Here is a 72,089-nt window from a genome sequence, read left to right on the forward strand (position 1 = left end):
AACAAAAAGAGGAGGATTGGCATTGGATGTTAGCTCAGGGCTGATCTTCCTCACACACAAAAAAAGAGGTTTTTATTAATGATTAGGGAGAAACAAATCTTCTATAGCTTCACATTGTACCCCCTGAGGAGTTTTATCTTTTCTCATGGTTTTAACAACCATATATACTGCTCAACCTCAAGCCTGTTCTCTCTTTAGCATTTCAGACATAAATATTTAATCTCCTATTGAATATCAACTTTCTTAAGGTTAGCCTATAGCAACTTAAACTCAACATGCCTAAATGCACGCACACACATTCTCCTCCTGCGTGTCGTATCGCATTTGGTGACAAAACTGCCCTCCTCTCACCCATTCTAGAAAGCGAGTAGTCATCCTATTGTTCTCTCTCTGCTTCTTTCAATCAAGCACCAAACCCTGGTAATTATACCTCCTGAGGAACTATTGAGTCCATTCTCTCTTTTACAGCTCTACCACATGTTACCTGGGTTTTTACAACAACCTCCTATCTGGTGTCTTTAAACTAGCCACTCCACATTACTCTAAGTGGCTCATCAAAGGTGTTAAGACTTCACATGGCACACAGGGTTTGCAATAAGTTGACCTACAACTTTCTTTCTCACTATTTTTCCTTCATGTCCGCACTTTATATGCCATTTTCTGAACACCTTTTATGGAACAAATTCCTCCATACTTTTTCTTAAACTGCTCGCTCTTTGTAGAACAACTGTTCTAGCTTTCTCCCTGTGACATATTTCTATCCTAATTAATGACCCTTCATTCCAGAAGCCTTCCCTGACTGCCCAAGGACAAATTAAACACCCCTCCTCTGTGCTTCAGAGTCTAGAGCTGTGATTCCCATACTTTAGCGTGACTCAGAATCACCCAAAGGGCTTGCTAAAAATTAAATTGCTGATTCAATTTCTGATTCAGCAAGTCTTGGGTAGGGCTTGAAGAGTTGACAGGGTCAGACAGTTACTATCTAGAATCTAGCCCCACAGCTAGAGAACCAGCTCAAATTCTGGGTCACCTCTGGCTCAGATAAAGCCCCTGCCAAGATGGCAGGTAAGTATGTTACCAAGTAGCCATCTATGCATAAGGTTCATTCTGCATTAGCCACTTGTCTCAGAAGGGGTTCTGGAACTAGCAGGCACATGGAGGCGTCACTGCCAATCAAGTACACGGTCCCCAGAGGTATTGGTCTCTCTTGCTGTTTTTATTGACATGTCAGCATTTCATCTCTTGCAGCTATAGTCACTAGTCACATAAATAGTTTTAGTGACTCGATGTCCAAATTTTCAATTGACTAACTTTCAAAAGAGAATTACCAAGGCTACTAAAGTTGTAACATCTTAGAAATAGAATGGCCTTGAAACGTTTTTTTCCTAGATCTAAGAAGCAGTGTAAACTGAATAATTATTTGATTCTGAAAATAATTATCAATAGCAGCAAAGAAAAAGTAGTTTTACTGTTATTTGGAAAACTAATGTCATATTCACAAAGATAAAACAGTCCTTTCAAACAGCTGAGAAATGTAAAAAAAAGAAATGATTCAAGATTTTCTTCTTCTATCATGGAATAAATGTATCCAAGAACAGTCAGGCAATTTATCTATTTGAAAAAATACATATACAAGCATGTTTCTTAACAAGGGCCTCTTCTATAGTGCTGTCTTTACCAGGGTCACAATGTAAGTGGCATCACCTAGTTGGATAAAAACAGCAGTAGAAACCCACTTTATCTTAATACCTGATTCTCTACTTTGATACTTCTTGAAGGTCATTTTACCATCTTAGTTTAAGAAGTCATAGAAAAAAGTTATGCTGTATCCCTTTAGAAGATAACTTTTCTGTCCCTGGAGAAACATAGGAACACAGACAAAAATATATCTTCTTTCTCCCCATTTGGGGGAAAAAATATATCTGCTCCTCCCCACATTTGAACATACTCCTTTTTTGTTAGCATTTATTAAATCAAACATTCTTTCAAAAACTGTCTTCAACATGTATCAAATTATGTAGCATGTTTAAGACATTACCTATTTGGTTCACATGGATAAATATGCATCTCTTACATGATCTGCTCAGTATCTGGTGCCTAATGAATGTTAAACATCCTGGACTTGGCTTCTCCCCGTTGAGTTGGAGGAGGTGCTTGTCATTTGCCCTCCCAAGCATGGGTTAGAAAAGAGCCTCAGCTGCCCCTCTCCCAGCAATTGTTTCTGCCAGATTTCTTTTGATCAGCACCACAGTCCGTAACTGGCAGTCTCTCCCGACGCCTCTCTCCTGATGCCTGTTATGTCCTATAGATCCTTCTAACTTTACAGGGTAGGGCAATGTATTTCCTGAGTCCCCTGGTACACAAGGCACACCTGAACACACTTTTGTGGACTCACTGGATTTGTCAATGCCTTTATAAAAGTAGCTTGGAATTATACACATGTAGTGGGACATTTTTGTTTAATTTTCTTTGTATAGTGCCACACATAGATGTTTACTCAATGCTTTCTAGTGATCAGAACCAACCCGGTAATTTACAGTATTTCAAACTATATTAATGCCAGCACAGATGGTTTTAATGCTTTTTTACCTTTTGGGATACTGGCCCAAGATTCCCAACAGCTTATCTTTTTAAATAAATTCTTCCCCTTACCCCACAGTCCCCAACCTCCTTTCCATGGCAAGCTGGAACTCAGCACCTCATTACAACATTCAGGAAGGGGAGGGATGGAGATAACATCTAATTCCCAGGGTAGGATATGTCCTTGATTTCAAGGTGATTCTAGTCATCAGAAGACTGTTGCAAAAACTTCAGCATTTTTTATGTGATGGAAAAGAAACTCTTCTCTCACCTTTATACCCTGTCGAAGAATTCTTGCCTATAAACACTCATCATATCGCTATAATTCAGGGTCTAAAATGATCTATAATTACTCCTAAATTTACTTTATGAATAAAATCTCTCATTTTCTTTTTCATGTTAATTTCTCTTTAATTATGGTTTCCCCTCAAAATTCTTTGTCTATTTTTGATTGCAAGAACTCCTAGATTAGAAACAGGATCTAGGGTAGCTCCCAAAAAAGCAAGGAAAGATACCTTGTGGAAAGTTCTTAAAGACATTTGATTTGATCATCATGGAGATAATATATTAAATGTTTCTCTTGAATCATATTCTTGACAATCTGATGGATTAGAAGCAAGGCAAACCAGCAGGACACTGGGCTTATCTAACACATACGGACATTGCCTACTACATCTCAAACAATATGCTTAATATTTTGACAATTATTATTTAATTTAACACCCACAATAACACTGTGAGATAGATATTATTATTTCCAAGTTTCAGATATGAAACTAATACTCAGAGATATTAAGTGATTATCCAAGTTTTCATGGTAACCTTGCAAATAGGACTGATAGATCACATAGTAATCGATTCCATAATACTGGTGTCATTAACATGATATATTAAAGAAAGTAAGTTATGTGTATTATGCTAAGGCATGTGGAATAGGAAAATAGATTATTTTTACGATTACATTTCTTAATTATCTTCCTTTCTCTGACCTCAGTAAATTTAGGGTCATCCTCCAAGCACTCATTTACTGGAGTCAAAAGTTTGACTCTTGGTATCACAAAGGAGCCAGTTTTTCTAAATATGAATTTCCCATTGATATCTGTCCATAAGAAAAGAAGAACACTGTTAGCATTTAAGGGATCTTTTTGAAAAGAAAAAAAAAAGGATTACTCTTCGCAGACCAAAGCATAGCAGACATAGTGTTTGAGGCCGTCATAAATTACTTCCTAGCAAGGGAGCACTTGTTCCTTGTTCTTTCTGTGCCCTTTTCTTTTCTATAGTAAAAAAGTAAGTTCAAGGCTTGCTGAGTCATTTCATAGTGTTCTTTCATATCCTAGTATTGATCACCTGAAAAATGGTAATTACTCCCTGTTGTCCTTTGTTGAGTATATTCTGTGTGCCACGTTTTTGTCTCTTTGTTTTAAGCTGCTGTACTCCTCACAGAAATCCCATGCGGTAGGTACCGTTAGCCACCCATTCTCACCTCAGCAATAACTAATGTGGTAACTGAAACTTGGAGAGATGCCCAATAAGGGAAAAAGCTGGAATTGAGGTCCAGGATTCAAAAGCTCATGATTTTCAATCTGCAATGGGAAGTCTCAAGCAGCCTCCCATAGCTGACAGAAGAGAAGACTTTAGCATCACTATTTCACATGCTGAGAATTTAAAAGGAAAGAAAATACTCCCAAGTTGTATCATAAGACTAGTTGGAAATTTTGGCCATCGGCTTGGAAGTCTTCCCCCAAGTGGTCAGTGGCTGGATGTATATCGTGCTGCTTATACCAACCCAGATTTCATGCATCCATCCTTATCACCCAGCACACTCTTCTCACCTCCTGTTCCTGATCCCCTCATTAGTCTATATTTTCATGTATCACCTACTCGTTTCCCTTTAAGTGTTGATTATTATCTTTTTTCTTCTGTCATAAAATGGACTTCTGTATGCGAAGATGTTTGTATTCACGCGTATTCATGAGTGAGTGAATATGAGTTTAGATTGTGTTTGAGAGGGTCTGACAAAAGTTACTTTTGTTTTGTTTTGTTTGTTTTCACAAAAATAAAATTCGAGAGTTAGTTGCTTCCCCTGTTCTAGATGATAGGAGTGGGCCTCTCTTATGCCGCCTTAAGATGAATGTAAACAGTGATCAAATGACCAAGAGGGAGAAAAACTGAGCTGTAGGCAGGAGTAAATGTTTGAAGCGGGACGATCTCAAGGTTCAGAGCAGAAAAAGATGAAAGTGGAATCAGATTTTCTATGAGCAAGACTTGGTTCTTGATGTCACCATCCATTTTCAGTATGACTTGACTCCTTATCTTAAAATTTCTTTTAGTGCTTACTTCTGTTATTTTATTTAAGAGACTGTCTTCTAACCAATGGTTCATGTTTACACATGCATTTTCTAGGGGGAATCTTGCTGCTTCCATTACCATTCTTTACACTACCTTTGATTTTACCTTTAAGAAATTTGTTTTTCTGCCAGTAGTGTGCTGTTTTGATTAATATAGCTTTGTAGTATGTTTTGAAGTCAGGGAGTGTGATACCTCCAACTTTGTTATTTTTCTCAAAATTGCTTTGTCTATTTGGTGTCTTTTGTTGTTCCATATAAATTTTAGGATTCTTGGTTCTATTTCCATGAAGAATGTCATGGATTCTGGTTGGGATTCTGATTGGGATTGTATTGACTCTGTTGTTTGCTTTAGGTACTATGGGCCTTTTAACTAAGTTTATTCTTCCAATCCATGAGCATGGAATATCTTTCCATTTCTTTGTGTCTTCTTCAATTTCTGTCAATAAGATCTTATAGTTTTCAGTGTATAGGTCTTTCACCTCCTTGGTTAAATTTATTCCTAGGTATTTTATTCTTTTTGTTGCAATTGTAAATGGGATTATATTCTTGATTTTTCTTTCTTCTAGTTCATTATTAGTGTATAGAAGTGCAACTTATTTTTGTATGCTGACTTTGTACCCTGCAACTTTATTCGTATTTGTTGATTGTGTATTTATTGATTATTTCTAATAGTTTTTTGGTGGATTCTTTAGGGTTTTCTGTATATCGAATCATGTCATTCACAAATAGTGACAGTCTTACTTCTTTCTTTCCAATTTGGATCCTTTTATTTCTTTTTCTTGCCTAATTGCTCTGGCTAAAACTTCCAACACTATGTTGAAAAGATCAATGGAACAGAATTGAGAGCCCAAAGGTAGCTGTCCATACCTTTGGACAGCTAAACTTTGACAAACAAGCCAAGAAGGTACAATGGAGAAAGAAAAGTCTCTTCAATAAATGATGCTGAGAAAACTGGACAGCCATGTGCAAAAGAATGAGAGTAGACCATTATCTCACACTATACACAAAAATTAATTCAAAATAGATTAAAGATATGAATGTAAGACCTGAAGCCATAAAACTCCTAGAAGAAAATATAGGCAGTATACTCTTTGACATCAGTCTTAGCAGTATTTTTTCGAATACTCTGTTGACTGAGGCAAGAGAAATAAAAGAAAAAATAAACAAATGAGACTAGATCAGATTAAAAGCTTCTGTACAGCAAAAGAAACCATCAACTGAGAGAAAATATTTGCAAATTGTATATCCAACAAGGGGTTAATTTCCAAAATATAAAGAAGTCATACAACTCAACAACAAAAAAACAAACAACTTGATCAAAAAATGGGCAGAGGATATGAACAGACATTTTTCCAAAGAAGATAAACAGGTGGCCAACAGGCACATGAAAAGATGTTCAACATCACTAATTATTAGGGAAATGAAAATCAAAACTACAATGAGATACCACTGCACACTCGTCAGAATGGCTAGAATTAATAAGATATAACAAGTGTTGGAGAGGATGTGGAGAAAAGAGAACCCTCATACACTGCTGGTGGGAGTGCAAACTGGTGCAACCACTATGGAACACAGTATGAAGATGCCTCAAAACATTAAAAATAGAAATACCATATGATCCAGCTATTCCACTATTGGATTTTTATCCAAAGAGCATGAAATCAGTAATTCAAGAAGATTTATGTACCACTTTGTTCATCACAGCATTATTCATAATAGCCAAGACGTGGAAGCAACCCAAGTGCCCATCAACAGATGATAAGTAAAGAAGATGTGGTGTATATATACAATGGAATACCACTCAGCCATAAGAAAAGACAAAATCATGCCATTTGCCATAACATGGATGGACCTTGAGGGTATTATGCTAAGTGAAATAAGTCAGACAGAGAAAGACAAATACTATATGATTTCACTCATATGTGGAAGATAAAACAAACACATAGATAAGGAGAACAGATCACTGATTACCCCAGGGGAAGGAGATGGGGGGAGGGTGAAAGGGGTAAAGGAGCACATATGCATGGTGACGTATGGAAACTAGACTATTGGTGGTGAACACGACGCGGTCTATACAGACACTGAAATATAATAATGTACACCTGAAATTTATACAATGTTATAAGCTAATATGACCTCAATAAAATAACTAAACAAATAAAAAGAAATCTATCATGATATCTCTGATAATAGTAGAGTAGCAATCACTTTCTTCCCCAACAGAGCTGATATTTGATCAGATTGTCCCTTACACGTTCAGAGTTCAGAACACCTTTTATTGACACAGTGTCTTTCAAATTCAATTGAAATGGAAAACTAGAATCACAATGATATTTTACTGTCTTGAAATGAGAGTAAACTTATAAATCTGATAGGAAACACTGTTGAATGAAAGGCTAAGTGGAATAGTGAAAAGAGCATGAACTTTCCAATCAGTCAAGTGACTCTGGATTTGAATCCTACTAAGAAAAGTAGGAAAAGCCATTTAACCTTCCTGATCCCATTTTGTTCAATGACAAAATGATGATAATAACAATAACTTCCTTATCTGGGTGTGAGGTTTCAAGATGATCTGCCTAGCACTCTACCAAGCACAGAGTAGTGGCTTAATAAATAAGAACTATTATTATTAAGTTACTTGATTCACATAGAAGCCATGTAAAGAGAAAAAACAAATTTTTATTTGTCAATTTTTTTCCACCAGGCACCTAACCCTCCTCCTCGCAGCCCGATGGAGTTAATCACTCTTACCTTTGCTCTTTCGTTGCACCTTGCATTACTGGATTTATCGCCTTGCATTGAAATTTTGTGTTTAAATCCTTGGCTGCCTTTTGTAGACTATGAGCTTTTCAAGAACAGGGCACACATTGTTAGCATGGAATTTCCAGTGACTAATGCTGTGCTAGAACATATTTGTGGTGGTGAATTTTATGTGTCAACTTGATTGGGCCACAAGATGCCCAGACATTTAGCCAAACATTATTCTGTGTGTGTCTGTGAGGGTGTTTCTGGATGACATTAACATTTGAATCCATAGACTGAGTAAAGCAGATTGCCCTCCCTAATGTAGGTAGGCCTCATCCCATCAGGTGAAGACCTGACTAGAATAAAAAGGCTGAATACAAGGGAACTCATCCTACCTAACTGTTTGAGGTGGGACATTGGTCTTTCTCAGCGTTCAGACTTGGATTGAAACAGCAGCTCTTCTTGGATCTCTAGCCTGCTGGCTTTTAGCCTGGAACTCACACCACCAGCTCTTGTGGTTCTCAGGCCTTCAGACTTTGACTGGAACTACAAATCGGATCTCCTGGGTCTCCAGCTTGCAGACTGCACATCTTGGGACTTCTCAGCCTCCCTAATGGTGTGAGTCAATTCTTTACAATAAATCTCTTCGTATATAAACACACACATCCTATTGGTTCTGTTTCTCTGGAGAACTCTGATATGATATTAAACTGCTTAATTAATATTTGGTGAACTGATCTGATCTTTCATAATGGAAAAGCATTATAACACTTATCAGTTTTGCCTTTGCTTTACTGCCTTTTGAAAAAGAAAAGTTTTTTGAAGTTTGAAATGTCCTCCAATAAAACTTGTTCCAAATTCTATTGTCGAACAGACTTAAATGAACAAAATCTCCTCTCAGTTTATGAGTTCTCCAAGAGGGACAACTTTTTTGATGGATTTTAAATGTTCACCTCAGAAGAATAGGTTTAAAGTTTCAAATTGAATTTCAGTCTTTGATCCTCAAATCAATTTCTGATGGAGAAATGCAGCTCTGGTTTTCACTGGAGGAAGCTCAAATATTGAAATGACTTTTTTGACATTAAACAGCTGTTTTAAAAAATTCCATGATTTCATTGTAAATGAATAAGACACATGTGGATTAAATTTTCTTAAAATACACAAGGTTTGAAAAATTAAGGGAACCTGGTTTGGGTTTTATTGACTGAAAAGCATTTGCAACCCAATGCCTCTCTCATTCTTCTGTGTCTCTGCTTGAGAGTTTTCTTCTTGCAAACTGCTTTCCCCTCGTGAACTCAACGTATAAAGGAGGGATCTTAGGAATGTGAGAGATGTTGAAATCAGCCCAGGGAGGAATTGTTTCTGAAAATTAATGAACCCCAAACGAATCACTTTGTACAACTCCTGAAAGTCTCCTTCTGATAACCTCATACTACCAAAAAATACTAGGTTATTTCCCAATTACTTTAAAATTGCCTTTTTAATCACCAGGTCATTGAAATTCGGATCTTTATTCCTAAATCTAATATTATATCTAGATCTATGAATTGTTTGATCATTTGTTTTTGAGAGTCGTTATTTCACTTTGTTAGAAAGAAACTCAGCAGTTTTCTTTCAAGCATAAGATACTTTCTAGGAGAGAAAAATATATTGTTCTTAAATTCCAGAAAAAGGACTGAATTGTGCATTCAAATGGCCTTCTCTGAAACAGTTACATTACTGCAAGAATCATGAGCTCTGATTTTAGAAAACAGAGGTTTCCCTTAGTCTTGAGTTCGGAGGCAAGAGTCACACTGCAAACATTTAGTGTACATTTTTTCTCATTGTTATTTACATTTTTAAATTGAATGTCTCCTTTATGAAATTGTAATTGTTAAATATGAGAGTTTTGGGGGAGAGGTGTCTATTGCATTTCTTTTAAGGGCTCAGAAATTAGTGAAAGCAGAGACTCTATTTCACTTCTGTTCAAGGCACCAATGAGTTAGTGAAAGGTCACATGGGGTAACTGGAAGATCTGGAGGGTCCCAGAGTATACATGTCATGTCAGCTTTCCACCAGGCCACTGTGGTCTGCTGTCTGCACAGACATCCTGTGGTTAGCTGAGTTAATAACTGAAGGTCCCAAAACTTCTTCCCCAACAAAATTATATGGGCTTTAATAAAATTATACTGACTTTGTTGGGTAGAAAGTGAGACAGAAAACAGAATCAGTAGAAGAGGAACGCATTGTTCGACTTATCATAGCACTGCCATCAACAACAAACAATTATTAGGTATATACTATGTGCAAGGCAGTATGCTAGGTCCCTTGGATGCGGAGTATAAGATGTAACCCATACCTGTACGGAATACACGATTTAGTTTAGGAGATGGTAATACGTAGTCTGTCTGTCTCTCTCTTTCTGTATCTGTGTCTCTATCTTTCTCTATGCACACACATATACACACACATAAATAAACATGTGTTCATATAAACACACACACACATAAAAACTTAACAAATTTAGGCAGCATATAAGAAATATCCGGAAGGTGGTACAAACAATAGCCATTCCAGAATTTTAGAGAGAGATGGGTCTCTCTGTTTTTTTCCAAGATAGATATAGAAGAGAAACAAAAGATGTGAAGAGGAATCAAAAAAGAAAGAATTTCCCCGACACCATACATTTTTGCTGATGTCTATGTTATGGGTGATTAGAGTCTGAACCAAGATGGTGACTATGAGGATCAGCACAGAGAGACATGAATTTTGGAGATGTTTGCGAAGTAGGAGGCCACAATTCTCATGCTTTTATTGTCCCTTCCATAGAGAGCTTTCCCCGACCACCCATCTACAGAAATGCTTCTCCAGTGGCAAGGACTAGATTTATTTTTTTTTCCCAGTCCAACTTGGACTAATAGTTTTGTAAACTGCAGTAAAAATAAATTAGTAGAAAAACTAAATAGAAAATAGCTGTTCTAAAAATAAAATTTCGATATTTTATTATGAAATCCATCAAACATAAGATTACATTTTAGTAAATATAATAAGAACAAAACTAATGTGGAAAAATAACAAAATAAAATGAAAACTGTCATGTTATTTATTAAAAGTGTGTATATAAGCACTAAATATACAGATTTGCTAGTATTCTCATAACTTTTTGTTGATTCATACCTATAACTAAACAAAAATTATTAGTGAAATAGTTACTCCCAACAATAAAAGCCTATTTACACACTTTAAACAAACACAGCGTGTATCAATGTTTAAAGTTTTAACATGGCAAATGAGCTTTATTTTTTGCTTACTAATTTATCTAATAGAGCTCGGGTTGATGGCGACTCTACTTGCAGAGGATAGTATGTATATTTAAACTGCCTCTATGTTTTGTTTGAATTACATTCATAGTAGAGACATCAACGTCTCAGAGGCACACTAATGGGAATGAAAAAAGTCATTCAGCACATGCCAAAATTTTCATCTTTAACTGATCCAAATGAAGCAAGGAACATTATATTTTTAAAATTCTTAATTATTCCTTCATCCGTAACCAGTTCCAGGAATTTATCCTGTCAAGTTATAGTTAAATTTAAATTATATTTAAATAAAAGAAATAGATTCTAGATCTTATACACATTTGAGTTATAGTTGACAAACCCACCTTAAAATATGACAAGTTGTGACATGATTTTGTTGTACCTAGAATTTCTACACGGCTCACATCGTGTGTAACATGACTGTATGGTCTCGACCCTGTTTAATCAATTATCAATGACACATTTGGCTACTGCAGCCATGTCAAATTGCTATAAAAGTTTCTAAACACTCTCAATGTCTGCACTTTTCTTGTTGCAGACAGGGAATAAACACTTCGTAGACTGTACCCGTCCACACATCGCAGTTGAGTAGCCCTGGCGCAGACTAGCATCCTCACCCCCAGCTCCTGTTCTTTGTTTCAGCTTTCTGTGTATTTCCTTCATAATCCTTATCACAATTTACCTTGTAATAATTAATTATTTGTTTTTTCATACCAGTTTTCTCCATTAAAATATCCCTCCATTGGAACAAAGATAATGTTTACCTTGTCACAATTGGGTTCCCAACACTTTGTATGGGTACCTTTTAAGCACATGAGAGGCTGAATGAATATTTGTTGAATGAATTAATTAGGAATTAGTTTAAAGGCACAGACTAAGTCATCAAAGGACAACTACGGTGTAGGAGAAAGGGTGAAGGAAGGAAACTAACATCTATTGAGTCTTTACCATGTTCCAAGTCTATGCCAGGCACTTTACTTACTGTATCTCATTTCACCCTCACACTGAACCTGGGAAGCAGATGTTATTCCTGTTTTAAAGAAAGGGAATTGAGGTTCAGAGAGGTTAAGAAACTTGCATGAGGTCACATAGCTAGTAAATGACAGAGTTGGGATTTGAAGAATTTGGCTCCCACTCTGACAGGATTTGTTGAGTAATTACATGTGTGTAAGAGTCCGGGAAGAGGGGTAACTGATCATAAGCTAATACAAAGGAGTGAGAAACATGTAGGAGGAACATTTTGGGATCGTGGATGAAGTAAATATGAATTCGGTTTTGGCAGGCTGAGTTTCTGATTGAATCATTTGCATGAGCCTGAAATTGGGGTGAAAGTTCTGAGATGAAGATAAAGACTGGAAATTGGAGTTGCTATGATGTTCATAACTGACTTTAAAACACTTCCACATATACAGTGTGATATTTTATATATTTAAGTTAAGCTATAAGCCAGATTCTGTTCATCTGTAATCAAGCATGCAGTCCAAGAGGAGTTGACCCTCTACTCAAGAACCCCATTATGTGTAGTGAAATCAACCAGACAGAGAAAGACAAGTACTGTATGATCTCACTTATACATGGCATCTAGAAAAGTTAAACTCATAGAAATAGAGAGTAGAATAGTGGTTGTTAGGGGCTGGGGGGATGGGGAAAATGAGGAGATGTTGGTTAAAGGCTACAAACTTTCAGTTATAAGATGAATAAGTTCTCGAGATCTAATGTACAGCATGGTGACTGCAGTTAATAATACTGTATTGTATACCTGAAATTTGCTAAGAGTAGATCTTAAGTGTTCTCATGTATAATACACATACACACAAAATGGTAACTAGGTAAGATGATGGGTGTGTCAATTAACTTGATTGTGATAATCATTTCACCATGTATATGTATATCAAATCATCTTGTAGACATTAAATATATGGAAATTTATTTGTCAATTATACCACAAAAATGCTGAAAGAAAAAAAAAGAACCCCATACTCCAGAGGCACCTCCTATGAGTACAAGTCCTTCTGTCATCTGGATCTCTATCAAAACCAATGTTTTACTAATTAGCATTATAATTGTCAGAAATGGATTTTTATTGGTGAAATGAGTGCCTTCTAAATTATTTCAATGAAATGTGCTTTCAGTGAAAGTAAAGATGTTAACAATATGTGGTTTGGATAAAACATTTTAAAATACTCCCTACTCATCCCTACCAGTGCATGAACAAAGAATAAGAAACCAGCAAAGTCAGTAGCCTGCTGTCTTAGTGATGCCATAGGTGAATGTCAGCCACAAACTTGAGAGGACTCTGATTGTCAGACACTGATGATAGATGTGACAGAATCACTACCTCTGGAATCTTGGGATTTCCCCTGGCCTGCAGAACTCATTGCACAAGTTGTTTCTTTTGTGATTACTTTCTAACAAGTATTGAGATAATAAATGTTTTATATGTGTAGCAGAATTTGATCTGAGATGTGCTCTCTTTATTACCTGGTAGTGATACTGTGGTGTAGCTAACTCCCACCCTCCCCAACATTTCTTCTGTGGCTACCATCATCTACTAAACAGAACCTAAGAGTTGTGTTCAAGTCAGCTCACAACAAGAGTTGTCCACATATAGTTGGTAGTTGAGATCATTCAGGAAGAGGATGAAGAATGAGTAGACCACAAGACAGATACCTGAGGATGACCAGTATTTAGAAATGCTGGAGAAAGGGTAGTCCATACAGAGATTGAAAAGTAATCAGAGCAGGGAGAAGGGGAGAGCCAAAAGTAAGTTGTCACCAAAACCAAAAGACTTAAATGTTTTAAGGAAAGGGTGATGAGCAATTTCAAACGCTTCATAAAAGTCTAGTAACATCCAGACTGAAAAAAAAAAAAAAAAAAGCTAATCTTAACAATTAGTACTTGACTGATCAGCTCATTGGGAGCTGAATTAAGGTAAAAGGCAGATGTAAGGACTGAAGCCAGATGTTGGTGCATTGAATGGTGAACAGGCAGTGAGGAAGCAGAAACAATGCATGTGACTTGAGAGGGTTGGCTATTAAAAGAAGAGAGAGTCTTCTCTTAATAGGTAAATGGAGCACACAGAATCAAAGCAGCTGTTACTTGTATTTTTCTTTTCAGATCAGGGAATCTTGAATATAAGTTGAAGATGCCTTTGAAAGAGAAGCTAACACATCGAGCAAGAACTGAAGGTAGAAAGAAGATGGATCAAGAGGATAGGCAGGGGAATCGATAAAAATATGAATGGAGACGTACGTAAATTGGGCTGGAGTGGAGTGTGGGTTCTTTCGGATTTCAATTTCACTGCAAGGCGGCAAAGGGAGATGGCAGGGCTGTGGGAAGTTTGCTGTGGTAAAATGCAGAGAAGGCAAAGAGGAAGCCTAAGAACGGTAATGATGATTTGGGGAACTGGATATGAGAGAGCATTTCTTTGGAAATTTGGATTCCTTACTACCTTCCTTTGATTCATCACACTGATTCTGCCTTTAAAAGAATTGAGAGAGACCACAATTGATTATTGATTATTAATAAGGATCTCATAGAGACAACTCAGAGAGAATACGGTTACTGCCTAAAATGTCTTGCCTTGGTGTTCCTGGGCAGCCCGTTCCAACCAAAGGCAATTGTTAACATGTTCCTTCACTTGTGTCTTTCCAAAGAATGATATAAAGGTCAACAGTTACAGGCTCAATGGTTACAGCAATATAAACCCTACTGAATAGTAAACCTTTATATCTTGCCATAATAATTTATATATATATTATATACAACAATATAACTGTAAAATTAATGTACAGAGAAACTTTGCGTTTAAATCAATCAAAAAGCCATGTCTATATACTGCTAGAATTATGAACTCTTATTACCTTTGATTTGAAGAGAACTCAGAAGTCACCAGATCAAATCTCTCTTATTGTTTTATTTTTTATATATCATCATAAAATGAAGTGCTTCTTTAAAAAAACAAAGAACTTAGACGTGTGCTCTGCTTGGAACATTTGAAGGATGTTATTAATGTCTATTGCCTAAATCAGGATTTGTGTTTGGGATACATAGAGAATATATAAAAGATATTTAGAAAAGGATTTAAATGGTATTTTTATATTTACTCCAGCAGAATGTTGCCATTATTACCTTCGAATCTTTCCTCACTCCAAGGAGAGAGGCACTGTGTGCATAGCTGTTCCCAAGCATCCTGTTTACAGCCGGTCTCCTTGTAAACCTGGAGGTCTCGTACTTCCCACATCACAGCAGCAGACACGTGTGCATGTACTAACATCCTGTCTGGAAAGCATTTTCGTTTCTAACATCACAACACTGCTCTGTGAATAAGTGGGAGAATTCTCTCACAGGACTTCAAACAATTGGCCGTCACACCTTTTTGAAGTTCATAAAAATCGTTTTGGTTTCAAAGGTTTCAAGGACTTTCCTACTAAAGGAACAATAGAGGCTAGAATTTTCACACAATCATTTGGTTATTACATGTGGACAAACACAGTAGCTGTTTTGTCATAAATTAACCTTTATGCTATGTAAGAGCCTTTGGTGGAGATCTGAAGAGAAGGCAAAAAAAAAATGAAGGGCAATTATCTAATTTTATTGTTCTTCATTTTCTTCAAGCCAAGTAGTAGAAATCCCTTTGTTCATTTAGGGGAGAACAAGAGAAAAGGAGATGAACGTAAATGTCTTTGGAAATCTTTTTCTAATACAATTTTCAGAAATATCTTCAAACACTACCTTACTAGATGTACAAACTTTCTCATATTCCATACATTTGCTTAAAAGTAAAGTTATTCCCAAAGGATACTTCAGGCATACAAAACAATAAATTAACTCCTAATTACAACCTAATTAGAAAAGAGTTTGGGATCCATAAACCTGGAGACTAAGTAAGGTTGTGATTAATTAGAAGCGTTAGGAAATATCTTTCCCAGTCTGTACAAAGCCGAGTTTTAACTCCTTCCTACTGGTCCTAAAAAAAAGCAGCCACAGACCTGCAATGAGAGGAAATAAGTCATCGTTACTCTATCTAAAATTAAAGTAGCTATTCCTGCCGTACAGTTTATCAGATGTTTGGTCCGGATGCTGATTGTTTTAAAAGTCTGTCTAAACATAGTATATTTCCTAAAGGAATGTTAGCAAACTAAACAGTTGCTTCTAGTGACAACATCCTAAATTTTATTAACATAGCTAAGATAAACGAGTAAACAGACACAGTGCTAGTTATTATGCTTATTTCCCGGGAAAGCTAAACTCACGGCAGAATATGATTTATACTTTTTTACTGTAAATTATTCATTATCAGCTATAATAAAGATTTACCTAGTGCTAAATTCTTGGAACGGAGAAACATTAACCTTCCAATTGTGAACGTCAAGTCATTAACTACCTTTTATTCTAGTTCCTGATAAAATTATTTATTTAGCAGTGTTCAAAAACCAATGAACCGGATCAAACACAAAATATTAGAACCCTGGCCTCTGTCACTTCTCACACAGATTTGTGGTTTGGCGTTTTTAGTGAAGAACAACTTTTAGTGATGGAAACTTGAGTAAGTCACGATGTTTATTTTCTCAAGGTTGTTTTTATGCTGTAAATTGAAAAGGAATCTGCTTTTCTGGAGTGAAGTGTTTGCCTGTGGGGATTACAATAGCTTTGCTCTCATTTTTTTTCCCTTTAAGTTCCCCATACTTTCAGCCTCTTCCTGAACGAAGACTAATTATTTAGCTGAAATTTGTTTTCGGGACATGACTAGAAAATCTTTGGAAGAAGCTCAAAATAACACAGCAAATACTGAAGGGTTAACGGCTCTGACTCCTACAGTTATTTAGACTTACGGAAGAAAATTCAGTAGGTTGTTGTGTGGGGGAAGGGCTCTTAGGATATTTTTAACAATATAGAAATTAGTCAATCCAACAGGTAAACACACCATTCAGGAGCATATTTTGGTAACGTGGAGAAGGATTTTAATAACATAGGTCAGCAAAGCATCATTTAGTACTTCAGAGTTGTCTTGAGGAACTGGGTTTTTCAAAGCATCGACTGTGCAATGCTGCTGAGTCACTGAGGAAATTATGAGGCTGAATCCTGTAAGACGCACTGTGAGACTCACTGGATCCAATAAATATTATGCTATTCACCTTCCATCTCTTTCAACACATCTGCGTAGTCTTGATTTGAAGGTCATCCAGCTGCCATATGAGTAACCATTGCTAATACATTTCCTGTGATTGATTTTAGTTTCCCTCTTTTCACTTAATTAATAAGCCATGGAGAGTTTTGGTCTTTTGTTTCCTCTGGTTTACTATGTGATCTGATGAGACAACTATCACACAACTTACAGTTCATCTGCCTTTCATTCAATTAGCCTGGCTGCTTAAATAAGCCAAAAGTAGCTACAAGAGTCCCTGTAGTCAAAAGACTCTTTTTCCTAGAAAGATACTGAACGGTTTATGATATGACTTATGAAGTGTCATTAATAGTTGGCAAGAACCGTATAAATGGTATCATATACAGAAGCCAAATGTTTTTTAAATGTTTAAAAATTATTAAGACTAATGTTCTAATGTGAGAAAAAGAACCCAAAATGCTAAGCAAAAAAAGAGTAAAATATCTACAGAAATGTTAACATATAATCCTTAAAGCACTTGGAAAATGCCTATAAGTAGTTTATATCTGAATAGTCTTTTTTTTTAATTAACTAGATTTTAGGTTGAGTTCTAACACTGAAAAAAACAACTCAAAGAGATTAGTTTTTAATATTCCTTGTTTTCTTTGATTCATTAATATTGGTATTTGATATTAGATTCTAAATCCTTCATCTAGACTTTGGAGATATTGCTAATAGGCAAAATCTTGATTCTTATACGTGTCATTAGGTCATCAACTCAGCAAGCAGTTATTAAATACCTGTTGTTTGTGCTGCACTAATGCTCTGGAAATTTACAAAGGAAGTAAAAGACACTGTTCTGTCTTTGAGGAATTTCTAAACTCTTTGGCATAAAAGAATTAGTGGCTTCCATTACCTCTTCCTCCCCTGACCATTTCTTAAATGCTGCTCACATTTTCTTTTCTTTTGCCTAGTATCTTCCATGGGCATCAGTAGGTTTGTCCACCAAGTCCAGGACCCAGGGCTCCAACATACCACACATAAGGTAATGTGTGCAAAATCTCTATTTTTTTGTCCCAAAACTTGCTCAAGCTTCAGGGTTGTGTTTTTTTTTTTTTTTTTCTTCTAGATAGATCCATTTATGTGTCCCACAAGCTTTTCAAAAACTGCAAGTTGATGTATATTCTCCATCCCCTCCAAACTGTTTCTTCTATTTCCCTAAGTCTGTTAGTGGCTCATAAAATCAGGAAAATTAGAATCCTTCTTCTCACTCACGTTTCCTCAGTAAAATCTATCCGATCTTCTGCCAAACATCTCTCTCTGTAAGTTCCAGGGACCTAGAGCAGATTTCATCAGCTTTCATTCAAATTACTGGGGTAGCTTAACTGGTCTCCCTGCCTCTACTACCTCCCGTCTCTCACCTACATAAACACACCATCTGAGTTATTTTTCTAAAATCAGATATGATCACTCATGTAATTCTCATGGTTAAAGCCTCTTATGGCTCCCAGTGCCTACAGAATAAATTTCAAAATCTTTACCTTGTTATAAATTCCCTTTCCTGCCTAGCAACAGCCTACATTTCCAACCACTTCCCTCATTTTGTCTTTTCCCACAAGCTATACCTGTTTCCATGCTACAGAATCTCAACTTTTGGAGCACATTAGAATTATCTGTGGAGCTTTATAAACATGTATATTATAGGACCTCTGAACTAAAATCTTTTTAGTAGAGCTTGGGAATCACTCATTCTCACTGTTAATCTGTCCTGGAATATTCTCTCAGGGTTTAGCCCCCGAACTTGTCCCTTTGGCAAATTTCCATTTATCCTTTAAAATCTTGCTCCAGTAATCTCTTTTCCAGGTCTTTCCTGCATGTCTCACAGAGAAGAAATCATGCCTTAGTCATTGTGCCCATGGCACTTAAAAATTAGTCAACCATGTAGATTTATAAATTATTTGTGTTAAAGCTACATCTCTCATCTTCCTCCCTGTTTTATGATTCCCCACAGTATTTATCATCATCTGACAAATTATATATTTGACTTATTTCTTTCTTTATGTCTGTCTCCCCTGACTGGAATGTATGCTCCAGTGGACAGAGATTTTTCCAAGGCTATATTAAATGGAAAATATCAAACATACAAAAAAATTTTAAAGAACTGTACAATGAACCTCTTCTACTCACCATCTAGAGTCAATGATTGTTAACATGCTTCCACTGTTTGCTTAATCTATCTAGAAATAGATATAGACATATACTTTAAAATTTTATAAAATAAATACAGATAATAGCTTCTAATCACAGGCAATTATCTAACAAATACACCATTTGGTTACAAAGGAGAACTCATGAAAGATTTGAAAAGTGTTGGTTTGAGTGTGTTTCTACTATGGAAGAAGGCTGTATATCCCAGGTTAAAAAAAAAAAAAAATTCCTGAATCATTTGATAGTAATTTGTATACATTTGACATTTGTCTCCTGAATATGTCAGCAAGCATATATTAAGACTAAGGTCTTTTATATAACCACAATAATTATCACACCTACAAAATTAATAAAAATCCCCTCATATTGGCTAATATGTAATCCATTATCAAATTTATCTAATTTTCAGTAGTCAGGATTTCTGTATGTTTCTTCACTGCTATGCCTAACACTAAACAATGCCTGACACATAGTAAGCCCTCAATAAATAATTTTTAAATAGATAAATCTATACCCCTGATTAAACTGAGTTCGTTAGAGGCAGAAGCTTTGTATTATTTATCTTTTTATCCCAAGTCCTAACATGGTACCTGGAACATGGTTGGAGTTTCACTAAATATTTGTACAATTTAATTGAAAGGAAGGACATATTCCATAAATTATAATTTTAGGAGTTGAAGTGACATAGACTTAAGGCACATTCAGAGAGGAAATAATTCAGGAAAGGCAAGGAATGCTAAGATGTTTGAAGAAGAGAGTTTGGATCCAAGTCTTAAAGGAAATGGTGTCACTCAGCATGGCACAGAGGAAATCTCTGTTCCACAGATGCAGATAATCTTTTCTGACCTTAGGGAGTTATCTCGCAAATATAAGATCTTGATCACAAAGGAGAACCTGTGAGAGATAAAGAAGGTTTAATTTCTGTCACTACTGTTGAAGGAAGCTACTCAAGACCATGCCGTAAGGTGGAGAAATATCTAACATCTTCATGAACGAGAAATGGCAACATTTTCAGAATATTTTGTATCAGACTGTAGAGTATAATCTGAAATTAAAATATACTATCAATTTTGGTTTTGTTTCCTTGGTTGATTTCTTCATAATATCCAGTTATGTAAGTTTGCTTTCTTCTGATGTTGTAGACTTCGTCCTGAAGTGGGAGGCAGAAAATCTAGGATCTAGCTCTGGTCCTGTCTGCAGAAAGCTGAGTAACCTTCTGTCACCACTCTTCTGGGTCTTATTTTCTTCTTCTTTAAAATAAAGAAGCTAAACTAAAATGAGTAGTTTATAAACTGTGCTAGTAGTAGAACCCTTTTGATACTTTAATTTTTTACGGTTCATATTGTCGAAATTCAAAATATGAAGACAGCGAGGGTGGGGGATAAGATAGATGCTGTTTAAGGGTATGAACTTGCAACGAATAGTAAATGAGCCATAGAGATCTAATGAACAGTATAATGAATATAGACGATAATATTGTACTACAATCATCACACTTGCCAAGAGACTAGAACTTATTTACCCCAACCACTAAAAGGAAAAGATAATTCTATAACATGATAGAAGTGCTAAATATCACTACAATGGCAATCATATTACAACATACAAATGTATCGAACTAACATGCTGTACACTTTAAATTTACACAATGTTATGTGTCAAGTATATTCAATAAAAAATAATACATAAAAATGTAAGTAAAAAGTCTCACCCCATCTTGACCCTTGACATACCCCCATTCCCTACCCTGACAGCACTAAGGCTCCCAGTTTCTTGTGTATCTCTTCTGGGATATTCTAAGCATAAATATGAAATGTATTTATGAAATATGTATATCAATATATATTATATGAAATAAATATAAAATATATATGCATATTTTCTTTTTTTTATGGAAATGGGGTGTATATTATTCACACTGTTCTGAGCCCTGCATTTTGCACTTAATCGTCTATCTTGGAAATCCTATCAGTATATAGATTAGCCATCTCTTTCACAGCTGCATGATAGTTCCTTGTATGGAGGTACAATCATTTCTTTAACCAGGCCCTATTAGTAGACATTCAGATTGTTTCAATCTTTTATAATTACGGAAAATACTTCAATAAATAAATTTGTATACAAATCATTTACACAAGTATTTGTAGAATGGAGCCCCCAAAATGGAATTATTGGATCAAAGAATATGTGCGTTTGTAACTTGCTGGATAGAAGCCTGAGAATTTACATTCTCAGTAGCAATGTATAAAAAAGTACAAGAGCTAATGTTTCCTCACACTTATGCTCATAGAGTATGTTATGAAATATTTTATATTTGAAATTTGGTAAGTAAAACATGAGATCTTAGTGTCATTTTAATTTTCATTTCACTTATAGTAAATGAGTTGAGTTTCTACAAACATGTATATGTATTTTTTTTTAGTATTCTGTAAACCATGTGTTCCTATCCTTTGAATATGTGTCTCTCAGGATGCTGTTGGCTTTTAAGTTATTTTAGATAGCTTTTATATATTAAGAAAATTAAAACTGTGTTCCAAATATTTTTCTCTAGTCTGTTATTATCTTTAGACTTTGTATATACTGGGTTCTACCTTACTCAGACTTGTCAATATATCTTTTAATATCTTCTTGGTGTTATGTAACACTTAGAAAGGCCTTCCCCATTCCAAGATGATTTTGAAAACTCCTCCGTGATTTCTTCTATGGTAAAGTTCCACACAATTCATATGAAAATCTTATCTTGGATATAATGTGATTAGCAATGGGTTCCCATCTTCACACAGGCTCCATTTTCAAATAAAGGTGAACTAGATTTCATTTCTTATTCCCAGTTAGGTGTGAGTTGAGGTACAAAGTGGATGGCAAAGCTGGGAATAGAATGCCAGGCAACCCTGTTTATGGAAGTATTCTCTGTTCATAGTCTCCCCAGAGGGAGCTGACAAAATGGTTGCCAACTATTCTTCAGAGGTCTGGGATTGCTGCTGCCAACCATAGACCAAAAATCTTTCACATTGGGGCCAGCCCGGTCGCATAAGGGATAAGTGCATGAGCTCAGCTTTGGTGGCCCGGGGTTTGCAGGTTCAAATCCCGGGCGCACGCCGACACACTGCTTGTCAAGCAATGCTGTGGCGGCATCCCATATAAAGTGGAGGAAGATGGGCATGGATGCTAGCTCAGGGCCAATCTTCCTCAGCAAAAAGAGGAGGATTCGCGTTGGATGTTAGCTCAGGGCTAATCTTCCTCACGAAAAAAAAAAAAAAGAATCTTCTGCATCAATATTTAAGCAGACATGAACAATTGCCAGGAGAGGATGACAAACCGCAGCCAGGACTGAATATGGACAGCAGAGCTGGTTATCACAGAACTTTTGATCTACTGGTTATACAGGCTTGTTGCTGTCTTGGTCATTTCATTAATTTATAGTAATACAATTCCACATTTTAAACAATTGAATTTTGATATCTCACCTGTTTTATGGTACAGTTTTGCTGTAGTACGTTGTGGTTTCCTTTTTTTTTTTTGTAACATTTCAACTATGAAACATTAGGAATTCATTCTGATGTAAAGTATGAAATCTGAATGAATTTGACCTTTTTCAGACAGATAGCAAATGTTCCCCATGTCATTTATGCTTAGCAGATAATATTTCCCCACTGATATAAAATGCCACCTTTAACATGTGCTATATTCTGTATGTGATATATATAAATCATATATAAGTACATAGATATATTTTTTTTTCTGGACTTCCTGTTCTGTCCATTGATATGTCTAGTTGAGTGACTGTCACATTGTCTTAGCTCTTGTAGTTTTATAACATGTTCAATATCTTGTAGAATTATTAACCCCCCACCATTAATTCTATTTTTCCCCCTATTATATTCTGACTTTTCTTACCTGTTTTTCAGTGAACTTGAAAATCATCTTGTCTGATTTCAAATACTATTTTTTATTTGAATAATACTAAATTTATGGATTTTTACCTTAGTGAAAAGTGACACATTTGATGCTGAGTTTTATTATCTAAATACACAATATGTTTTTCTATTTGTTAAAGTCTTTTTGGGTCCCTCAATATTGATTTAAAATTTTCTTCATATTGATCTTGTACCTGTCATGGAAAGTTTATTCCTAGGTATTTATTCTTTTTAATGGTATTGAGATAAAGTCTTTCTCAAATATGTTTTCTAACTGGTTTTTGCCTGAATGACAACTATTGATTTTGTTCCAGAAAAATTACTGAATTTCCTTATTGTTTTTAAAGTTTGGGGTTTTTTTTAGTAATTCTCTTGAGCTGTCCAGACAGACAATCAAATTATCTACAAATATTGGTAAATTTATTTCTTCCTTTCCAATATTTATAACTTTAATTTATCCCTTTTGTCTAATAGTCAGGCTAAGATATAGAGTTCAATATTAAATAATAGCAATTGTGGACATCTCTGACTTTAATGCAACTTGTTCTAGTGTTTCATTCTTAAGCCTAATCCTGGCATTGGTATTGAAGCAGATACATTTTATTACGTCATAAAAGCATCTATCTATCTCTATTTTAAGAATTTTTATCAAAAATGGAGTTTGCATATTATAAAATGTTTTTTCATTTTCTTTGAAGATATTGAAATTGTTTCCTAACTCTTCTAGAATCAGTTATGGTAAATTATATTTTCCCCCAAAATTATTCCTTTAATCTAGATTTTCACATTTCTTTTGCATGAAATGGAGAATTGAAGAAAGTAACTTCATAAAATTCCTTTCATTTCCTTTTTATTTGTGATTATTTCCTACATATTTTTTTGTTTGGAGTATATGTGTTTTTCCCTCTTCTTGATTGAACTAGATACAAGGGTATGTCTTATTTTTTTCCAAAGAACTAGGCAAATCAATTTATTTTTCAGTTCTATCATTTTCTGATTTCTAATCACAAATCCACCCCTCTTCTCCCATTTTTTAATTTTTTTTACATTACCTTCTTCCTTATTTTTTCCATGGGTTTAATTTACTGAGCCTGTAGTGTCTTCCTTTCTTTGTCTCTGATGAAATTCTACTCATATTTCTGTAGCTCAGCTCAGATAATACCTTCTCTGACCTCTTCCTCAGAAGCAATCGTGCCTCATCTCTGCTTCCACGGCTTTTGTACACATTTAATTTGTGGTATCTTTTATATTTTATCTTAATTTTCTCTATAGCTATTTGAGGCCAGAGCTGTATCTTATTTCTCTAACACACTGCTTGTAATATAATACAATTCAAGAAACATTCAACACTGAAGCAATAATATAATGATCTCAGTGGGCATGTACAACGCTTATCTTGCTTATCCACCATCTTTAGCTACATCTAGAATACTTATTTATATAGCTTAAAATTTAATGAAATGGATTAGAACCAATAGACAGTGAAGATAATTGTTCACAGTAAAGAATTTCTTCATGCTATGGATCAATTACTTCCCAATATATCTTCCTACTTTTGACACAAGGGAACTGAATTTATTCTATTTTATAAGAAAAGATGTCAAACCATGGACCTGCTTTTTCAATGTGGGTTGAATTTTATCAGACTATTTCCCAACAAATGAAGTTTTTATAATCATGGACTTTCTTTGGACGAATTTTCTTTAAGGATTTTTTTATATATGAGGTCATTTAGTCATTGGTGAAACAGAACTCCCCACATATAATATGATTGTAAATGTATCACAAAAACTTCTCTATCCCTAAAATATTTTGTTACTTCAGCTCACTAAAGCACCCAAATCCAGTTTGAGATACATTTCTTTGACTAAAGATTACTTTTATCTCTCAAAACGGAAAGCTTTTGGAAAATAATATGCATTTTTGATTATCAAATAATCAAGAAATGTATATTCAGCTACTTCATATACGTGCTTTGAAATTAAACTTATTGAAATCTTTTCATGGATTCTCTGATTATCTGAGTCTTAAGATAGGAAAATGAAGCAGCATCTTGAGTGAAAAGAATAGAGAAAAGGAAGGCTGAGGACATGGACATTTTCTTACCCTATGTATTTGCTCATAGCTATCCTCATTTTAGCTTTATGGACCAAGCACTGCATTAATGTAAGGTCCAGAGCATGTTGTTTAGCCCTCGAAAACCAATATGGCATCTATATATTCAAATTAACAAATATTTATTAAATCCTACTGTGTGCCAGGCACTTATCTAGGTGCTTGGAATTCAGCAGTGAACCAAACATACAAATCTGTGTCCCATTCGAGCTCACGTTTTGCTGGAAAAAGTCAAATAATAAGCAGTAATCATAGTAAGAAACAAATTACATCTTTTTTTAGAGAGTGCTGAGTGCTCTGGAAAAATAGAGCAATTTAAGGGGAGGATCAAGGGTGCTAGAGGTGGGACAGGTTACAATTTTAAATGAGAAGGTCAGGGGAAGACTCATTGAGTTTTTAATATAACAAATCTCAAAAGTTTCAGTGTTAAGGAGTTGGCCATAAGAATATCTGGAGAAAATAGTGTTCTTAGTGGAATGAACCACCAGTGCAAAGACACTAAGATGGGGACATGCTTGGCATGTTCAAGTAGCACATAGAGGCTAGTGTGGTTGGAAATGAGAGAGCAAAGCAGAGCATAGAGAAAGAAGTGAGGTCAGAGAGATAATGGAGTGAGGGGTGGAGGAGGTGGTCTTGTAGGAATTGGCTTTTACTCTGAGTGAGATATGAAGCTATTGGAAGGCTTTAAGCAGAAGACTGACATGATCTGATTTACAGATCACTCTGACTCTGCATTAAGAATAAAGTGTAGTGAGCCAAGGGCAGACGCAAGGAGACCAATTAGGAAAATATTGCAATAATCTAGGTGAAGATGATGGTTTGGGACTGGGGTAGGACCACAGGAAGTGGTAAGAAATGATCGGGTATATTTTGAAGGTAGAATTGGCTGATAGATTAGATGTGGGGTACAAGAAAAAGAGTATAAAAAAGGTTGACTACAAAAATTTGGGCCTGGAATCATCATCATATGATGCTGGGAAGACTGTATGTAGGTAGAGGAACTTAGAGGGAGTAGACCAGAAGTTCCATTTTAGACATCTTAAGTGTGAGATCTCCATTAGTTATCCAAATGGAGGTTTTCAGTAGGCAATTTGGTAGAATTCTGAAGTTCAGGGAGAGGTCTGGGCTAAAGAAACAAATTTGGGAATCTATGGCATATACATAGAATTTAAATCCACAAGACAGGTTGAGATCTCCAAGGGAGGCAATGTATATGGAGAAGAAGAAAAAGAACTAAACTCGGTGGCACTTCAACATTGAGAGTTTGGGGAGAAAAGGAGGAATCAGTAAGAGAAAACCAAGAAGCAGCAACCAGTGGCCTAGGAGAAAAACCGGGGGTGTGGTATCCTTGAATCCAAAATAAAAAAGTATATCTAGAAGGAAGGAGGAACTCTGCCAAATGCAGCTGACATGTTAAGTAAGATGAGTCCTGAGAATTGAACATAAGTGCATTTAGCAGTGTGAATGTTATTGGTGACCACAGAAAGAGTGGATGGCATGATGGGGGAAAAATCTTGATGGGAAGGAGTTTAGGAGGTAAAGAGAGAAAGTGAGCATAGACAACTATTTCAAAGAGGTAGATAATTAAGTCTGTTTTAGAGAGGCCCAAAGAGGGTTTGTACTTGCCAAAATTCATAGTATTAACCAGTACAGCTGGGACCTGAAACCAGGTTTGCTTGAATCCAGAATCTGTTCTTTTCACCACCATCCTATACTGCCTGAGATCTGCCCTGGTCACAGATATAATAATTCAGTGAAGGAAGAAACATGGACTAGATGTGGCCATTTATCTCTTGTCGTCTGTGTTTTCCCACCAAGAATTTAGACCAGTGATCCTACAACCTTCCATGGCATAAATTCCCCTCTTACTTCCTAGTGCCATTCTCTGTGTGGCTTCTTGTCACCTCACTTGTGTAACCATTTATCCTCACTCATCCAACACCCTCCTCTTAAAAAAAAAAAATTATCCTGTTTACTTCTATGTCTAATTAGCATATTCAATGTTTTCAGATCTCTGAATCCATACTTTATTTCCCACTTACCTAGGAATCAATGTCCTTCAGTCCATTTCCTCTACCCAGTAGACTCTGTCTGCTAATATCTATAATAAATCCACCACTGATCCTGGCTGAGAGGTTGACATAACTCACAGAGTTGGAAAATTGAATGAAGAATAGAAAATAGAGTGCAGAATCTCTGCACGCATGTATATGGTTGGGGCTGGAGGAAGTGACAAGTAAGCAACAAATCAAGTGGAAGATAAGACTCCAGAGTAAGTTAGATTTCTAGCAACATCCCTACCAGCGTTGGCAGAAAGTGGATCCAAGGGTAGAAAAAAGCAATATGATCTATAGCACAACAGAGAGAGGAATCCAAAAATCGAGTTTCATGAAAAAAGACTGGCAGGACACACAAAGTGAGGACCGGGAATGCGTCTGATAACCATAGACTTCGGCCAATCAGATGGCAAAGAAGATAGTGAGAATGAGCCTCTGAGCACAGATGATTTGGCATGACGTGTCTTGCTTTTACTTCTCTCCTCATGGCATGTCTTCAAGTGGCTATGGCTTGTTTGTTCCATAGAGTACTACCAAAAACTCCTCCTCGTACTGGAAATTCATAGCCATAGTAACAAACTCAATATAAACACAGCCTCTGTTTCACAATGCACTCTGTTCTGGGTCATTTGAAACACTCATTCTTCACAGATGCTATCATCCTTTATTGACATGATAGTCCTAGTCATAAGATGCATCTTTGCAACACACTGATGTGTCTACAATGGATACGCATTTTTCAAACTTTTGTGCGTACACTGAGCTCTTCCAAGCGCATTGCCAGCCCTATCTCAATGAGAGCCCGTGACTCACGTCTGTGGCTCTGAGTCATGCTCTGAAGTTATGTGAATTAGCCTTAATTTGGTGCTTTTCAGTTATCGATATGAGCCCTGCCTGCTGAGAGCTTTGTTTTGTTTTCCTTCCTAGCACTTGGAACTCCCTTAATTGGTAGTTGATAACTTCCACACTACGAATTTTACATGAAGGAGAGAAATTTGGCCCAATGGCAAGCAAAAAGAACAAAACAAATTGGCAATGAATAGAAATTGTACTGCGAAAGAATTAATACTGAGGAGAGCAGAGATTTTGTAGATAAAAAGTTGCTTGTTTGCTTCCTTGTAAAGCAACTGACTTCACCCTCTAATTGTAGATCACAAAGGAAGATGACAACCCTGGGGAACTGGATAGATAAGGGAGGAGAAGATGGGAGGGATAAGTCTTGTCCATTTATGCATCCATCTATGTCTCTCAGATTAAATTTTTGAACCAGGAAAGGGAGAATTGGATTAAATAAGAGGATAACATTCAAGGGCCAAGTTCTTCTACCACATCCTGGTGCCCAGACAAAAAATAATCTAAAGTTGTAACATCATTTTATGTCCTGACATACTCTGACGTTAAAAACCTTTATGAACTAATCCTCTAAGAACCTGAGAAATGTGCCTAGAATTGAACTATCTGGTTTAGGAAACATGTAGACAATAGGCTGAGTGATTCACTTATACGTTAGATAGGAGATGAGCTGATATAATTGCTATGGTATTTAGAAAGAGGATCTTGAAAGTGCCTATCATTTTCTTTTTTTTTTCTTTATTGCTCTACTCCTATTTAATCTTCACTGGTTTTCTGTGGTCATTATTTTCAGTAAAGAAAGTTTATTTTTCGCTAAATGTTTCACACAGATTTTCAGACTTATAAGAAATTCTCTATATCCTGGGAATTCTACAGTCTCTTACTCATTCGTAATAGTTTTATACAGGGTTAACACTTCATGGATAATCCAGAATTAATTTTTATTTGATGCTGTAAAATATTATGTTTCTTTTCCAGAAAATTCATCTACTTTCAGTCTACATCAAGATATTAATAAAATGAGATATTAATAAAATGAGAAGGCCAAATGTCATTTAGCATCCAAGATAAAGCCAGTCTGTGGTTCCATGCTTTATATATACTACAGATGTGACTAATGCAGAAGTAGATTATGCTTGAATAGATATACATTATGTTCCACTTTAACAAAAATACATCTATTTCTCTTTCCTTTGTTCTTTCTTCCTTTTACTTTGCCTTCGAAAAATATTCATGAGGTCTCAGCAATTGTCTAGGCACTGCGATAGAGGTCACAGATAAAGCTGTAAACAAGAAAAAAAGACATTTCCCTTGCTCTCACGGACCTTAACATCTAGAGAGATGGCCAGTTATTAAAGAAATCCTTATACAATACCAATTGTCAACATCATGCAGAAAAGTAGAAGGAGGTGAGTCAGGCTTCCCTGAGGAAATGATATAGCTGGGACCTAGTACAGGAATAAAGCCAGCTGTAGCAGAGGAGATTGGGGGGGTGGGTCCATTCCAAGCTGAAGTTTGGTATAGTTGTCAGGATGGTGAACAAGCATGGACTGTTCAATCCTTCCCCTGAACCCAAATCTAGAGATGCCACAAAGTTAAAAAGGAGTTTGATGAATCCTAAAATCCCAATCAAAGACTGTGAAAAGGCCCCTGGAAAATCAGAAGGTAGGTCAGGTCCCACAGAACCTGAAACAGAGCTTTCTAGTTCTGTACTTTTCTCTCCGCACATTTTACTGGCCAGCTCAGTGCCCACTCCACCGTACGGGGCTCAAGGAGTGGGCAGAAAACATAGGCTCCGGTCCAGTGCCTGCCATAGGTGGCAGTTCATGTGGGCATCACTGGCCTCTGGGTAAGTAGGAAGTATACAATAACCACTTAGTGCAGACGGACTAAGCGGCTTCCCATTGCTGAGCCCCTTCGTGGTAACTACAAGGGGGAGAGGCCGCCCCTGGAAAAGAGCAGTGCTCGGCACAGGTCGAGGCAGGGCAGGTTACCGACACAGTATCAGAGGCTCTTCTGCCTCTGTGGGCACTCCCCCAACACACAGTTCATTTTCACCGTGAGGAGTGTCAGCTGGGATTTGAGCAGTCATCTCTCCCTTCAGGCACACATCACCAGCAAGGAAGATGGTGCTTCCACGAATATGCACACACAGGAAAAAAGAAACAGACCCCTGAGGAGTACAAGTGGAAACTTCTAGGGAAGAAAGACTCAACCTTCCCATGAGAAAGCAAAATTAATGGACCAGATTAAAATACACAAAATATCCTCATCAAATAAAGAGAGAATATTGTAAGCATCAAGCAGTTAAGAAGATCTCGTTAGAGATATCAAGCATGAAAAATATAATATGGAAATAAAGAACTTAATATTATAGGGAGACTGAGAAAAAAAGTATCGAAAATTATTTCAGAAATGTTCACATGTTACTCCATTGATTAATATTGAGATTCCTGTACAAAATGAAACAGATTTTTCCTGTTCAGTCATTGACTGTATATTAAACAGTTCCTCAAATCTTTATTTATGACTCATCCCTTAGCAGAAAGAAAACAATAAAGTAATTCTCTGCAAAAACTCATTTTTGATAAATAACACGTATAGTATATAAAAACATACTTTCTGTATATACTTCAACACAGAAGTATGTAGAGGAAAAACGAAAGAGTCTCTTCAACATCCCTCTCAACACAGTTTGTTTTTTCTTTATCATAAATAAGATAACACCATGTTATTCTGTAACTTGCTTTTTTCATATAAAATATATATTTTGAACATATATAATATATATGTATTTTCATGTCAGAACTTATAACTCATCTCTTCTTTTTTAAAAATGATTCATCTTGACTTTCTACTTTATTTTAAAAGTATACATGATTATATGCTCATTATAAAAAATCAAACAACACACAAGTGTATGTAAAGTCAAAATTTCCTTTCATCTATCTATCCCTTTATCCTTTTATCCATTTACACATACACACATGGAAAAGTCTATATGTGTGTGTGTGTGTGTGTGTGTGTGTGTGTGTGTATGTCCAGTGCTGTAAATTCAAGGACTAGAAAGATAGAAAAAGAGGCTTCCACTCAGATAGGTAATGAGAGACGAATATTGGTTTCCATTCCACACTGGTATATAAATTGAAACTTTCGTGTTGTAGTTTGAATATAAATGGAATCAGACTATATATATGACCCCATAGTTTATTTTTTCACTGGATAATTTTTCTTGGCAGTCATCTTGGGTTAGCATATGGAACTAACTTAGAGTATCGATGAATGAGAATTCTCAGTTTTACAGTTCTAGCCCAGATAGCATCTAGGTCTTTTACCAGAACTATTTGGAATTCTATTATATTGAAATTATTCTAAAGATAAAACCACATGTTTGCTATAAAGATTTTTCTGAATAAACAGTGATAATACAGAAACGTCTGTCTGGAACAAACAGTAGCAAACTATACACAATACTTGAGTTTCCCGTTCGTTGGGGTTTACGGAGTTTAGTGACATTGCAGACACATTCCATCCTCTGGACAGCTCTTGGCCTTTCCACATATTGCACTTTAGAAACTGGAATGAATAATGATGAAATATCAAGTAATTATTAGTCTAAATAATTTTCTATAAAAAATTGGAAGAGCATATTTAGGGGATTTTCACAAACACAAAGGAAACACATAGTTCTGGTAACTATTCAATTTTAATAATCACTGCAATTCAGAAATAGTGTTCTCCTTTCTTCCCATTGTTTTCATTAATATAGCCCAGCTTTTCTTTTGTGGGTTATGTCTCTAGTTTAGCTTAACTATATTAACAATGACTTACTGGTTTATAGTAAACATGATACTATTTTTTCAGAATTTTTATTATATACTCACGAAATTTTGTAGAATCACTGGAAAAATCTAGAAATACAAAGTTATTTCAATTTGGTTCTTCAAACACAGGTCAGTTTCCTTCTTTTTAATCCTGATTATTAAACAAGCTAACGTTTTTCTTTTTTTGTGTGTGTGAGGAAGATTGGCCCTGAGCTAACATCTGCCAACTCTCCTTTTTTTTTTTTATTTGCTGAGGAAGACTGGCCCTGGGCTAACATCCATGCCCATCTTCCTCCACTTTATATGGGATGGCACCACAGCATGGCCTGACAAGCGGTGCGTCAGTGCGCGCCCAGGTTCCGACCCAGCAAACCCTGGGCCACCGCAGCAGAGCGCGCGCACTTAACCACTTGCGCCACTGGGCCGGCCCCTAAACAAGCTAACATTTTTGTTAGACTTATTAAATCGCATTTTATTTAAAAAATCAAAAATTTTACAGTGAATCTTTTTAAATTACTATTTTTCTTCAATTACTTTATATTTGAAGATATGAGAAAAGAGAAGAAAGAAAATAGAAGAGAAAGAGAAAGAGAAAAAGAAAAAAGAAGAAAGAAAATACAAAATATAAAGACAGAGCAATATGCAGTTTCAGCTACAATTCAGAGTGAATAGTATCCAGTAAAAAACAAGAAATACTGCTACCAACTTACAAATGATTAAATAAACAATAGTTAATTAATCAAAGCTTCATGTTGCCTTTATTCAAAACAAAATAATTATTCCCCCTCTTTTTGTTCCAATTGATTATTTTTGTGTTGTCTCTGCTGCTAAATATGTATCCTTATGGAGAGAATGAACATCTTATTTCCCTTTGTCTCCCCACAATAGGACACACAAGGTACCTCTTTGGTGCTCAATGCATTACTAGTTGAATTAATGAAGTAGGACATTCACAGTTTTTTCTTGGCGTTATCTTCAGGTTGGGACAAGAAAACAAATTTTATTTTGCAACACTTCTCCCTGGAGTAGTTAGAAGATTTGCGGTTCCTCTAACTTTTTGCACGTATCGTGTCCCAGTTAACATAAATTTATTCTCATCCTGCCATCTGGGGCACCAATGTCTATTTTAGGATCTCAGGAAAAAAATACTGACAGTCTAACTCTAACTTGCCTTCTTTATGTCAAGCTTGCCTTTGGAATATTGTGTAATTATAGTAATAACCTACAAAAACATCATTTTACATTATTATGAGGCTTTATGTTACGAAGCATTTTCACATATAATGTTTTATTTAATCTTCATAACTACATTGTAGTATCACTGTAGTTAAGAAAAAATAGGAAAAACTTGTGAGTAAGGTAGAAGGATGATTACATGTGCTTTCACTGTCACACTGGAGCATTGTTTAACAGGCTCACTCAAGAATTATTGAAATCTCTAGAGCCATGAACCTTTTTTGGACATGCTCTTTATTACTGATCAGAGTCCAAACTCATTAAAGTTACATGTTACCTTGTAGATTTTGTCTGGTAGAGATGCAAATAATTTCTGTCTGGTTGAAATTATAACCAAAGCATATGGTTTTATTGTCTTTTAGGATGTTATCCAGGTTTGTATCTAATCTAGATATCCAACATTTTTGTTCATTGCATGTCAATGCTCAGTTCCTCAAATGTCCTTTGAATCAGCTTTCCATCCTGCTTCCCTAATTGATGAGTTAGATAAATCTTTGATATATACTTATTCTTTATTTGTATAATACCCATGATTTTTAACATCCTTGAAAAATTATTCTTTAATATTACCACACTCATTCTCAGTTAGCTTCCTTGAATTGATCATGAAGAAAGAAACACAGAAGAGCTATTACATACGGAAACGAAATAAGAGCACATACTGATTACTTGAATCAGAGTGTCCTAATTATTAATTCTTGGAAGATAACTACTCATCGGTCATAAAGTTCTGTAAAAACTAAAAATGAAACTATCCAGAATTTGCCTTTGGGAAAACGCATAAACAGTACCAGACTCTACTAACAGGAAAGTTGGGGGTCGGGGGAGAAGGGAGAGATGAATAATGCCAACCATACAGAGCCATCATTTCATTTTTCCTTTACAAGTTTAAAATGAAACACGTGATCTACGGGCGCTTCAAGATAAAGACAAGGAAATGACTACCCATTTGTGAAACAGAGACATTAACAATTTCTTTAACTAATCATCAAATCAAAAGCAAAACCCAACTCTGGTGAGAACAGGTCACTTCAACTAGTACTTTTATTCTGTTTTCAGCTGCTGTCTTTTACACTAACTAGAGAAGATTTTTTTTTAAGATCTGATAAATTTCTTTTCATCAGTGAAGAAAACAACATCTCGGAAACCCATCAGCAGAGTCCCCTTACATCTCTTGGGCCAGAATTAGATTATATATCCATTCTTAACACAATATCTACAAGGGGTTAGCTTCTACCAATTCACCACTGGAGCTTGGAGCCACCACTCCCTAAGGATAGGGTTGTGCAAAGGAAAGTAGATATGTGAACAAAATTAGAGTTTGACTTGAAAGAAGAAAGGAGGGAATGGCTGCTTAGCAAGCATCCAATGGCATCTACTGTAAGACAGACAGACAGTCCTTATTCTTATTTTATTTCGGCTTTCTGGACACAACTGAGTCACTCAGTGCTGGACCCATCACCTAAGCTTAGATAATATGAGCTCTTCTCTAGGATCAGTGAACTCAGAACTAAAGAATGAAATTGTTTGGTGTTGAGGATAGTGCCTATGAAAAAAAATCCAAGTGGAAAGGTGAAGAGGGGGAGTCTTGGCAGCAACTTGTTGCTGGTGACAGTTGTCCCTCAGATCATCACGCAACTCTCCCCTTCCCATGGTTCAATAACGTGATTCAAAAGATGGGGTATATATATGCAATGGAATACTACTCAGCCATAAAAAAAGACAAAATCGTCCCATTTGCAACAACATGGATGGACCTGGAGGGTATTATGTTAAGTGAAATAAGCCAGAAAGAGAAAGACAAACACCACATGACTTCATTCATATGTGGAATATAAACTAACACACGGACAGAGAGAACAGTTTGGTGGTTGCCAGGGGCTAGGGGGGTGGGGGGTGGGCACAAGGGGTGAAGGGGTGCATTTATGTGGTGACTGACAAATAATAATGTACAACTGGAATCTCACAATGTTTAAACTATTATGACATCAATAAAAGAAATAAATAAAATAATTATTTAACAATTAAAAAAATAATAAACAATTAAAAATAATAATATGATCCAATACCCATTACCCATTCACCTATATTCTCATAAAACCATACCCTGTGATGAGGGTTGATTTCCTCACTCCACCTTCAGCTCTGAGAATTGGTTCAGAGACGAGCCTACGACCCTGAGTCGATATGAGTCAGACTCAGGACTTCTGCTCAACTTTGGGAGCAGAAAAATTTCCAATGACAAGACTTGACCTCTGATCAAGCCAGCTCGAAGCCAGTTCCACTGTCTAGGTTTGAATCCCAATCTGGCTACTTAACTTCACTGTACCTCAGTTTCTGCCTCTCTAAAGTGGAGATGTTATACTACCATCTTCAGAGTTTATGTGAGTATTAATCAATTAAACCATGCAAAGCAATTAGACCAGTGCCTGACGCATACTTAGTGTTCAGTAAATGTTACCTATTACTATTATTAATCCCTAGATCGTCAGTTATTGAATAAATAGTCTTTTTTACTTGAACAGTTTGTGTTGGAATTTCTGTCTGGTAATAAAAAAAATTCTAAACTGTATAGATCTCAAGGAGAGGAAGGGGAATTATTCTTTTTTCTCTCATCTAAGGCTGCATACGTATGTCCTCCCTGCCATGTTACCCAGAGGAACACGTGGCTCAGTGAAGAAGGCTGACTACAGCCACGTGTAATAAATCCATCGTATACTTCTGCATGGAGCTCTATTCCCTCCCCTCGTAGCTGTGCCTCATAGCTCCCCTCATAGCGTGTGCAGCTTACGTATTGGCCAGTGGCTCTCAGAGTTGCCTGGAGGCCCTGTTAGAATACAGGTTACTGGGCCCTACCCTCTGGGGTTTTCACTGAGCAAATCTGGGGTGATGCCCACGAATTTGCACTTGTAACAAGTTTCCAGGTGATGCTGATTCTGGTCCCCAGGCCACACTTTAAGAACCACTGTTGTAAAGCATGGAATCCCATGCAGAGAATGCTATAGGGGCATAAAGATGCCAGTCTCCTCTGGCATTCTGGGTAAGCCATAGACCTGTTTGCCAAAGATGAAAGGATTGGCTGAATTAGAAGCCCTACCAGATCATCACGTATCAGATTTGCTCTGGTAGCGTTTGGGTAAACCATCTTTTCTGGTTCTTCCTACTCCTTTATGTCTCCCTGAAAGCAAGAACAAAATCAGTAAGACAAGTGCATCTGCTCTTAGAGTCCATTGAGTGAGTAGAGGTCATGAAAGCTATTAAGATAGAGTAAAAAAATGATTGGTTAGAACAAATTATATGCTTGGATGTAAATGCCCCATAACAAAGCTGAAACCAATCTGTGTATATATACTAAAAGTAAAATAAAACTGTTAACTATGTTAAATTAAGATTTATTTTCTGGCTTTCGTGAGTAATATTTATTTCCTTGCTAATTACTACATAAATATTATTTGCAAAAGTTATACAAGTTTTGGAGATATTTTAAGGGAGTGTTACTAAAAGAAAGTTCTTAAAAATTCCTATAAAAATGAGCAGCAGCTCATAAATCATAGAAAAATATGCATAGTATTTCAAACATATTAATGTGAGATACTTTTGTTACTTAAATAGTCTTGTATTTTCTAACATTCTCTTTAAGATATATAAATTGGAAATCTATTGACCCATTGCAAAATTTTCAAAATAGCCAAAGGTGTCAGTTGGTACACTGAATTAATAAACAACTTCTAATGATCTTCTCCCAAAACATTTAAGTAGGAATTATTTTCAGTTTTGCTTATTCACTTTTGAATTACTAGAATACAAAGAACCACCAAAACCAAACCCATATCTTTATCATCTTCTTTGTTTATTCCCGCCCCCCCAAAGCCCCAGTAGATAGTTGTATGTCATAGCTGCACATCCTTCTAGTTGCTGTATGTGGGACGCAGCCTCAGCATGGCCTGACAAGCGGTGCATTGGTGCGCGCCCGGGATCCGAACCCGGGCCGCCAGTAGCGGAGCGCGCACAATCAACCGCTAAGCCACGGAGCCGGCCCTGTTTATTTGTTTTTGGTAGTCTTAAGATTTGATGATGTCCAGAAAAATTCTTTTTAACTTAGTTAAAAAAAAAGAAAGAGAAGGGAAAAAAATTTCCATGCTAAAACCTCATGAGCCATGTTTTATCCCCACAGAAAATGTTGATGGCTTAGTAAAACTACCCTAAATTTATGGGTTCATTTAAATATGGAATAAAGCTAAATGTAGTGGTACAAAAAGCACCACTATGACAAATAATAGAAAATATATCTTGACATTATGCCCAAGACATATTCACTCAGGTTGAGAGCTGTATAAAAACAGAATGGAGCCAAAGGGAGAGGATAAATAAGGGAGGAGAAACTAGATGCTGGCATTTTCCCATAATTCTCACTGCCATGCATTGGTTTCTCCTATTCACATGACAAAGTGAGAATGTACCACTCTACAGAGCTTTCTTTTTCTTACTGAAACCAAAATAAGATTTCAAGCTATATGACAAAGGAATTCAGGGTTTGGAGGAGAGCTGGTTTGTTGTGCTGCCTTCCTTCTATATGTGTACTGCAAAAAAATTTAACCTAAATCTTGTTTCGAAATATTTCCTTCTTGTAAACTGTCTGAAATAAAAATCAATAGCTTGTTTATATTTCTGTAAAAATCTGTTAGAAAAAGTAAATGAAATAAAAACTGGCCTATTTAAAATAACTCCAAAACAATGTAACACACCACAAAGGAAGAGGTGAGGTTGAAGGGATAGGTAGGGTCCAGAACACGCAGGATTTATCTCCAGGCGCTTGGAAGCCATGCCAGGGCTTAAGTGGGGCATGACATGGTTTGCATTTTTAAAAGACCCACTTTGGCTGCTGTATGGAGAATGATCTGTGCGAGCCAAAATGGATCGAATGTCATCTACGGTCAAAGTAAGTGGAAATGGGGAATAGGACGTGTGTTTCTAAAATGCTTGGCACAGGTTCTTATGCAGATTAAGCACTAATTAAAATTATAATCAAAATAACCCTATATTTATGTATTTTATAATTTTCCTCTGAATCGTGTCTCTCCTATCATGTCAAATCCAGATATAAGAGAATATTTAAGGCCTTCTGTTATTCAGGTTCACTTTATTTTTCTCAATTCCCAAAAAAAGTCCTCTATTCCAGGACTTTGCTATTGAGCAGAGAAAGTAGAAGCCATTAGGCCATAAATCCCTCAGCTTTCAAACACCAAATCTTCAAATTTTCCCTAAATTCACACTAATTCTTTCCTACTGGTAGGCGAGTAAGAGGCATTTCTCCTGCTTAAGGCTAGTCATTACCTCAGCTCTAGATTTCAGCCACTCCAGCTTTCTGGAGCCCACCTATGTATCCTTTGGATGGTCACTTCTTTTCTCTGGTATCCTGAATTATTTTTTATTTACCGACTCCTTTCTGCAGCACTTAAATGTCTCTGCCTCTCCCATCTAAAAAGAATTCCCAACTCTTCCCTCTTCTCCACTTTAAACTTTCTGAAGTTTCAGAATTTGTGGTCTCCATTTCCTTAAACTTGTGGTCTCCATTTCCTTACTTCCCCTTCTTTCTTCAACCTCTTAGAATTTCATTTCTGCCTCCACTTCTCCACAGGAACTGTTCTTGCCAAGATCACCAACAACCTTTTTGCTACCAAGGAAAATGGGTTCTTCTCAGTCCTTTTCTTACTTGCCTTCCTCAAAGCCTTTAACACTGTAGAGGAATCTTTCATTCTTGAAATACTCTTTTCTTGAAGTCCATGAAATTCCTCTCTTCATTTCCTCATGAGAATTCTTCCTGGTCTCACAGACTATGTTAGGCCCTCCGTTTTATGCTTCTGGAAGAGGATTCAAAATGAAAGTTTTAGCCAAATCCCTAAAAAGATGCCAAAGTGAGATGCCAAGCTAAAATGGAAACTGTTAGAGAAAAATATCAAAATCAGTTTCGTGACACTTCAACCTCACATTCATATTCAGAGAAAGAATTTTTTTTCTTTTTTTTTTTTTTGGCTTAAACAACATAAATTTATTTTCTCACAGTTCTGGAGGCTGGAAGTTCAAGATTAAGGTGCCAGCAAAGTTGGTTTCTGGTAAGGAATCTCTTCCTGACATTTAGAAGGCCACCTTCTCCCTGTGTCCACACATGGCCTTTCTTCTGTGTGTGCTCAGAAAGAGAGAGAAAGAATTTTTGAAGATGGTTTCTTGGGAATAGCTGGGCTGTGAGACAAATGTCCATCAAGGGAGAAGTTCTCTCCATCCACACCTCAATCTAGTGAAAGGGACTTCAAAGAGACCATTTAAAGGGCTCACTGTTTGTCACCTCCAGTTAGCGAAGCGTAGGGAACTGGTGTCTGACATGATGTCCAGAAAATCAAAAAAAATAAGAGATGGTCTATGTGCTAAGAGATGAGCTGAAGGAGACAGGCTGCTTTGGAATCAGCCTGCACTCCCAGAATCTATAGGGGCAAAGGCTGTGCGAGTGTCCCCAAGACCAGATGTGGAGCATGCACAACAGAAAGCAGGCGTGGAGTTGACCTATGTCCTGACTAATAGAGGCATGTGGGGGCCAAGGGGGCAGGCATGAAGGCCTCAGCAGAGAGAAGCTAAAGGTATCCCAAGATTCTTAGGGCATGAGGAAGGTGTATGCAACCTGCAAGAGGATATATCATCTTATGCAAGAAAAGCAAAGAGTCAGCTGTAGAGATTGGCCAGGCCCAGAAACCAAGAAGTCAGTTCAGGATAGTCCTAGTCAAATAGGAAGTTTTTCTGTTCCCCTTCCCTCTCCATCCTCCCTGGAGATGAAGGACAAAGAGAGAAGGAGACAACCACATCTCTCCCTCTGGAAAGCCTAACTGGGGAAAGGGGATAGCTTTTACATTGAATGGACCTGGAAACTTTGACTATTACAAGGGACAGGTACTCTAATGTCTGATTTAGAAAGTATTTGCAATTTAAAGTGACCATAAGAGGAAAATGACACTACCAGAGTTTTCATAGGAGCAGAAGATCACCTCTCACAAAATTCTAAAAGTGGTAATGGAGGGCTGGCCCCGTGGCTTGGCGGTTAAGTGCGCACACTCGGCTACTGGCAACCCGGGTTCAGATCCGGGGGATGCACTGACGCACCGCTTCTCCGGCCATGCTGAGGCCGCGTCCCACATACAGCAACCAGAAGGATGTGCAACTATGACATAACAACTATCTACTTGGGCTTTGGGGCAGAAAAAAAATGAGGAGGATTGGCAATGGATGTTAGCTCAGAGCCAGTCTTCCTCAGCAAAAAGAGGAGGATTAGCACGGATGTTAGCTCAGGGCTGATCTCCCTCACAAAAAAAAAAAAAAAAAAAAAAAAAAGTGGTAGTGGAAGACAACATGAAAGTGTATTTGTACACCCATTTTTCCTGTGTGTTCACTTAAATTCTGCAGGTTTTATTGTCCAGTGGTTTCACAGCTTCTGGGTCTGGCTGTTCATTGCAGTTTTCACACTGTCATTAGAAACCAATGTTCACTATTTGGAAAGTATCTGACGCAAAATTTTCCTAATTCCCTTTTCTGACCCATTTCTTCATGATCTCTCCCTCTACTTTTCTTCTCTTAGTCCTTCTTTGTCATAGTTAAAAGATTGTTATTTATAGCCCGCAACAGAAATTTAAGACATCAACAATAAATGCATAGAAAATAATGATTTAAAGAAAATACGCTAAAATGTTAACAGTGGTTGTGTGGATGTAAAGCGCAACTGAGCATTTTGTTCTTTCTTTTTGTTTATTTTTGATAAATGATCATTAATGAGCATGTACAATAAAGACAGTCTTTTTTTTGCTGAGGAAGACTAGCCCTGGGCTAACATCTGTGCCCATCTTCCTCCACTTTATATGGGATGCCGCCACAGCACGGCTTGACAAGAAGTGCATCAGTGCGCGCCCGGGATCCAAACCCCGGGCTGCCAGCAGAAAAGCGTGCACACTTAACTGCTATGCTACAGGGCTGGCCCCATAAAGACAGGCTTTAGGAGTTAATTTTGTGAAATGTATACTGTCTCCTTTCCTTTTAATGAACTCTCAACCTAAGTATACCTCAGTCTTCTCTTTGTTTTACTGTTATTACATACACACATAACTATGTCAAAGGGGAACTAGAAAACATTATTTTAGGGACATAGCTAACTGTATTCATGGTATTTAAAAAGATTATTCATGAAAATCTCCAGTAATGCTTTATTCCTTTGATGAGCAAAACACTGAGCGAAGCCAAACCATTTTTTAATCACGATGTTCAAGAGACAACTTGCGCATAGTGCTGATAACATCAACAGTAAATATTTTAGTTGCTCAAATGAATGCATTGAAAAATCCCTTTGGACATCTCGAAAGGTATTTCCACAGTGACGATACAAAACTACTTTATCTGGGCCACGCTCCTAATAGTTTATTTTAAATGTGGTGCACTGTATTATGTTTTCATCTCAATTTAAAAATTCAGGTAAGCATTCAATTCTGCTTACTGCTAAATTAAAGAAACATAAAGCTAGCTGTGTTTTTAGGAAAATTACAAAGCATTAACATAATATGAGTAATTGATTATCTAATGTTCCTTTCCAATGTATTGTTATAGTATTTTAACTGACTTTCAAAGTTTTCTCAGTGAAACTTCTAAAGGCTAACCCCATATTTTTAGTTATGTCTCTTACCTCTGAGCCATCGCTCCCTCTCTCTTTGTTTTGTTTCGGTTTTCTTAAATTTTTTTTTGTCTGTGCTAAATATCTATCTCTTTGAAGCCACTACCTACTTTGAAGTTTAGCCTGGGAAAGCATTTTGTTTTGTAAGCCAAGAACTAATCTGGGAGAGACAATCTTAATTATATCTGATAGTGCAAAGGTGTCCTCATTCTAGCATAAATATGTCATGTATATAAATCTTGCCACTCACAATTTTTTTTTGTTTAATCTCAGTATGAAAAAGTATATTAAAATGTCTGCCTCCTTTCTCTCATGAAGCTCTTCACAGTGAGGAGAAAAGTATGCAATATATAAAAATTCTAAAAACATACTAGAATTAAGACCTGAAAAGCAACGTTATAGAAAGTTAAAACAATTTGGGTTAACAAAACTGTAATGAAAACTACAAAAAAGTATTAATGGAATTATTCAAAGGCATTCTTTGCAACATTCAAGAAGTCTCATTTTCACCAATTACAGTAAGAGAATAAAATGATAATTAGTGCTGATATATGATCTTTAAAATTTTTAGTTTTCACTATTTCCTGTAATTTGAAATAATAACAGCAAGTCCAATGAACTAAAGTATTTCACTGTCTTACACTAATGAAAGCTATCTATGTATTTTAACCTTCATTAATCCAACAAATATTTCCCAAGTATTCCCTACTATATATGTGGTTATTGAGCTAAGCATTGGGAATACAGTAATGAACAAGATGCAGACTCTACTCTTACTGAAATTTTTGGAAGACAAGTAAACCTATAATTTCAATACGACATAGTAAATGCTACAATGGTATTAAGGTCCCATATGGGAATGGAACCTCTTCTAGCTTTAAAGGTTTGGGGAGAGTGTTCAGGAGAAGGTGGCAGACAAGCTGAGACCACCTCTCTGTGAAAAAACCATTTACTTAGCAGTAGGCAATAACCTTATATTGAAGCAATATTTATTTAGTCAACAAATATGTGAAATAATTACAAATAATATAGTATTTAAGGGCCGGCCCCATGGCTTAGCAGTTAAGTGCACGCTCCGCTACTGGCGGCCCGGGTTCGGATCCCGGGCGCGCACCGACGCACCGCTTCTCTAGCCATGCTGAGGCCACATCCCACATACAGCAACTAGAAGGATGTGCAGCTATGACATACAACTATCCACTGGGGCTTTGGGGGAAAAATAAATAAATAAAATTATTTAAAAAAATAGCATTTAAGGTAAGAAAAAAGAGAAGACTAAGAAACAGACAATATTAAGAGGGAATTGAAAAACAAAGATGAAGAAGAAAGGAAAGTATTTAAAATTGGATGGTTAAGTAAAGACAACTCGTCTTGAGCCAGCCCTGATGGCCTAGTGGTTAAAGTTTGGTGCACTCTGCTTCTGTGGCCTGGGTTCGGTTCCCAGTCACAGAACCACACTACCCATTTGGCAGTAGCCATGCTGTGGTGACAGCTCACATAGAAGAACTAGAAGGACTTACAACTAGAATATATAACTATGTACTGGGGATTTGGGGAGGGGGAAAAAAAAAAAAAGGAAGATTGGCAACAGATGTTAGCTCAGGGTGAATCTTTCCCAGCAAAAAAAAAAAACCCTTCTTATTTCCTCTCTTAAAAATGCCCTCCCCAAATCAAAGAGAACAAGAAACAGAAGCACAAATTCCATCTTCAATGGAAGAAGACAGGAAACATCTGTAACTCTATCCACAATCGATTATAAACTTAGAAAGCAGATAAAGAAATGGAATATGACTTAGCAGAGGGAAGAGAATTCAAATCCATGTGCTTAGGACAAAGAATCCTGACGCAAAATAACCCAGTTTGTGGTTCAGATCCCCCAAAAGTCTCAGTAATTGGAAGTATCAAGTATCTTTGAAGGTGGGCATGTCAGGAGTTTGAAGACAGCAGGAATATTTATGAATCTTTACAAGGATCAGTTTGCCCCCTCTTTGTCCTATGAGGTAACTGCCCCTCAGGTACACTGCAGGGAATGAATTTTTTTTTCCAAGAGAAATTAAACCTAATTTGTTTCAGAGTTGGAAAACAGGACCCAAAGCAATTCTGGAGTAAGATATTAAACTTAATTTCTGGTGGTGATAAGAAGAAGGTGAGATGGAATTTAGTAAAAGTCTACATACTTAACTGTGAGGTAAACAGCTCCTGGGCCCACCCAGCTCTCAAATGCCAGCTATTAGACTTACAACCTCAGAGCACAAATCTGGAGGAACTTTCTCTGGGAACATTAAACCACCCAACAAAAACCACATGGGTCCACCAATCCAATGGACAAATCGACCCCAATACAAAGAGTTTCCAAGCCCTTTATTGGTGCTTTGCTATTTTTTTTTCCAGTTTTATTGAGATATTGACATACGTGACTATATAAGTTTAAGGCATGCAGCATGACGGTTTGATCTACATATGTTGTGAAATTATTACTATAATAGGTTCAGCTAACATCCATCATCTCACATAGATAAAATAAAAACAAAGAAGAAAAGAAAAAAGAAAAAAAATTTCTTCTTGTGATGAGAAGTCTTAGGATTTACTCTCTTAACAATTTTCCTATATATCATATAGCAGTCTTAACTATAGTCATCATGTTGTATATTACATTCTTAGTACTAATTTATCTTATAACTGGAAGTTTGTACCTTTTGACCATCCTCCTCCAATTCCCCCCACAACCCCCATCCGCCTTTGGTAACCACAAGTCTGATCTCTTTCTACGAGTTTTGTATTTTTCTTTAAGATTCCACATATAAGTGAGATCATACAGTATTCTTTCTCTGTCTTACTTATTTCACTTAGCATAATACCTTCAAGGTCCATCTATGTTGTTACAAATGGTAAGATTTCCTTATTTTTTATGGCTGAATAATATTCCCTTGTACATATATACCACAACTTTTTTTACCCATTCATCCCCCAATGAACATTTAGGTTGTTTTCATGTCTTGGCTATTGTAAATAATGCTGCTATGAACATGGAGGGGGCAGATATTTTTTGAGTTAGTGTTTTCATTTCCTTTGGATATATTCCCAAAAGTGGAATTTCTGGATCATATGGTAGTTCTATTTTTATTTTTTGAAGATCTGCCATACTATTTTCCATAGTGGCTGTACAATTTGTAATCCCACCAATAGTACACAATAGTTCGCTTTTCTCCACATCCTCACTAACACTTATTATCTCTTGTCTTTTTGATGATAGTCATTCTAACAGGCATGAGGTAATATCTCACTGTGGTTTTAATTTGCATTTCCCTAATGACTAGTGATATTGAGCATCTTTTCATGTACCTGTTGGTCTCTCATATATCTTCTCTGGAAGAATGTCTATTCAGACCTTTTACCTATTTTTTAATTGGGTTATTTGTGTTTTGCATGGTATGAGTTCTATATATATTTTATTGGGTTATTGGGTATTGCGTGGTATGAGTTCTATATATATTTTGTATATTAACCCCTTATTAGATACATGGTTTGCAAATATTTTTTTCCCATTCCATAGGTTGTCTTTTCACTTTCTTGATGGTTTCTTTCGCTGTTCAGAAGTTTTTTAGTTTGATGTAGTCCCACTTGTTTATTTTTTATTTTGTTGCTAGTGCTTTAGTGTCATATCCAAAATATCATTACCAAGACCCACGTCAAAGAGCTTTATTACTATGTTTTCTTCTAGGAGTTTCATGGTTTCGGGTCTTACATTTAAACTTTTAATCCATTTTGAGTTAATTTTTGTGAGGGGTGTAAGATAGGGATCCAGTTTCCTTCTTTGCCTGTAAATATCCAATTACCCCAGCCCTATTTATTGAAGAGACTATCTTTTCTCCATTGAGTATTCTTGGCTCCCTTGTCAAATATTAGTTGACCACATAAACTTGCATTTATTTCTGGGCTCTCAATTCTTTTCCATTTGTCTATGTGTCTATGTTTATGCCAGTACCATATTGTTTTGATTACTGCAGTTTTATAGTATAGCTTGAAATCAGGAAGTTTGATGCCTCCTGCTTTCTTCTTCTGTCTCAGGATTTCTTTGGCTATTAGAGGTCTTTTGTGGATCTATATAAATTTTAGGAGTGTTTTTTCCACTTCTGTGAAAAATGCCAATGGAATTTCGATAGAGATTGAATTGAATGATGCTTCAATCTTGAATATATATTGCTATCAGAGAATGTTAAGGGACAGTCTGAAACATGAAAGACAATGACCAAAACAATCTGTGAAGTGCACTTCAGAGAAAGCTAACATGATGCCAGAAAAAAAAGAAAATGTTGAAGGAACTAAGATTAACATTCTTAAAAGGTGAAATTATTTTACTTTTATGAAACAAGATTAGGATTCTATGAAAATAGGATTAATCAGAAAACAAAAAAGTGTTCTTGGAAATTAAAAATAACACTCAAATAAAATATTCAATAAGTGGGTTAGAGCATAAAGTCAAAACAATTTCCTAGAAAAATAGAATTAATAAGCCAAAAACAATGGTAAATAGAAAAAAAATTAGAAAATTGGAAAATTGATACAAGATGTCCCACATTCCACAAGCATCTATCCCAAAAAGAACTAATACAAAGGAGAGTGGGGAGAAAATTATCCCCTTCCAAAAAATAAAAGACAGAGAAAAATATTTCTCAGAGTGAGGAAAATAATCTCTATATAGAAATGGCCAACTGAGTGTTCAATAAAATTAATGAGGGGTGGGGGGACTTATGACAGTGCATTTTATTATGAAATCCCAAAAAAAAAAAAAAACAAGATTGAAAAGAAGATCCTAACAGCTTCCAGATTTTTAAAAAAATAAAATTACATAAAAAGACTGGAAATTGGCTTCTCAACTACAACATTAAATGCTAGAAGACAAAAACTATGCCTCAGAATTCTTCGTGAAAATAATTTTTAATCCTAAATTCTATAGCCAACCAAAATATTGATCAAATATAAGGTAAAAATAAAGACTTTTTCAATTATTCAAAGACACAAAAATTTACTTCTCTCTTATCCTTTTTCAGAAAGCTATTATGGAAAGTTCTCTTCTAAAATGTGTGATTAAACAAAGAAGAAGAAAACATGAGTCCTGGAAAATTGAGGTCAAAGATGAGAGAGAGATTTATGAAGGAAATTCCAATGTCAAAGGCAAGCCTACATAGCTACTGGTCCAAACCGGATTAGGAAGATAGATAGTTTCAAGAGAAAAGTCTTCCTTTAAGAAAAGTAAATGAAAGATTATTTGACAGGTTTAAATTGTAGAAAACCTATTGAGAAACATTTTGGAGAACCATTGGAAGGGGTAGAAAATTTAACTCCTGGTTCAAAGAAACCGATTAAATGAAAAAAAAAGAAGCGATAATTAACTCCAGGAAAAATTTTAAAGTGTAAAAAAAGATTTCACACCCATACCATTTGGCTCAGCAATGAAAAAAATTTGCGTAGTCAAAATAATAATTCTAACTTTGGATTTTAAAAATTAAGTTACAACTATATTGGGCAGATGTAGGCATGATAAAAAAAATGTCAAAGAACTAAAATCTCTACCTACTTGAAGAGAAAGTAAATATAAAATATCTAAACTGAATGAACCAAGAGCTATCAATATTTGATGATATTTAGAAATATGTAAGTAAATCACAAAATAGTTTAAAAGTTGAAAACAGTTGCCTTTAAGGAGTAGTAAAGGCCAAGGAATCTATGAAAGGAAAGGACCTCTGGTTTTATTTGTTTTTTAAGCTTTTTTAAAATTATGTGCATGTCACTTTAACAAAAGTAAAAAATGTCCAATATAATGAAAACATTAAAGATATTTAATACATTTGGCCATATAGCTATACACAGAAAGTGGAAAACAACACAGCTAAACCTCCTATTTTGTTTCAGTTCCTTGACTTGCTGGCCTTTCAACCAGCACATCATCTGTTAGTGAATCACCAACAATTGCGTAAACACATTTTCTCTTCAAGTTTCCAATCTCAGAACAGGCACAAGTCCAAATTGTTTAGGAAGTTCAATCTGGTCAATGTTGACAGAAGTCTTAGGATATTTCTATAATATATTTATAAGTAAAACAAGGAAGAAATAAATGCACACTTCTTTTGAGGGTTTTACATAACATGTGCCTTTCTGAGTATATTTGTGAACCATGAACCATCTATAAGAATGTTCACTTTTCTTTTTAGAGATATTCCTACACTGCCAAAGGATCTCCCGGTCTACCTGCCAGGCAATACTCCAAATATTTTACATCGATTTCCAGTTAAGCTTACTTTTAAAAGTTGTTATGTGCCAAAACCTCCAGTCAGTCAATTACACATATTATTGCCTTTAATCTCTGTAATCTTGTGAGATAAGCATTATATTGAGAGCAAGGGCTCTAGCAGATTATACGATCACCCATGGTCACACAATTGGCCTGGAACACAGCCTGGACCTTCTACCACTTGCTCAGAAGATGGGAGATTTTTTTTCTACTCCGTACTTAATGATATAAAGTTTCCAAATATTTATTGAGTAATCTAGATCTGTACTTTAATGTCAACAGAGATTAAATGTTCTTTTTACTCAGAAGCATTATTAAATCCAATTTGATATATTTAGTCTGTTTATGTCTCTGTACACTAACATAATAAAATCTACAGAAACAAAAACATGGCTAAAGGGATTTTCAATTTTTAATAGAGTCCAAGACTAAAGATTCTATATGCTGAAGATTCTGGAGGAACATATAATGATCTCTGCAACTTACTTTGAAATACATCAAAAAATAAGATGGATTGGTGGAGAAATAGAAAAAATGGAGAGGTGGCTAGATACGTGACAAAACAAGTATAGTAAAATGTTGACGGCAAAAGATATAGATGTTCTGGGCACTGGCCCTGTGGCACAGAGGTTAAGTACACGCACTCTGCTGCTGGTGGCCTGGGTTCAGATCCCGGGCGTGCACCAATGCACCGCTTGTCAGGTCATGCTGTGGCGGCGTCCTATATAAAGTAGAGGAAGATGGGCACAGATATTAGCCCAGGGCCAATCTTCCTCAGCAAAAAGAGGAGGACTGGCATGGATGTTAGCTCAGGACTGATCTTCCTCACAAAAAAAAAAAAAAGAAAAAGATATAGATATTCACTGTAAAATTGTTTCAACTTCTCTATTTGTTTGAAAACTTTCAGAATAAAATATTGGAGAAAAAAACTAAGGCATCTGAATCACACTGTCTGATAGCAATGTAATGAGAGCCACGAATTTGAGTCACATATATAATTTTAAATTTTCTAGTAGCCACACTGAAAAGAAAAAAAAACAGGTAAAATTAATGATGATAATATATTTTATTTAACTCAATACATCTCAATATTATTTTCAACAAGTTATCAATAAAAAAAATAGAGATACTTTATATTCTTCTTTTCATAAAAAGTCTTCAAAATCTCATGTGTATTTTCCACTTACAGCACATCTCAACTCAGACTAACCACATTTCACAAGCTAAATAGCTACAGGTGACTATTTGCTACTTTGCTAGTGGTGCAGACCTCCATATAAATACACTGGCTGCCACGTTCATAAACTCATTGTAAGCAGCTGCATAAAGCGAATACAGTACAAGAGAGAAAAATAATTTCATAGGAGAATTATAATGTAATAAATTGTGACCATTTTATGGTAAATCTTGACCAAAAAAATATTACCCAAAAGTTGTATATATTGCAAAATATATATTCTAATACAGTTCTTCTTCTGCTTATTCTTGGGATTAGAAAATAACCTATTTAACAGGTGAATATTGACTAAAGTCCTATAAATCACATTTTAAAAAAACTACAATGCTTCCTCCCCTCATTTTTTTTTCAGTTTTCCACAGTTATACACAAAACAGTGCATAAAAAAATCTTTTTCTCCAAACCTTAAGCAATATTTTATTATTTGTGGCATTTTTCCAGCATTTTCGTTGTTTTTGTCTTCTAAACCTCTGGTTTGATAACATACTTCTCAATACTAACATCACAGCACACCCTAGAAATAAAAGTGGAAAGGCAAACACTGACATTTATGTAGATGACACAATTTCTCTTGTGTTTTTAAGACTAGTAGTCTCCTGGCAAAGTTGGAATTTCTAGGATTAGAAATGACTGAACCATCAATCTTTCCCCAGAGGATGAGACTATTATCTAAAAGCTTAACGATCATAAAAATAAAAAGTCTTCTGCAACATATGTAATGGTAAAATTTTAAAGAAGAGTTTTTGTCCTATGGTTCCTTAGTAACTTAAAGCAAATATGATTAGAGTTCCCAAATTTCTCACTAAATGAGAAGACAAATATCAACTTTGAAATAGATTAGATTCATCTGATATATTAAGATTAATATGATTTAACCTATGAAATGGGTTTTATAGATTGCAATCCATCAGGGAACAAAGGACATCCCCATTAAACTTGAAGCTAAAGGCAGCCTGTATCCAATGATGCTAGGGTATGAAAGCCTGGCCACTTTATCTTAATTCAGGACAACTCTGAAGGACCATCTCAGCTCCACACCTCCCTAGAACATCACCTCTGGTCTCTGTTGCAACTGCAACAGTTGCAACTGCAACTGCAGCACAGTTCAAGCTCTCTCTCTCTCCAAACCTGCTTCCTTCACTCTCTTAGAGATGTTTCTAAGAGCATTTCCCAATAAATTTACTACATACAAATCTCCATCTCAGAGTTTGTTTCCAGGGCTCCTGACCCAAGAACACCATATCTAGTTTTCTTTGCCTTTCTGGGCATATGGGAGAATTATTCTTCCTAGCTCTCTTATAGTTAAGTTAGATGGAGCTATTGGATTCATTCTGCCCAGTGGGGTGCGAACGTAAGTGATATATGTCTCTCCAATCCTAGATGTTTAATTGTGTGTGTGAGTTCTTCACAGTCTCGCTTCTTCTGCAGAGACCTCACTTATCGCCTGTTACAAATGATGTAGCTAAAACACAAAGGGTCAGGCCTCATCAGCCAGGATCCTTGAGTGACTGTATGGAGTAGAACCTCCCCCACCCCTGCCTCCTATTGACCTATGTTGGAAATGCAGTGGTAAGAGACAAACAATTCTTTATGTTATTCTGCAAAGCCTAGCCTCTCTTGGCTAATATAATGCCTATAAACACACCCTCCTCTTCGGGTAATATTTTCTTGAGAATGGAGGCAAGTCAATCAATTTCTTGGGTTGAATTTTCCCACACAAAGTGGATCCAAAAATTCTGTGATATTCACTTTGATGACTAAGAGAATATTTTCCCTCTTCCTACATTTCTCCCCTTACTTTTGGGTTCTCAAAAAATTACAGTAGAAAAAGTTTGGTGATTTTTTTTCTGTAACTTTGGCAATTCCAGATTTTATATCCTTCTGTAAAAAAGGGAGATAATACAACCTTAGAAAGTTATTATCAGAATGAAATGAGATAACATATTTGAAAACCCCTAACATGTTTCGATGGTAAATGTTAGTTTGCTTTCTATCTTCCTATTGTGAAATAAAAAATGTCAGGTAAATATAGCATCACTTTAATTTTAATCAGTTTGATAGGGTGTTTACCCATGGACAATCTCAAGAGAAGGATCCTTTGAAATTCAAAGTAAATAAAGCAATTATTCCTGGACATCGAGAGCATGGTTTATTTCACAAGTGAAGAAACCGTGTCTACAGCATCCTGCTCTTTATAAACAGGAGTTCAGACTTAGAATTGTAAATAAAATCATTTGTAATTTTTAATTATTTCCTCTTCATTTTCTTTACCTTACTGTAAAGTAACTCACATCCTTCACCTTTGACCCTGTTGTAGGATACTTTGCATTTACAACAGTATAGGGTGGTTTACAATTGGTTTAGACCAGGGGTTGCAAACTGAAATGCTAATGAGGGCCAGAAAGGCATTATAAATAAGTAAAATGGACCAGGTTTAAGAAAAAAAAAATAGTCCTCTGAGCTATCTTTAACTTTCTCAATTTGATAGAGAATGGCTCCCAATACCCAGATTGTGCTCTTAAATACCAATTCCCACTCAAAGGAGCCAGGATTCCTGAAATGGTTGATTTCATGTCTGGGCTGGAAATGTACAAGATGAGCTTGGAACATTTTGTCCAACAGATAGCAAAGAAATTTTCAAAGTTTACCAGGGCTATGTCAAAAATACTCAAGAGCCAAACTGAACAAAAGATCAAAAAATATAAGCATCAATAAGGATAATAACTGCAATGGATTGAAACACAATAAATACGTTAAATATATGAGTTCATGATACTAAAAGATACAAATTAATCCCAAATGGAGGATGCTAATTATTTTGAGAAACTCGCAAATAGAGGAGATGAATCTAGCATTTATTCAGCCTTTGCTATACGAACTGGACCACTAGGTAAACAAATAGTAGACAAGGGGACGTTTTTCTTAACAGAAGTATTCCAGGTACTAAATAAAGACGAGATAGTTTAATTAAACTATCAACATTTTGCAACATTTAATGAATTGATGGATCTAGGCCTTGAGCACTAATAGCTGCTAATGAGACAAAGAGAGAGATAGAGAGACCCTGACATTATGTGCCTCCTGATAGAATACACCATCACCTATGAAATATTATTTCCAAAAATTTCAAGCCAATTTACAGGAAATACAGATGATAGAGGAGCATGCTAAATTTTACCATGGGGAGGCAATCAGCAAATTTTGGACTGTAGCAAATTGTACAAAACCAGGTTTATTCAACAAACAACCAGAAGAAAGAGAGAAACAGACAGAAAGACTGAGACAGGTTATAAATTAGAAGAGATTTAAAAGACGTGAATCAATTACCTTGTGTAAACCTTATTTTAATCCTGATTTAAACAAACTGTAACATATATTTATGAAACAACTGGAAATGTGAACATACTGGGTATTTGATGATATTAAATACTTATTGCCGATGTTTAGGTGTGATTATGATATTAAGGCTATGTGATTGTTTTATAAAAGGGTCCCTATTTTTTAATGTTACATGCTGAAATATTTACAGATAATATGAGATTTGTTAAGGATTTTCTTTTAAATAATATGGTGGAAGAAGTGGGTGGGGGTATAGATGAAACGAGATTAGACTTGAGTAATGACAGTTAAAGCCATAAAATAGGGTCATGAAAGTACTGAACTATTCTATCTACTTTTATATAAGTTCGAAATGTTTTATAATAAAAGTCTTTCAAAAATTGAAAAAAAAATTCTGAAATATAAAATTACAGAATGGATTTAAGAAATACCTGTTTTGCCTTAATTCTACTGCAAACAAAACAACAAAATAAGTATGATGGTAAAAGGCAACTGTCTCCCATCTATTGACTTGGGAACAGTGAGGATTGGCAGGGACTGTGGCAGACAGGAGAGCGCATGCCCGTTGCAGGGGGCAGGAGCAACTCAGCCAAAGGCTATTGACACTATGCATGACAGCAAGGTCAATAATGGTAGATCTTCTGGTGTTTTCAGAAAAGCTGTAAATTGAGATACATAGATAAAATATCTTCAGTGTTAAATGTTGGCAACTAATGCAAATTCCTTGTAAGTCACTCTATGGGTAAGTACTATATGGATCAAACAAAACATGACATTTTCAACCTCTGGTTAATAATGAACCATCACTGCACCTTAACAACTGGCTCCCTCATCACCTATAGGGGGGTCACAGGTTATAAAACACCGGCATCTAAGTCTCATGGAATATTGCCAGGAACCTTTTGTTTGGTCTACGTGCCTTTGATTCACTCCATCACCTCATGTCCAATTTCTCTTTCTGTGCCTAGTCTCCCCAGCTTGACCCTTTGTCTGGAATAACCGCTTAACTTTCAACTCCAGATTCCCTCCTGAATACTATATTAATCAGATCTTCAGAATCTCAGGCTCCAATCTAGCTCCACTCTCAGCAAAAACTTTCATAAACCCCACTCTGCCCAGTATCACAATTACCTTGCTTGTCCAGGAAGCCTGTTTGGTAAGAGGTTGATTTGAAGTTATCCTAAATATTAATTAATGTCACTTCACTAAATACAGAACACATGTGTTTTCCTCAATCTCATTCGAGGTTAGCTTTCTCCTGGCCTTCACTAAATACTAAAACCCTTTAGATAGTAATATGCTATTTGTTTATAATCCATACTCAGTTGGAAAATCACTATCTGGCTGAGTATAAACACATCCAGCATTTGACCATCAAAATGATGCAGTCACTTCCTCTGCACCCGCATGTATGAATAGTGATATAATAAGCTCTTGAATATCATCTCATTAGTATTTGCAACTTGTTTGCTGTTCTTGAGACTAGACATAGTCATATAAATGTTGATTTTAGTTAGATTTAATTTGTCTAAATGTTGCTCTTTGTAATAAAACTCAGTGTACAATTGTTAGACGCTTAAAATGTCACTAAGAAAAATAGAGACATAAATATACAGTGGTAGAGATATTTACTATCAAGATTTTCTGAAATATAGCCTGGTTCGTTAATGCAAAACTTAATAGAATTACTTCCCTACAGCTGTTTCTCCATCATTCCCCATCCCTCACCCTTGCCATGTGTAGATCAAACACAAACCCACCTTTTTATGTATTGGAGTAGTTGGGGCAAAAAAAAAATGAGATGAGTTTTATCAACATCTCTAGTATTTTAAATATTTTACTATCTAAACATATATGAATAAAATGAGTTGGAACCTTGAATGTAAAATATCCTCTGCCTATGATAAAAGGGCATTTAAATTACCTATGTCTATTATTGCCTCAACAAGAAAATTAAAAGAAAACATTTAAAATTTGCTTAAAATTTAAATCACGTATTCATTGGTGGTCATTCTTCTAATCTCCAGAGCCCAGCTAGGAGGCCTTGGTGCTCTCATATTGCCTGATGTGGGAGCAGGTATGGCAGCTTCTAGCACTCCCTAATCAGGACAAAGTGTTAGTTCATGTCTCATTTAGAACTGGTTCTCATAGGGTATTTTTCTCTCCGTTAAATACTTTTTCTAAACACTACAAAAAAAAACAAAAAAACCACAGATGTTCTTCTGCAAGAGATTTTCAAAACCTAACTGCAGGACAAGATGAGTGGAAGACTCATTAGTAAAAGTTTTGGATGTGCAGTGGTGTGTGTGTGTGTGTGTGTGTGTATTCTGGTACAATTACTTTGTAAATTGTATTAAGTCTGTTTTCCCATTTTTCTGAAAAAATTCAATTTCTCCTGATTTCATTAGATAAAGCTAGAAAAGTCCCTACTTAACGAAATCCCTAGAACTGCTGCAATTTAACTGCCCTTACATTTAAATTAAACCGTTTATCAGATCACGAAGTACTTAAAATTAGGAAAAAGACAAAGACTATATACAAAGTAAATTGTTTTAGAAAAGAGGCATTTTAGACCCCATTAGGAGGCCTAAAAAGAAAGAGATTTAGTTATTGTCTATATATTGAAAAGACTCAGAAAATACATATTTATTTGCAATGGGGTAGTTTAGACAAACTAAAATGTTTCTTTGGTCAAGAATCATATAATTTATTATGAGAGCATGATTTATCTTATGCCAATTGAAAGTTATAAATGCCTTTAATTATTTAAAAAAGGGAAAATACATTATCATTACCTACAATATGCAATTTAATCAGTTGACAAAGCTTTTAGAGACTTTGGGTTTAGTAGTCAAAATGTTAAGCTTCATGGATATAATCTAAGACCTTTTTTTTTTCATTTTATAGATGAAAACTATGTTTGAGAGGCTTAATGACTTATCCAAGATAACACAGTTTTTTTTTTTTTTCCTGTAGCCAAACTGATAATAAAACCCAGTTTTTTGTAAATTATGCTGCAGTAGCACATAACCTCCCCAAATCTCTGTGGATTACAACAACAAAGATTTATTTCTCATTCACTTTACACGTTGGCAACTTTGGTTGGCTGCTGTTTTGCAACATACGTCTGCTCATCTAATACCTAAGTTAAAGAAGAAACCTTCTTGGGAACATGCCATTTTTCTGGCAGAGAGAAAAAAGAGGTCTTTCTTTTTAAAAGAACCTTTTAAAGCTTTTGCTCAGATATGACATATGTCACTTCCGTTCACGTTCATTGCCATATATTTTGCAACTTATATGGCAAAACTCGACTCAGAGGGGTAGAGGTGTATAGCGTTCTTTAAAGGAGCTTAGCAGAGAAGTGGGAACAATCACATCCTTTACCACAACAGATCCCCGACCTCCATAACAGCACACACTCTCTCAGTAAGCAGAGAGCCTCTCTCCATTGCTCAGAGTCATGAAAGCAGTGGGTCTTGAGGGCTCACTGGTTACCATATCAGATCTGACTTCTGATTTTTCAGGTAGACTGATGATTTTATTGAGAACATTAAGACCGTATACCATTTGCACTGGAGGTAGAAAACTGAAATTACCAATAGGAGTATGTTAACTCTGGATTAACTGCTTCTCTTCAATAGACTCATAGGGAAGAAGTTGCTTTTTTCAATAAAGATCCTTCCTAGGTTAAAAATGAGTCCTTTTAGATTTCTATGACAGGATTCACATTTTTAGTAAATATTGTGATTGATTCCCTAACATCCATTTCAACTCACCCCCATTGAGGAGCAGTTGTTCAGTTTGGGGAATTATTCTTAATTCAAGAGACAGGTCTACTCCAGCTAAGGATAATCCTATTTCCTTGCTGGTGACTGGTTCAGAAAGGTCTGATTCCAGCCATTCAGATATGAGGAGAAGGTTGCTGGACACTTCTGGAAAAGATCTTTCTTTACTCTTAGAGGTAATAATGGAAAACTCCTCTCTACTTCCCACAGAATGTGAACTTGAAGCATCTTGCCCCAGTGGCTATTGGCAGCCATCTTGAGAGCATGAGGCGTGACAACCTGAGGACAAGTCTGACTTTAACAATGCAAAGCTGAGAGAAAAACCAAGAAATATTGTTAGAACCCTAATTAAACTATGCCTAAATCTTACCTCTGGATTTATAGTTATGTGAGCCAATAAAATCCTTTATTGTTTAGTCAGATTAAATTTATATCCAGATGCTTCCAACCAAAAGCTTCCTAACTGAGAAAGCATTAGTCCTTCTCTCCCTCCTTATCTTCCCCACGCCACACCAAGAACCAAATCTACAAGATTAACATTGGTTCTTCTAAGAACTACAAGCAAACATCTATCTCTTGAGTTCTACAATAAAAACTGTTGTCTTTTTTATTTTGTTGAAGTGTCTTATATATCAATATACCTAAATATAATGCATGAGTCAGCTTTTATATGTTATTTACTTGAATGAGAATTTTAAGCAAATGATAATATGTATTTTACTAGAAAGGAAGGAACAAATAAAGATGACCAAGGCACTTCTTAAAGGGTGCATTAAAAAATGATCTCAGGCCAGCCCCAGTGGCCTAGCGGTTAAGTTTGGCATGCTCTGCTTCAGCAGCCCGGGTTCGGTTCCTGAGTGCAGACCTATACCACTCCTCTATCAGCGGCCATGCTGTGACAGCAGCTCATATACAAAAAGAGGTAGATTGGCAATAGATGTTAGCTTAGGGGGAATCTTCCTCAGCAAAGAAAAAAAAATGATCTCATCCTCAGTAGATTACCCATGGCCTATTGTCTTAGCAGTAAACATTCCCCTGGAAATCAACAGAATAGATATTCAGATGAGACAAGAAGTTGTGCAATAAACAGAAGTGTGAGAGATTCTCACTAGTAGTTTTCAATGTGACATTAAAATAACTTGGGTGGTATTAAAATCATTAGAGGAGTCTCTATTTCTTTTATTTTAACTGCTATGCCCACCTCTATCTGTACAAATATGCAAAAGAACAAGACAATACTGTTCCTATAAAATATTAGCTACAATAAATGTCACTCTAGACCCTTCCTTATTTGCCTCTCTCTTTTTAACGTGTCCATGACAAAAGTTAATTCCAATAAACTCCTGCTACAAATTTAATCTGACATTCAGAACTTCTCAACCAACGTCAGTTTCTTGTTCCGAGCTTGTAGTTTTAAATTGCACATCTGCAAGTATATCGAGAGGGCAGAGCTGAGAGAACACAAGAACAGAGAAATTCGTGTCTTGACAAGTTGCAAATTTTCATGTACGTTCTAAGCCAGCAAAATAAGATTTCAATATCAAGTACTTGTCAAAATATATCATCTACTCTAAAGACAAAAATAAGCATTAGAAAAGTCATAAGCAGAGGTTTCCAAAGTTTTTTGGATATCAGAAATACTTCAAAAGTAATATAATAATATTCATGCTTTAAGAACAAATATAAAATGAAGTTTCTGCAAAAATGTCAAATGTTGAAATTTATGAGGAAAGAAACCCAGAAAAAAAATGCAAAGGGTGTGTTTTCCACCTCAGAGACACCAACATTTATGTGTTGGTATAAGCTGTAAGGAAAGCTGTGCCAGGAAGATGTGTAGCATGAGCCTGAGGATTTCCAGAGGACTAAGTGATGGCAGCAGAGAGCATGGAAACGTAGAAACTAGAGGGGAGTGTGAGGCAGAGAATGTCTAGGTATGAAACGTGCTACAAGTGACCGATGGCAACCTGCTCCAAAGAGAGTGTGAAGATTGTGCCACTGAACAGTTGAATCTCCATTCAGGAAGGCCAGGGACACAAGGTTGGAAAGAAAAAAATGGAAATGATTATTAAATACGCAAGATGGGGAAGAAGGAAGCTCAGACAAGATCTGGTGGATGAGGATAGCACCCAGTTTCCTAGGCAAGTCTAACTTCTCTTACACACCATTCTAAAACAGGAGACGGCTGGATCAGGGGATCGTTTCTCCAAGATAAACGTAAAGCCGTAGTTAACATCTTCATGGGAGATGTTTCCCTGTCAAATTTCAAGTCACAGGTTGAGGATTTTGGACAAGTGGCATAAACCAAGATGATGAGAAAGAAACCAAGAAGATGTTCAGTTTCTGATAGACTTGCTTCCACTTAGAAACTAGTAATTGTGTCCATGGGGGTCCTTGGATGGCGACAGTTCTATGAATCTTTATTTTACCATGTATTGGGTACTAGAGATTTGCTGATGTTTATGGGTGTGGAGCTGGGACTGTGATAGACTATGGGTCCTATTAACTTTTTAGATTCTTTACAAAGAGGGCGCATAGAAAGTGTGAGGTTGAATTAATGCAATTAGTTTCAGCTAATGTGCTAAAACAACTGTATACCTAGTGAAGGATGCCTGAAGCTTCAGCTGCAAAAGGAACCCCAAACGTACACATGCATCTGACTGAGACCTCTGTGGCTGAGACAAAGCAGAAAATAAGCGTGACCTTTAATTTCAACAAGTTTAACTATAAATGATTAAAGGATTTAATTTGGGGCTTTAGTTTCTCCCTGAAAATACAATAAAAGGAGGAGGAGTTAAATTGTTCAAACTCGAAGTAGATTTATATCACTGGCATTGTCTTAAATTTTATTCTACCATTTAGGCTCATTGCCTAGCTCGGATAAATTATATTGGACAGCAGGGCTAGAAAAAATTTAAGAAAGGAAATCAAATAAATGGTGAATTCTTCAGCCTAGGCCAGGACTTCTGTAGGGCACTATTGACATTTTGAGCAATTCTTTTGTGGAGGATGTCGTGTGCATTGTAGGATGTTTAGCAGCATCCTTGGCCTCTACCCACTGGATATCAGTAACTCTATCTCCCCCCCTACCCCAGCTGTGACAACTAAAAATGTCTCCACACATTGCCAAATATCCCAAATATTCTAGGGGATAAAATTCGCCTGGTGGAGAACCTCTAGTCTAGAGTATGACATAGCCATTAACTTAATTTAATTAAGACCAGATTCTGACTCATTTCAGAGCATTTTAACATCAAATGTTGAACTGGTCAACAATATATACAAGGAAAGTGGTGCTGGATCTCCAAGGAGAAGCCTCATGAAGATGGGAGCCGCAATGCCCTGAAATTTTCTGGTCTCCTCTCCCAAGGGAAACCACCATATGCTTAGTTAACCACAGGGTGAGTGAAAAGCCTAACAAGTCATGGGAACAAAATCAAGAACCGTTTTTTACCCCCTGCCCCCGCCCCCACAAATTTCTGCCCAGGCCTACAGAATAGGAACCAAGGAAGAATGGTGCCTTGTCTCATTGGTGAAATTGGGACTAAGGACTACTGTTTCCTCCATTGCCAGATTACAAAAATCCAGAAACCAATGAGTGTGGGTGAGAGGGATGCCTCTCGCTAATACACTTAACCCACTGAAGGAATTTTGGGTGTCTGTCCTCACAGGCTTGGGCTTGGTGATTTGGAGGTCCTCGTCCCAAGGGAGAAATGCTTCCAATGAGGAACATAGTCATGGTCCATTTAACTGGAAGCTCAGACTGCCCTCTGACCGTTCAGATTTCCCCTTCCACTGAACCGAGAGGCAGAGATGGAGGTTATTCTCTATTTACCAGGGAGATTGATTCTTATTACCATGAGAATCAGGGTGATAATTCCCCTACTTACCTCCCCACCCCAATTTGGAGCAAAGTTGACTCTATGACTATAGCTCCTATCAAGCAGCTCCTCTTGTGCGGGGCTCCAGCAATACTCCTTCATCCTCTTTGCCTTTTCAATTTTGGCTTCCCACACTTGCTAGTCCCTTCTGCTCTGAAGTCCCCACTCAGAGTAAAAGCCAAAGCTGTTGCAATGAGTCTCAAAGACCTACCCAGTGTGTCTATTCATCTATTTGCCCTGTGATATCTCTGATCTCATCCTCTACCAATCTCCTCCTCCTTCCCTCCATCCCACCTACATAGACCTCTCTAGTGTTGCTCGAACATACCAGGCACCCTCTGTCCTGGCTTGTTTACGCTTACTCTTCTCTCTACTTGAAATGCTTTTCCCTGATGACTGGGCTTGGCTTCAGGATAGTCCAGTGGAGAGGGGAAGATGAGGGAAGGCATTCAGTAGGTGGAATAGATGAGGGGAGATTGGTTATGAGATGATCATTATCAAGTCTGGGGATGAGTGTGCGGGAGTTCAATATACTCTGTTCTCTGCTTTTGTATGTTTGGAATTTTCCACAATAAAAAATTGAAAATACACTCTGGGATAGGATCTGAGAAAAGTACGTTTCAGCAGCCTCTTCCTGTGACACTCAGGCACCAAGTTGTTTGAGACCCCTTGGGCTGGTACCCGTGAATCTTCCTTACTCTGTAGAGTAGAAGCTTTCCACGTAGCTTTGGTTGTGCAATTTCCTCCTCATTCCTCCTTATAAACTTCTGCTCACCAACCTCTACTCACAAGCCCGCCACATTCTTAGAATCCTTTCCTTTCAGATTTTCGCCTTGCCTTGTTGTGACATCTGATGTGGGAGTTCTTTATCCTCTTTATCCACTGGCAGTTTTCCTCCAGCCCTTTGCCAGTGTCATCCGCAAGCAGATTAGCTGACATTCTGCTCTCACATAATTACAGAGCGCCTCGGGCAGCAAGATAAACATAGAACATACCCTTCAGGTCGCTGGAAACACTCCCTCCGTGTTTACAGTTCTGAGTTTACAGACGATCCACAGCTTTTGAGCTTTTGAGCCTCCTGGAAATTACCCCACTAAATCGTCACAACAAAATGCCCATTTGCCCTGAAATGTTTCTCTTGAACTTGCTGACCCAGGAAGTTAGACACCCCTGGGAACGGAGAGGACTATCAGCCTGCTGCACCCAGCAAACAGCTGTGAGTTTACTAAGATGTTGGTAATTAACAATCTGTATCAGCTAAGTGTCGATCAGGACACCTCGCAGGCACCATAAACACACAGAGGCTCTCGAGCCAAATTTTCCAAACGCTGACACCTCTCTTTGCCTGCTATTCCCTGACAGCCTCCTCTTTCTTTTCCTTCTTTCTTTTTTTTGTTAGTTCTGGTGCAGTGTACACACAGTGAGAAAGGTAGGGCTGGGAGTTGAAGACAGCTCTGGCGGTATCCACAACCTCTTTTTAAACCTCAGTTCCTTTACCTATAATATGAGGAGGTTTAAATACGTGATCTCTCAAGCCTTCCCACTCAAGGTGTGGTCCACAGTCCAGCAACGCCACCATCACCTGGGAGCTTACTAGACGTGCAGATTTTTAGGCCCCACCCCAGACCTACTGAACCAGAACCTCGGGTGATTCCTATGATGATTCACCATGTCGCCTTTCTATTTCTGTTGTAACAAATTATCACAAACCTAGTGACTTAGAACAAATTCATTACGTTACAGGTCTGTAGGTCAGAAGTGCAACACAAGTCTCACTGGGCCAAAATCAAGATGCTGACAAGGCTGAGTTCCGTTCTCCAGGCTCTAGGGGAGAATCTATTTCCCTACATTTTCCAGCTTCTAGAGGCTTCTCGCATTCCTTGGCTCCTGGCTCCCTTCCTCCATCTTCAAAGCCAGCAGTGATGCATCTCTCTGACCATACTTCCAGCATCACATCTCCCTCTAACCCTCAACTCAGTGGGGAAAGTTTTCCACTTTTAAGGCCCAATGTAATTAGATTAGGCCCGCTCGGATTATCTAGGATAACCTTGCCATTTCCAAATCTTTAACTAAATCACATCCTACAGTCATTTTTGTCATATAAAGTAACGTACTCAGTTTCCAGGGATTCGGATGTGGACATCTTTGGGGCCATTATTCTGCTGACCACACACACTAAGTTTAGAGAATCCCTACTCTCTACCACATATTCATCTATAAGAAAATAAAGAAGTGGAATTCTTTTATTTGTCTGCTGTTGACTGCATTCTTCCTGTTACGGGCTGAATTGCGTCCCTCTATACCCACCTCCCAAAATTCATATGTTGGAAGTCGCAACACCTATTACCTCAGAGTGTGACTATATTTGGAGACAGGGCCTTTAAAGAGGTAATTAAGGTAAAATGAGGTTATATGTGGGTTGGAGGGAGGGCCCTAACCCAATATGACTGGTGTCTTTATAAGAAGAGTAGATTATATATTACATGCTGCCTGAGTCGATGGCACCTAGTGCAATGCTGGGCTCACTAAATATTTGTTGAATGAAAAAAATGAGAGTAGATTAGGATACAGACGTGCACAGAGGAAAAAAATCATATGAAGATAGAGAGAGAAGACAACCATCCAAAAGGCAAGGAGAAAGGCCTCAGAAGAAACCAGCTCTACCAACATCTTGATCTCGAACTTCCAGCTTCCAGGCTGTGAGGAAATAAATTCTTGTTGTTTAAGCCACCCGGACTGTGGTACTTTGTTATGGCAGCCCCAGCAAACTAACACACTCCTCAATGCAATTTCAACATATTTTGAGGCAACCATGACTATACTCTCATGGTTGCTGCTTTATTATGAGCTACTGAAGTCCTCCTGAGCCAAGTTTAATCACTTTCGACACTCTCTACCTGACAACAACTTAATCTCCACCTTGGTGTTACACAGAATCATAACCCGCCCTGCCTGCCTTTCCCTGGTGACTCTATCTGTGGAAAACAGGTTCATCCTTCTTAACAAAACTCACAAACTCAGTTCCATTCATCCAATCCTGGCTTCCTTTCTCAATGTTGTATGCCTTTAATTATTCCCTCTCTTTCTAGCATCATCAATCTCTCCGCCAGTGAATCTTCTCTAACTGCAAAAACACTTGGTTCTACCTGTTCAGGAGAGCCACCAGCCTATAGTTCTCTAAACATACTAAACTTCTGGAAAAAGTCATCTGTACTCAACCTCTGCAACTTCATCACCAATCTTCTCCTTCACACCTCACAATCTGACTTCTATCCCAAACATTTGGCTAGAACTGCCTCCTCTGATATCACTGGCAAACATTTTTATGACTGCCAAATCTAGTAGTCTCTTCTCACTTCTCCTTCTCTTTGATCTGTTTGTAATTTTGACAGTGTAGACCGCATTCTTTCTCAGGGCTCTACCATTTTTTTGTTTGTTTTCCTTCCTCTCTAATCGCTGCTTCTTTGCCTTTTGCACTGATTCTACTTCTAAAAATATTTGTCGCACCCCTACCATGTTTCAAAACAAGGCTGATTCCTACCCTCAAATTCCTTAAAGAATTTGCTTTCTCTTTGCTACCCGAAGTGAGCTTTCCCATATTTAAATGCAATTGTTTCTCAAAGATCAATCCTTGATATTCTCATTTTTTATGGTCTTTCTCACTCCTAATGATTTCATCTGGGGCTTCAGTGCAAATAAGCCCCCAACTTTATTTCTCTCCCAGAGTTTCACTAAACTTTTCTACCAGCATGTTGCTCTAATATTTTATATTCAATATGTCTAAAACTAAATTGTTTATACAAGTTTACCAAAATTGTACATAACCAAAATTGTCCACTGAAAAAGACAAAATATGCAATATTAAATACCTTGGTAGACTTGACTATTAGGTTGAAGCTAATAATATGAATTTTAATGTAGATAAATTCATAATTTTACAAATATTGACCACACAGATACAAAGATGAGAGACCAGTTCTTGTAAAGGAATCTGTAAAAGGAGACATGAGACTACATTAAAAGCTAGCAAATGTAGACTGCACTAAGATAGCATAGTATCTAGAACAAGAAAGAAATGCATTCCATTGTCCTCTTGGCAGATACTACTAGAGTTAAACTTTTTGAAATAGTGTTAGAGCTTACCAATGACAGCTAGCCAAAGAACATCAGTAAAAACAATCAAGAGGGAGGAAATCTGGAAATTGTTTCCTATGACAAAACATTTTTTTAAAAAAAGGAAATATTTTGGATCAAATGACTAGCTTCAAGTATTTGAAGAGCTGACATGTGAAAATGTAGCTATAGAGGGCAAAACACATGGTAAGATCTGACTCAAAATAGAGAAGACCTTTCAAACAAAGATGTTAAAATATATATACAGTTGCTGTATAATGGCCTCTGCACCACAAAAGTTCTACATGACCAAAAATGTACAAGCATTTAGGAGCTACATTGAAGAAAAGCCGTCTAACCTAACAGAAAGACAATGGACTTTGGATTCAAATAGCATTGAATTCAAATACTGGCTTAATGACTGCCACCCAGGTCATCTTGGAGAAGTTGTTTACTTCTCTGAGCCTCATCTCCCAATATATAAAATTGAATAATATTAACTTGGAGTGTAGTGAAGATTATACATCACACATGTGAATCATTTGATCCTTATTATTATAATTTTTAACAATAGATAGGTGAAATTTTGACAAAATTAGCTCTAAGTTCCTTTCCAATTCTAAGATCGTATGATTCCAGATTTGCTGAGAGCCTAGTCGAAATATATAACATTGTTCAAATATAATTTTTTTTCTACATCACAAAAGAGTTTTTTTATCCCTGTTTTAGAGTTTTCCAGAGAAACAGGGTGTGTGTGTGTGTGTGTGTGTGTATGGATAGATACAGATGATAGAGATAGACATAGAGATGACAGAGATAGATAGAGGTGATAGAGATAGAGAGAGAGATAAAGATACAGATAGATAGAGATAGAGACTGATTTATTTTATTTTAAGGAATTGGCTCAATTAAAAAGCTTTGGCCTTAAAGATCCCCACAATTGTGGAGGTTGGCAAGTCCAAAATCTGCAGGATAGGCTGGCAGGCTGGAGATCCAGGGAAGAGGTAGTGTTGCAGTCTTGAGTCCGAAGGCAATTTAGAGGCAGAATTTCTTCTTTCTCAAGGAATCTCAGACTTTTTCTCTCAGGGACTTCAACTAATTGGATGAGACCTACCCATATTATGGAGGATAATCAGCTTTACTCAAAGTTTATTGATTTAAATGTTATTCACATCTAAAAAATACCTTCACAGCCACATCTAGATTGGTGTTTGGTCAAACGCCCGGGTACCATAGCCAGGCCAATCTGACAGCTGAAATTAACCATTAAAATCCTTATTTTACCCTAAAGTGAGTGACACTAGTGTCAGATGATAGTATCTTCTCATTGACACTAGATAGTCTTCCTGCCTGTGTGCTGCAACTTTAGAGATTTCCTTTCTGAGTATTTGATCTTTTGCGCTCATCACATAGCTCTATAAAGTCTCTGACTACATAAATGTATTCCATATCCTATTCTATTTTCCTAAGATGACAATTTGAACTGGTGATATGGTTTGTAACAGTTAAGGCTTTGTTAAAGGGTTTGCTGCCACAGGACTTGCTTTTATCACTGACCACTGTCCCTTTGGTTTCTCTCCCCAGTGTTGTGTGCCACCATCTGCCCCTCCAGAAAAGTCTGAATGATCATATGCTTGAGTTCAGGAAAGCCAAATCATATACAAACTCTATCATTTTGACTCTTCAACATCTGCATTCATATACCTGGAATCCTAAAAATGACAGAAAATGAAATCTCTGTTTTACTGGGGTGACCCAATTTGTTTCTCTGTACAATTGGACTGAGCCTCTGGAAAGAACTGAGAGAACTGGGTTATTTCAGGTTCATGTTTTTCTCCATATTATAGATATAATTTCTCCATGCCAAATGAACTACATAAAGTTCGGATACTTCAAATACTTCCATTTGAATTATTTTTAAAGTTTTCAGTGTGATAATGGTTACTTAAAATCTTTATAATTTGGAGCTAATGGTTGAAATATTTACTGAAAAAATGGTAAAAAGTCTGAGATAATGGTTAAAGCTGGGTGGCGAGTATATGAGGACTCACGCTACTCTCCACTTTTGTATAGGTTTAAAATTTCATAATAAAAAGTTGTAAAAATATTTCTATGTGACATGTTGATATTTTACCAGTATTTTTTAAATGGAACAGGCAAATAGGTTTTCCTGGCTACCTGTTCCTTAAAGCTACAATCAGTGCGTGTCAGTTGATATTCTGATCTTTGGGACTATAATCTTTCATCTTCCATTTGCCTATATTTGTGCCTACCTGTATTAATCCCCAAGCTGCTTCCTCTGGGGAAGAGGGTAGACATTTTCAATAGAAGCACAAATTCTTAGCATTTGGGGCTCAGCAAGTAACTGAAAAGAAAAATTAATGAGCCACCCCATATAAGTAATTTTCAACACTACTTAAAGACTTACTATAAGGATTATTGAAATGCTGCCATTTATTGGGAAATATTCTGGGATTTGGGAAGGATTTCTCGTTACTACAACTACCATTATTTTAATAGTCGCCTCTGTTACTCATTATTGACTTGAGCCCAGTTCTCCACTGTGGCCTCGGGGAACCTTTCAAATATACAAAAGAGAAAAATGTCCTTATATTTTCTCTCCATAATTAAACCATAAGGTTAAGGAAGGGTGAACTTCTTTTAGTGACTCCTCCTATGAACAATGACTTGAGGCAAATAAGTCACAGGTTGCCTTGTGTAGACTAGTCTGTATAGGTCCTGATTTTTCAGAAAGGGATTTGTCAACATTAAGGTTAATTTAATGGGCTGCTTTCTCAGAGCTTGAACTAAGGTCTTCCCATTGTGAGTCACTCAAATTGCCTTGTTCTATTTGATGTAAGTGACAGACAATATACCTACTGGACCATTGCAGAAAAATTCTCATCTATACTATTAAAATTTGTCAAATATTATTTTCAGTAACAGTTTTCTTCTTAAGTAAACTTAGAGTTTTGTCATCTGTCGTATTGATACTACTTCAAATCTTCTCTCTTCTCTCCCAAATGTACAGCTCCTGCTGAGCTAATGGTTTTCTATTTTCATCTTGCTATTTATAATACACTGATATTTCTTACCAAGAATCTTTGGTTTAATCCGCAAAACTCAAATCGACCATCTGAGCCCATTGCCAGTGCTGAAGAATTACTGTTTTAATGTCATTATTCAATCATAGAAATGTTTTCTGTGCACACATTCATTTCAAAATTATGTAAAATAAAATCTTCCAAGGCTTTCAGATTGCAGCCCACAATCATTTTTTGTGCTCTAAAATATCCTGGACATATTGCTGAAGAAGTGAGTGTACTATTTATGAAACTTATTCTTAGCCTTATTTTTTTCAATGAGTTTAAAAAGCATAATTTGGAAATTTATCATATTTGTTTTCCTGTTTTTAATATGTCATCAACACTCCCTGCACATTCTTTGAATTGCAGTAAAGAATTTGGCTGTCTAGACATAACAAAATAAGAACATGAGGCTTACTTCAAGTAGATCACTAACTTGTGTTAGCCAACAAGGAGCACAAAGATTTTCCTAACACTTTTGCTCTGTTTTATTGAAGGACTTTAAGGTCTAAGGATCATGTTCATTTCACATTTTCCCTTCTAGCTTTTCCAATCTATGAATAAAGATTTTTTTTTTTTTTTGTGAGGAAGATCAGCCCTGAGCTAACGTCCGATGCCAATCCTCCTCTTTTTGCTGAGGAAGCCTGGCCCTGGGGTAACATCCGTGCCCATCTTCCTCTACTTTATATGGGACGTCGCCACAGCATAGCTTGACAAGCCGTACGTGGATGCGTGCCTGGGATCTGAATCTGCAAACCCCGGGCTGCCACAGCGGAGCATGTGCGCTTAACCGCTACTCCACCAGGCCGGACCCTGAATAAAGATTTTTAAAAAGAGAAACCACCAAAAAATGCAGCGCTTGGCCTGAATTGTCTTCGTTGATGTATTCTCACTGGATAAATTTATGTCCAATATGCAATGTAAACTTGACGAACAATCTAGAAGTAAGAGATGTCACCTGTTTCCCTGACCTGCATTTGGAAAGCCTCAGTCCAGACCCTTGTTTATTACAGTAATATCACAGCCTATTTAAGGGAGAAAGAACTTGGAGATTTGTGTACAGCCCCCTTCTTTTATGGATACAGAAACAAAGGATTTATCAAAGGAAGAATTTTCCAGGGTCACTCAGCTAGTCAGTGCTCTCTGGACTCTATTGACCTCTCATGAACTTCTTCCTTAAAAAAATTGAATAGACCTAAAACACTTCTGTCTCAGAACTGAAAGAGCAGCTAAATTCATGTTGTTAGTTTTATATGGAAGAAAAATGATGACTTTTAATATATGTGTATCTAAATCATTTGTTAGTAGGGACTCCTTAAAAAGCAAAGCCCTCAAAATTCAGGTCTCCATCTGTTTCTTTTGGTAAAATTAAGGAAACATGCAATCTTTGTTGTGGTTAGCCATGACAGAAAACACAGAAGCATGTCTTATAGCTTCCCTAAAGGGATTTCTAAATCCTCATGGAAATTCCTTAAACTGAATTACTAATGCTAATTTTGTGATGCTCTGTTGGTTTTGCTTGTTTGTTAATACAATAACATTCAAATCCTATTGTCTTAAATCTAGACATACCAAGAGAGATTTCTAGCTCCGTGTGTGACAGATTACTCCCATATTCCCATTACAAGCAAGTCAATCAGTAAGGCAGTGAGGCATGTGACTACATACGGGCTGTTGGGAAGGACAATATAAGAAACTTCATCTTCCTTTAATAAAACTGTTATATCTTGTTATTAGAAAGCCTAGAATTCAGAAGTAAACTGAGTTATTTAGTGATACGCCTGATATACTGAACTCTGAAAAGATTTCACATTTTCTTTAATATGATGTGGTTTTTGTGTTGCACAAAATATTTTCTGTAGAATCTTCATGGACAAACCATCCTCCAACATACACTCACACACTTACACACCACATACCTACAATACTTTAGACTTAACCTCTGAAGTTCAGTATCCCCAAATAGAAGAGCAAAAGACATATCCCCAGGGATACGAAGACTTAGCAGCGACTGGCCCACCCCACCATGACATTTCTTTGAAGTTTCATGTCTTGAAATCTTGTATTTTATCTTTAAAGTTAGCACAAAATTTGCATTTGACTGCATAATATTTTCCTGTTTTAATATAAATATTATGTCTCAAAGAACTAAGTGACCAAAACTGATATTCCAAGAAGATATGTGCCCTATGGCTTCTCATACACAGTGATATGGGTCGTGGGCACCCACTTTGAGAGTCTGGAAGTACAAAATGTACATGTTAGCAAAATTGAGCTGAGATTTAATATAATCTGCATAACTGTCAATCCCACTTTCACCAGGTGGCCAGATAATTTAGGCCAATTCCCTTGAGGCATGGAGATGAGGTGGACAGGCATCCTAGGTCTTCCAAAAGACAAAAGTAGGTGGAGTCCAGGGCATGCAGGTGGCTGAATATTAGGGGATTCATTCACTTGTTGGTTTATTCATTCCCTTCTGAGGTCCAGGCACTGAAATAGGTAAGTAGCTAGAAATACAAAGATGGATAAATTACAGTTCCTCACCCAAGAAGCTCACAAACTAGTGGAAGAAAACAGACATCTATACTGGAAATTCTCAATCAAAGTGAAAAGTGAAGGTACAGATATACTAAGAGCTCTGGAATTGAGAAAGTGGCAGGAACTAAGGTGGTGGCAGTGGTACAGAAAAAAAACTCTGTCCATTTCGCCTCTTCCATTGTCCTAAGAGATTGAAGAATTGTTTAAATTTCCGAAGCAGTGCTTAGAGGCTCAGAATGAAATGTGAAGAATGCAGGTTCATTGCTTTTTCCAAACTAAGACCTGAATGTGAAGAGGTAATGTCTGGCTTATTTCAACACAATCAATTCTAAAGCCATCCTCATGAATAACTGATTTATTCCAACAGGGTAAGAACAATTTTGTTGTTTTTAAAGACTCCTCTCAATTTAATCAAGTTGCTTCTCTCAAAGACAGGGTCAGGCCACAGAGGTCATGCTCCAAGGAGTAGGGTCTCATCTACCAAATTGGGTGAAGTGACAAGGTCTGAGTGGTCAAGTTAGACGTCCCCTCAAGATTAATATGATGGATGCTGGGGCTAAGTAGAAGTAGTCAAGAAAGACACCCTATGTCGAAGTTTTGAGCAAGTCAGTGTGTAAGGTGATAGGAAACAAATGGAGTGGAGTAGAATTTTTGAGGGTATTGGGAACAGAATTTGATAAATTCAGATTAGGGCAAGTTGGATTTGCAATGCCTTGCAAGCCAGCAAAACAGATGTGTAAAGTCTTCTATTAGGTTTATAGGTCTGGAGGTCAGGAGAGAGATTTGAACTAGACATTTTGGGGGAAGTTTTTAGAGTATAAATAATGACAGAAGCTATGAGAGGGGATGAAGATTACTTAAGGACAATGGATAGAATACAGAGTGAAGGAAATCAAAGCCATAGTCCTGAGGGAAACCAGCCTTCCTGAGGATGGATAGAGAGGAGAGCCAACAAAGAAGACTGAAGAAAAGTAGTCTGAGAATTAAGAGAAAGATTACAAGAGTGCATTTCTTAGAAACTAATAAGAGAGGGTGTTTCTCAGAAGGAGGAAATGATCAAAGGTGTCAAATTCTTTTGAGCAAGCAAGTCAAGGGCCCATCTAAGGACGTGGATGTCATTTGTGATCTTGATGAAAGCAGTTTCCGGGCAGTGGTAGAGTAAGAAGCAGATGGTGGGGCTTTGAGAAACCAGCAGGAGGTTAGAAAGCAGAGACAAAAACTATGAGTAACTTATTCAAGCATTTGGGCTGTAAAAAGCAAGATAGAGGTCAGTAGCTAAAAAGAGATATGAGATCCAGGGAGGGGGACTGTTTGTTTGGTATTCTTGCCTTTTTCCTGTTTACCTTTTATTTTTTTTTTTTAAATATCATGCCCTTGAATTCAATGAGTGAGAAAGAGCAAGAAAAATGGAAGAGGTGGGAGACGGAAAAGAAGAGAGGATAATGCTCAGGTCCAGTGAAGGGATGCGGGGGAAGCCTCAGACGGAAAGAGGCAGATCTTTTCCATTAAAACTGGAGGAAAGGGGGAAAGAAAGGTGAGAGGCATACAGAGTTATGTAGCTGTGATGCTAGAACATAGAAAGTTTCTATCTGATGACTTCTACTTTCTCTATCAGGATCCTTTGCAGAAAAAGAGGTGAAAAGTAAAGGAAAAATAGCTGAAGTCAGATGTTTGGAGGGAATTAATTAGATTTGAAATCACCATAATGAAGAGTGGAAGGACAAACTTGCTCAGGAAATGGAGAAAATTGTCCATCAGTATTCATGGCCCAGGAGAAGTGGTTAACTATGAATACAATGGATATTAGTTACCCTGGGGTTTTTTTGTTTTGTT

Source organism: Diceros bicornis, chromosome 23, assembly GCF_020826845.1.
Source record: "Diceros bicornis minor isolate mBicDic1 chromosome 23, mDicBic1.mat.cur, whole genome shotgun sequence".
NCBI classification, from domain to species: Eukaryota; Metazoa; Chordata; class Mammalia; order Perissodactyla; family Rhinocerotidae; genus Diceros; species Diceros bicornis.